The sequence below is a fragment of the Lytechinus pictus genome, chromosome 3, assembly GCF_037042905.1.
Source record: "Lytechinus pictus isolate F3 Inbred chromosome 3, Lp3.0, whole genome shotgun sequence".
Taxonomy (NCBI): domain Eukaryota; kingdom Metazoa; phylum Echinodermata; class Echinoidea; order Temnopleuroida; family Toxopneustidae; genus Lytechinus; species Lytechinus pictus.
The window spans coordinates 49,057,008-49,129,096 of NC_087247.1; the positions used below are offsets into that span (position 1 = coordinate 49,057,008).

At 34.0% G+C, this 72,089-nt stretch overlaps 4 protein-coding genes and 1 long non-coding RNA gene across 6 annotated transcripts in view; 4 read left to right on the forward strand and 1 right to left on the reverse strand.

Moving 5' to 3' along the window:
* Positions 1-938, forward strand: part of LOC135153437 (uncharacterized) — a 6,064-nt gene extending 5,126 nt beyond the window's left edge. The window contains exon 4 of the mRNA XM_064096001.1: positions 879-938. Within this exon, the coding sequence (XP_063952071.1) occupies positions 879-938 (60 nt within the window). The remainder of the gene's footprint in view (positions 1-878) is intronic.
* Positions 939-2,059: 1,121 nt separating this feature from the next.
* LOC135153438 (uncharacterized) lies at positions 2,060-4,826 on the forward strand. Its single transcript, XM_064096002.1, has 4 exons — positions 2,060-2,250; positions 3,464-3,588; positions 4,019-4,088; positions 4,546-4,826. Exons 1-4 carry the CDS (start codon positions 2,121-2,123, stop codon positions 4,824-4,826), a joined length of 606 nt encoding a protein of 201 aa, XP_063952072.1. The 5' UTR covers positions 2,060-2,120.
* A 7,136-nt stretch (positions 4,827-11,962) lies between these two features.
* LOC135153626 (uncharacterized) lies at positions 11,963-22,069 on the forward strand. Its single transcript, XR_010293106.1, has 4 exons — positions 11,963-15,099; positions 17,718-17,771; positions 18,436-18,481; positions 21,981-22,069. It is a non-coding gene; the product is annotated as an uncharacterized LOC135153626 (long non-coding RNA).
* A 73-nt stretch (positions 22,070-22,142) lies between these two features.
* On the forward strand, positions 22,143-37,636 carry LOC135153625 (uncharacterized). Its single transcript, XM_064097253.1, has 4 exons — positions 22,143-22,726; positions 27,340-27,424; positions 31,808-31,870; positions 33,420-37,636. The coding sequence occupies exons 1-4, from the start codon at positions 22,237-22,239 to the stop codon at positions 33,586-33,588; spliced, it is 807 nt and encodes a 268-aa protein (XP_063953323.1). The 5' UTR covers positions 22,143-22,236; the 3' UTR covers positions 33,589-37,636.
* Positions 37,637-40,191: 2,555 nt separating this feature from the next.
* Positions 40,192-55,317, reverse strand: LOC129257093 (UDP-N-acetylglucosamine transferase subunit ALG13 homolog). Of its 2 annotated transcripts, XR_010293105.1 has the most exons (5): positions 55,111-55,317; positions 52,290-52,452; positions 48,927-49,065; positions 44,786-46,959; positions 40,192-43,853 (listed from the first exon to the last, which is right to left on the reverse strand). XR_010293105.1 is itself a non-coding variant. In XM_054895346.2 (4 exons), exons 1-4 carry the CDS (start codon positions 55,201-55,203, stop codon positions 46,848-46,850), a joined length of 507 nt encoding a protein of 168 aa, XP_054751321.2. In that variant the 5' UTR covers positions 55,204-55,317; the 3' UTR covers positions 40,192-46,847. The 2 variants fall into 2 exon arrangements, 1 of the variants encoding a protein (XP_054751321.2); XM_054895346.2 differs by having other exon boundaries at positions 40,192-46,959.
* Between the last annotated feature and the right edge of the window lie 16,772 nt (positions 55,318-72,089).

Sequence of the window (72,089 nt, forward strand, 5' to 3'; positions counted from 1 at the left end):
AAAGAAGAAGAGGAAGAAAAAGAAGCCGGGAAAGAAAGAAAGAGAAGACAAGAATAAGAAGAAAAAAAGAGGATAAATGAAGAAAAAAAAAAGATCAAAGAAATATGAAAAGATCAGAAAATAAGAAGGAGAAATATATGTTGAAGAAGTAGGATAATAAATACAAAATAAGGAAAAAATTGGAGGAAATGTTGAAATAAAGATGGGGAAAAGAAATAAAAGAAATAATAAAATAGAAAAAGAAGTAGAAGGAGGAAAGAGAGAGAAAAAGAGAGAGAGACTAAAATGAAGATTTGAAAAGAACAAAGAAAGATCAGAAAAAGAAGAATGATGACCAGGATGGTAAATGGAAAAATGGAAATTAACATGAGAAGAGAGATGAGAAAGTAAAGGGGAAAAAAGAGGAATGGATAAAGACAATAATAATAAAAAAGATGGTATTTTGGGGATAAATTTTTTTATACTGAAATTATGGCTACACTTAAAAGAGTACGAACAAGAGGTCGAAAATCTGTATGACTCTTATATTAACTGGGTTCTTTTCTCATGCCTTATTGATGTAGAAAATTATGTAAGTTTTTATTCCAAGAAAGTTTTTAATACTTTGAGTGCCAAATGTGCCGCTAAATTAAACATCGACTGTTACAGATTAAAGCCACCTTTGGCTACGCATACTTAAGCCATAGATTTAGTTTAAGTTTAAGTTAAACCCAAGTTCAGAATACGGGCATCAGTGTAGGATATTGTTTTTTTCTTATTAATTTTTTTTATTGCAAATGATATTTCGAATTCAAATTATAATTTCCTTAACAAATTGTGTTTATAATAGTAATTTTGAGTGTATAAAACTAACCTTTTTTTAAAAATTAATATTTCAGTGTGTTGATGAGGACAAGACTGTTCTTGGCGATGTTGTTTGTGTGGGGTCTAGTGGGTAAGTATGATTAGATTTTTTTTTTCAAATTGTGTTACGGTACGAAGTTTAGTATGATGTACATGAAATTATTAATGGCTGGAGTATGTATTTTATGTATATGTCAGCTTCGTAATTATGTGATAGAATTTTAGGTATTTTTGCTTATTTTTATTATTGTATACTAAAAGATACTATTCTTATAAGAGTACTTGAGGTTGAAAATAATAAAAGCTAGATGTAGGAGTTTATGTAGAGTCTGTACATCGAGTTTTGTATTAAAGGGTGAACTCATTGTAACAAAAGAATTAAAGGGGAATCCTACCATGGTGATAAAATGATGTGAAAGAGAGAAGAAAATAAGAAAAACAGAATGGTGAAAATTTGAAAGAATTTGAACCAAGAATAAGAGAGTTATGGCTGTTTTTAAAATGAGATCACTAAGATTATGTAAATTTGAAATTGGCAACTCAGGAAGTAAACTATGACAAGTAGTACCAGTAGGGACAACTTTCCTATTGGCTGTGTACTTAATTATCAGGAATTTGTGGTTTTCTCATAAGTGCCTATTCCACTGGGGCAGTAATCAAAATATATGATAGCTGGTATATTGTGCTATGTCGTCATTAAAAAAAAAAAATTATAATTTGAAGCAAAACTTTTGGAAAATTTTTTTTTTAGCCTTTTTGTGTAATGGAGCAAATGGAAAAGTAATCCCTACCTTATATCACTGTGACGTAAAGTGGGCAATTTGAAGTGACAATGGGTATAGTGATTACAACTTTTCACGACTTTTGAAAAAAATCATAAGTTTCTTACCTTTTGCCCAATTTTGTTCACATTTTCCCCTATCTGTTTGCTTGATTTTAATTTTTCCTCTAAAAACAACTTTACTCTAATGAAACTTAAATTAATGAAAATAAAGAAATCAAACAAGTATAATGGTTACAGTCTTACAAAAATCAGATGGGAAATAAAGTTAAGGGTACACTGTAAAAAATTGCTGTAATTTGTACGGTAAATTGATGTAAATTTTAACAGTAAGATACTGTAATGATGATTTTACAGTAATTTGCCGTATTATTCAGGCGGTTCACGGTAATTTACAGCAATCATTCGAGTTCTTTTTTTGGGAGATCAACTTTACAGTAATTTACTGTAATTGAGCACGCGAAATGCATTCTGGGATACAACACGTCACACGCGCATGCGCCTCTTACTCGGCGCGGAGCATAAATTCTTGCAAAATTTCGAGTGTCAGATCGATAAGAAGTGCCGTCGGAACTGCTGTTGTTTTGAATTCAACTTTACGTCTCCGGTCAAGTACACATTCCCTGGTAAGTAGTGATATTTTCATCCTGTAGATCCTTCACATGTAGAAATGTTTTGTTGAACTGTTTTACATATAATGTAATCTTTCATGGAACTCTGACATTCACCATCCTCACTTTTCGCGCTCTCTCTCTGTTGTCTATGAAGATGTATGTGTTAATGTGTGTTGTGCGGATGTTGTCTACGGAAGATGTGTACTGTGTAGATTTAGACTTAGAGTTGTGCGGGGTGTTGACTCAAATTTTGACTGTTTTTAACTTGCTAAAAAATAGTAAAGACCTATGCATAGAAATTTGGTATGTGTTGAAATTATCATTAAAATGCCTCTTAGCAATTCCATCATATCGACTAAATTTCATTACGCTACTTTTTGCTAGATCAGCTAGATAGATTGCATCGGATTCCGATGTCTGCACGCAGTTTAGCCATGCAACCCTGGCCATACTCGTACAGTACAGTCATGCAGCGCAGCATGCAGTGCTAGTGCAGTGCTGTATGGTGCGAGCTAGCTAGCCAGCGCATGCATGCAGCGCGCGCTAGCGCTAGCGATATGGCAAGGAGTTCCGGCCGACCGTGGGCAATCGTCTGTTACAGTCTGGTCTTTTGCATTGTGACGTCATCACTGTTTGAAAGCGTGCGCGTGCATATAATTAGCCAAGGATGGGGAAGGGGGATACTCCCATGAATTCATTTGTGTCTTTTTCACAATGTAACACATATATATTTCCTTTGCTATTGCAGTTTTTACACTTTGATAATGGTAAACTTTTCTTGAAAATATAGACTTATCCATTTGTAAATATTTTTAAAGTTGATCACAAATAACACACAAACAATTTTTTTTTCCAACTCTATATTTCTACTTCTCGGTTCTCCACTTTTTTGTTTTGTCCTTTTCTTCCCGCTGCTTCTAATTATTCACCTCCTTTGTCTTCTTTCTTCACCAATTTCTTCTCCTTTGCCTTCCTTCTTGCCACCTCCCCTTTCCTTTTCTTTTTTTTTTCATTTCCTCTTTTAATATTCTAATTAATTCTTATCTCTTCTTTTGGCTTCTCCTACTTCTCATATCTCTTCCATCTTGTCAAACTCTTTCTCATTTTGCTTCTTACTCATTCCATGTCTATCTTCTTGTCCCCTATCTCCCTCCCCTCCTGCCCAGGACCCTACTCATTCAACTTATTATTTTTTTCTATTTTTTCCCTCTCTCTCTTCCTCCAGTACTTCTCGTGGAAGCTGCGGCTGCAAAAGATGATGCAAACCTGCATGATGTAGCATCTGGTGTGCTGAGAGGGTTGCAGAGCCTGTTTAAAGAAGGGAATGACTCCCTTTTCCTCATCCGTGATGTAAGATTTAATAATTACTCTCCTGAAAAATGTTTTGCGCTATTAGTCCTGAGTGAAAAAGTTAGTATTTAATAATTGCTTTTGTATCGATGACTCTGGACTTTTCAAGACCCTTTGTGGAACCTTTCCTTAGATCTGTTTTTTTTTTCTTTTTTTTTCTTCAATTTTTAATTTTTTGTTGTGGGGGGGGGGGTGTTTTGTTGCTAAGGCACGCCCCCATTTGAAAAAAGAAATGAGAGAGATCACTTGCCCTTCCCCCTTCGAGGTGGTACATAATTGAAAATTAATTGATGATTATTTCTAGATTGTATTGGACCTTCACTCTTGGGGACTGCATGCTGTATGAAAATTAAAATCAATTAAATGACACTGAAGAGTTGAATCTTGTGTGTAATGGTAATGGAAACATGGGATTATCATATCTTTTCAGGTTACAGATACTGCTGAGGACATGGAGAAAGAGGGAGATGCATCTGATTCACCCAAACTCATAATCCAAGGTGCATGACAACTTCCAGTGTTTTTAATCAAACCTCTTAGAATAATATAATACAGACATTTAAAACATTCTCAGATTTAGGTTTAGACTAAATCTGTACAGACATGTACGTTTATTTTGTGTCAATTTTCTTAAACAGACTTGTATTTCATATGTACATCTTTCACTTTCAGCATTTCAGATTTGCCATGCTTGTAATTATATGCAGTCATTAACAAAAGAGACATGTGAATACTGCATGATCCCAGCCTTTAAAACTGGGCAAAAAACATAAATTATAGTTTTTCACTTTGTAACGCGTCCATAAGGGGGGGGGGGAATCAGGACAATTGGAAATAAATAACTGAATTTTACTCTAGTGAATTTGTACCAGAGATTTTCCCATCAGCTAGTGTTAAAACAAATTATAGAAAATGAAGCTCATAACGATTAAATCTTAACATTATTTTGTTTGATAGGAGATCCATTTGACTCGGCCAAGTCCCAGTGGATGGTCATGGTTGAAAGCAGAGTTATTGGCCATTCATCATCAACAACTGAAGGCTTTCTTTGTGGGGTGGCATACCTTTTTGCCACCTATTACAACCTCAATTTGGAATATCCAAGCACGGCTGCAGCAACACTGGAGTTCATTCAGAGGTACAATATGGCATGCAAAATATCGGACCATTTTCTGGAACTGACATACAGTCCGACCTCTCTTATCCGGACACGTTGGGACCAGCACCAATCCGGATAAGGGATTTATCCGGATCTGGGAGACCCAATATTAAATACACGAAGCTACTGCCTCCCCGGCCCAACGGCGGTAGCTACATGTTATCTATTGTATTGGGCATACAGACAGTATTCACTGCAGTGTCAGTGCAAATTATAGGCGGTATTTTTTACGGAAATTATATCGGTCGATGGCCAAAACTGTTGGATAATTTACCTGCTAAAATGATTGAGGTATACATCGAGCATACCACGAAAGAGAGAGACTCAATGAAAACTAAGTTTTACAATTAGATCATCGCAGCGGGTATCGCAGCTTCGCAATGTCGGCCATTGTTATACTGACTGTAGGCTCAAACATGATAGATGGCGCTGTCCGTATTGAGGCCTAACGTTAGCTAGCGAGACATGCGTTGATTTTCCCGGGAAACAAAAAGAAAACGTGCTGAAATATTTGCGATGCGCCCTGATTTACTGTCTAAGTCCTTTCGGTGATTTGGGGAAGAATTTTTCATTAAAAATATTGTTGTTGTAGGTAGACTATATTGGAAAATATATGTAATCAAAGAGAGTTTGCGCATAGGATTGAGTTTAGATTGAAATCTCATTTCCTCACATGATAGATTGGATTGAAAAAAAAAAATCTCGGCAAGAGTGCGTCCGGATAATAGAGAGATCCGGATAAGGGGAGGCCGGATAAGAGAGGTCGGACTGTAAGTCCAATTTCATGGACATCCTAGCTAAATGGAATTTCAGTCTGAAAAATAACTTGATTTTAAAAAATGTGGAAAAATAAAGAAAAATATTGGTGAAGGTTTGAAGAAAATCCGTCAAATTTTTTTGTTAGAGTTGTGAATATTTCAAGCTATGATGTTGTGACGTCACATCCGAGCAGCTCATAAATTTAAGCATTTTGATTCTAGAACATACTTTCTTATCTGATAAATAGGCTTTTTATTAATGTGCTACTGCTTTGCGACTTGATGGAGCGAGCAACATCCGACTGTTGCCTTGCCTTAGAAAACAAAGACATTCTTCACAGTACTTCTGCATTTATTTGGGAGCCAAATATGATTTCCATTGCAAGTGTCACGTTTTGAAAGTAAGCAAACCCAGCAGTACTGTGGGGAACTCCAAAATTTCAAGAACTTATTAGCGACTAGCACACTAACATCTGGTGTATTTTGGTGCAGGTTAATGATTACGTACTTGAGTAGAGAAGAGTGTGTCTCTGTACTAACAATAGAAAAAAGTGATTTAAAAAGTATTCTTTTTTAAGTAAAGCTGGCTTGATGGAGCCATCTATAATTACTGTTTGATAAATTTCATTTTAGGTTTGTCAATTTATTTTGACTCCCTCAGTTTTCATTTGATTGTTTTTATTATTTTTTTTCTGTAATATCTTTTTCTCCCTGTCTCTCAGATGTCTCCTCGGAATAAGCCCTGATGGGTCGAAGTGCCATGCGTCGAAGAGTCACTGCAACGCGAAAGTAGTGTCATTTGTGCGTCGGTTTGCTGATTTCCAGTGGCTTTAATTTCCTGATTTGTACATTTTACCCCATCATCTAAAAACATGTGATTTTATATATCACCCAATAATACTATGTTCGCTTGGTCACCATCCTCTTGAATAATTGGTTGAGCTTTGTCTGACCAAGCAACTACAGAGTTTATGCCCAATATTGCATAACATGAGAAACTTGCTGAAATAGATTGTCGACATGCTAGTTATGAGAGAACATTCATTTGAATATGCTATTAAGTTGACATTGCCCACAACTTTATTTTAGCCGTTTCTCAAATCCAGGTCAAGTAAGAGTGGGGGAGGGGTAAAATTCATATAGAAATTGTAAATGTAAAGGGGTTTCATACTTGGAAAAATAAAGTTAAGAATATCTCCTTACAACCGAATTTGAACCATACAAAAACATAGATATATGGCACTACACACTGTTTGTATGCCTCCGCCCACCAAAGGTGGTGTCGGAGGCATTATGTTTTTGTGTTGTCCGTCGGTCCGTCTGTCCCACTTTCGTTCTCGCGATAACTTAAAAACCGGTCAACAGGTCAACTTCATACTTTTTGACTTGAGGATACATATCTGGGCGACAATGAGCTGATAAGTGTTTGGGTCCAAAGGTCAAAGGTCATAGAATTCACTAAAATACATAAGAAATAGACCATTCTTACAATAACTCCAAAACCCTTTGATAGATCAACTTCAAACTTGTCTCGTGTGTATATGTTAAAGTAACAATGATCTGTTCAGATTTTGGGGTCTCAAGGTCAAAAGTCAAGGTCATTGAATACAATAAAGTACATATAACATATACCGTTCTCGCAATAACTCCAAACCATTTGACGAATCAACTTCAAACTTCGCTCATTTGTGCATATACAAGTGACAATGATCTATTAAGATTTTGGGTCTGAAAGTCAAATCTCAAGCTCTCTGGATTCAATCAAATGCATATATTTGCTTTTTTGAGAAACAGTTATCTGACTAGATTTTGAAGTCACAAGATCAAAGGTCTTGAGGGTTTTTTTTTTCTTTATGGAAATAAAAACTAGGAAATATATTTCTGGTATGGCAGTAGCGGAGGCATCTATTTCCAACATTCGTGGTCGAAAATTCATCTTTAGTTAGGATTAACATTGCTGTAAATCAATTTCGATTTCAACATTGTGCTACATTATATATATATGTATATATATATACTGCGTAGTAAGCGCTTGGTCATCAAGATGTTGACAAATATTGCAATAAGCTGTTTACTGAGAACGATGTAAACTTCTGTAATGTATGTGGCTTTAACACAGCCTACCAAGGTGGAGTGAGATTATTATTATATTATTATTACATGAATGACACAGTGATCTCCATTATTGCATATCATGCATGGCTGACTGTTAGCCATTTTTGTAAAGAGGACCAAATTATATCAAGAAATTCAGGAAATCTTAAGGTGATGTAGCAATTTTTTTGTTTTCTTATAGTCAGAAAAGGATATTAAATGTATCAGAAATTCCTCAAATGAAAAAGCATGTGACATTTTGATTACATTTCAAGAGTTTCTCAAAATAGCAGATTTGCATGATGTAGTACAGAAAAATTTGAAAATTGTAGATACTTCTCACAGATTGACATTTTTCTTCATTATGATTACTGAGGATTTACTACATTGTATTTTGTTGTTCACAGAATTATAACATTTTCATACTTTCACTTTCGCAGCTGTTCAAGTGTCACAGTACAAACATTACTTTGGCAAAATTGGAGGTCATATTTGTACATGTTTGTTCGTCAAATATTCATGTAAATATTAAGTATTTGCAATGGTAGCAATACTCTCATTCGGGTTCTTTCTTGCCAGTTTCAATATCAAATTGATAGTACTGTTATAAGAAACTTTATTTGTGAGGAATATTGTATGCAATGTAATATTATTGTCACAATTTAATGTATTCATGGCAGTTAATGTATTTGTATGCTTGTAATATAAATTATTGGTTCAGTGTGTGTTTAGGACTATTCATTATTTTGATATAGGATTGAATAAGGTTTTCTGTCTTAATAAGATTTTTGGGAATATGTATATATAAGAAGTTGACATACACTTAATTTTTTATCAATTAATAGTATACATGTAAAATTACTCATAAGTGAGAAGTTTCACTTAAAAATTCAGTTTTCTTCTGGTAGAAGCATTGTCGTCAGGTTACCATGGAGTAAGCATTTTGCGTGTTACTACGGATATGTGGATGTAAGAGATAGAGAGTCTGTGTGTGTGCGTGTGTGGGTGTGTGCGTGTGTATGTTCATCCAGTGTTCATCCAAGGTCAGCTGAGACAAGCCCTCCTAGAAGGAAGTTCACTTTAGTCAGATTTGTTTTCTTAAAGAAATTGAAAGTTTGCCATTATTTCAGGCAGTAGTTGCATAAGTGAAAAATTGCTTTCACTTGTAATTGATTCTAATGGGTTATGACTGAATATTTGAATGATTATGGTACCCTTCATGTAAATGGATTGCTTTAAAACACACCTGTTCATTAATGTACTCTCATTTAATATACAGTGGCCTGAAAGTTTGTGTAAGGTTAGCAATTACAACTACTTTAATGCATGCAAGGTGAATTTTACTTGTTGAATAGATTTATTTACAAAATGTTTAAGTCAACTGAATTGCAAACAGCAGATAAAGTAACACCAACCAAATTTTATGGTTGTTCTTACAACCTTTGTTGCTTGCTCTGACAGGTCCAACAAATACATAAAGAGTTTATGCATGCAAAAAGGATGCCACTTATTGTAATACCATTCAGTACATGGTAATTACCTATTACCAAATCCGGAGGAACAAAGTATTCATGAAATTTGACTACATTAGTGAACAGGTCTGTAATGAACATCAGCATTCTTAGGACATTTCTGTGTACATAGTTTCTGTATAATTGTCATCTTTGAAATTTGATTATGCAACACATTCTACTTGCCAGCATTTTGCCCATGATCCTTACAAAAATTGTACTGTTTGTGAAATATGACATTGTCAGTTCTACTGCATGTTAATGCAATAAAGACTTTTCAAAGTTTCATTCAAAAGTTTTACTCAAGTGTATTTTTGTCATTGGAAGTTGTGCCAATTACAGTAAAACATACTGTAAATGGGGTCAATTTACAGTAAATTACTGTAGGGAGTGTACAGTACTGGGGGTAAATTGGGAAGGTGTACAGCATTTTACTGTAGGAAGTGTACAGTACCTCACTGTAATGCAAGGGAAATTTACAGTAGTTTACTGTAATTTAACCAAATTTACAGTAGCAACAATTCTAAAATTTGGTAAATTTTACAGTAAGCTACAGCACTTTTCACGGTATTTTCCTGTAGCTAGTTCAAATTTACAGTAATTTACTGTAGGACGAAACTACAGTAGCTTACTGTAAAATAAAAATTACAGTAAATTACCGTGCAGCAGAGTTGCCAGTAATTTACTGTAAAATCTACAGTAAACTTTTTACAGTGTGTGTATAGTTTTGTTCATTATACACAAAAAATAACAATGAAATTACAAAAGAGACAGTTGGTAGTGTTACATACTCTCTACTTATTTGTTATAATATATTGTGATAATTTTTTGTAGATTTGACAATAAGTTAATAGTTCAATTTAATGAAGTATATTAAAATAATGTTTTTTTCCATAGTTCAGGAAGGAATCATATATACTTTGTTTGACATTATGAATTGGTAAAAATTAATTTCATTAAACGATATCCAAAATTATTGGTGGTGATTGTGTGAATTTGTTTTATTTTGATTTAATATTGAAATGAATGTAAGTATAATTTTTTTGCTGAATAGAATTGGAGTTTTAAAATATAAGTTAGTTATTTTGTATTTGGTTTTGATGAATTTAATTTAGCATTATGGTGGTTTGATATTCCTGTTGTAACTGAAATCATTTTCATTGGGGTAGAATTGGCCTTGAGTGTACTGGCATCATAAAAGCCATTTGTTGTGTTTCACTTTAGGCTTTAGTTTGGGTCAAATCATGAGGGTTAGAGGTCATATAAATAAAAATGCATGACATGTATTCAGTAGTCTGTGTTTAGAGACTTTATGTTGTAGTATTAGACTGAAGTTTTGTAAGGTATAAAAATTATAGAAGTTTAAAGTATGTATGTGACTTAATTGATTTAGAGCTGTTGGTTAATATAATGTGAAGTTGGTACATTTTAGATGTGTGTATAATATTTCAGTCAATTGAAGGATTGGTTTTGAAGGTCAGTCAATAAGTAACAAATAGAGAAAAGGCCTTCTATTATGAGATAATATTGTAAATTTGAAGATTACTATATAAATTCAATTAAAATAAGATTTTTCCAAATTACATATTTTGCTTATCTTGTAACCAGTTACAATTAAATACTGCTGTCTAAATCTGTTTTTTTTTAATTGACAGTGATTTGCTTTTTTTGTGTTGTTTTTTTAATTTCTTTGAAGTTTTATTTCTTTCATTCTTTTTATTGTTATTGCTATGGGATATATACCTTATACTGTGGCTTGTACCAGATATATTGGGTAACATAACATGTGGTGACCGTATATTAATTGGTTATGTGTATTTGTACAATGATGCATATCTGTAGAGGAAATTCAAAGTTATTTGGAATTTAAATTATCCCTTTTTTCTATGGATTGATTGTGGTGAGTAGATGGATAGTATGTATGTATATCTTGTTTTAGGTGTAATTATTAAGTAGTTTGTTTTTTGTGTTCAAATAGAAGTGAATATATGTATGGAAATTGTGGTTTGTGATATTTATTAGGTAAGTGCATTTAATTAGTAAGTAATTATATCTGTAAGTTTTGGTATTGTTGTTATGTGGAGTGCATATTTTTGTGTTGGTTGGTAATTGTATTTTGTATTTATTTTTTTCTTTTTAAAAACTGTCTATATTAGGCTAGTTGTGCCGTACCAGATTGTTGTTGAAACAGAAGAGGAAGAAATGGATTTGATAGTAGATGAACAGACTGAAATAATGGAAGAGATCGACATTCTGAAATTGCCGTCTGGAGTGATGATTGATATTGAGGTCTATAACATGAATCAAAGAGTAAGGAGGATGTACTACAAGAAAGACTGATATGTTTTCAGTTTGTTTGAATTTTTTTTTCATTTGTTTTGCTATATATAGTTTTGTTTTGCTATATATAGTTCATTCAGTTAAAAGCTAGTTTGTTTAGTTACCTTTTCGGATAAAAATATCTTTGATACTCTATCATTGATAGTCATAGTATGTAGATGAACATTAATGGATCATTATTGAAAATTATCTTTTCTAAAACATTCAGCAGGAAATAGTTGTTTCTTGAAAAAAAAAATAGTAGTAATTTAAGGAAGAATCATCTTTAGTTTTATATAATTTGTACGTGTATATATCAAAGATACAAGACTTTATATTTTTGTTATAAGTGAAATTTGCTTTGTTTTTATATTATAATTAACTTGGATATTATTTTAAGGGAAACATACTATACTTATCTATATATATATATATATATATATAAATAGATATTTGTTTTATTTCTATGTATCACCACTAGAGTTGGGTGGTAGACAGGTTGTGAAAACACTCAATTTTTTTTAAATTGCTTTCGTGAATTTGATTTATGAAAAATATGTATAAATTGATTGAAATAACTAAAGTTAGCATTATTTTGTTTTTAATTTAAAAGTGTATGTTGATTCAAAAAGTGTCTTATTAGTATTTAATTCAAATGTAATTTTTTTCTTGTCTTAGCATGAATTAGTGAATAAAGTGCTAATGTAACACAATAAAGTTTTTAAAGTATATGTGTTGATATGGAGATTTTAAAGTTTATTTTTAGTGATAATGATACATTTTCTGTGGCTGTGTTTTGTTTTGTTTTGTTTTCTCTTTACATTGCAGTATTTGATTTGATTTTTTTTCTTTTATTTTCATGTCTTTGTATATAAGTGTATTTTAGTTGGTTTTATATCATTCAAAATGATGTTTCCATTGAACAAATGGTTTTGAAGTGTATGTTTATTGTTGTTGTTTTTTTTCCGAGAGGGGGTAGTGATTTGCTTGTATGAATCGTTAGGTAGAGAAAGAATGCATTTAGAATTCATATTGTAATCATCTTTTGATTAACATGATTCATGTTTGTATGACTGTTTTCATGAATATAATGTTTATGAATACTGTAATGTTGTTTTCGTGGTATTTGAATGATTTTAGATTCATTTGAATGAGACAGTCAATGATAACGTTTATAGATGCCAATATTGTATTGTATTTTAATTTAGTTTTTATTACATATCATTGAGAAAGGTTTGTTTTTGTATTTTCTCACAGTGTTTAACATTAATAATAAACATTGTTTTACTGTGTAGAATATAATTCCTTTTTTATGAAGTTTTGAAATAAAAATTTTAAACATTTTTTATCAGATTAATAGTTTTAAAAAGATATGTTAATATTGATAGAGTATATGATAATGTAAAGAAACAAATTGAGATGATTATGACTTTGATTATATGTAAAATAAAGTTGTTTTGAATTTGAATTAGTATTTAATGATGGAAATGGTGGTTGTGTTGGTACAAATGATGTGATGATGCTCATGACTTATGATAAAATCATGGTAAGGGTGATAGTGATGACAGAAATGATTATGATGATGATGATGATCATGATCATGATGTGGCTAAAATGTGGAAAAAGAGCAGCATTTTTCACATTTCTCATCAGTCTTTTTGCTTCTTTTTTCTTGTCTTTTCTGTTTTCTTTTCACCTTTATTCGAGTAGGTTGTACTTAAAAATTTTATATAGATGCGATTTTGCAACTTCTGATGGTTATAATGATCATGGTGATGATGATAATTTTAGACTAACATACCCAACATCTGTTTTGCCTAGATAGCCATACACTGTGTGTGCCTGCAGGCGTGGATCCATGATTGATTTTATGTGGGGGGGGGGGCTCAAACGGAAAATTTTCTGACTTAAGCACAAGAAAAAAATAAAACAAATTAAAACAAATAAAATGAAAAAGGTTTTGACTCCTTTTTTGAAATTTGAGAAGCCCCCCCCCCCCTCAAAAAGAAAGAAATGAGTAATAAAATAAATAAGGTTATCACTCCTGTTTGAAATCTGACAAACAAAAAAAGGGTATCATTCCTTCTTGAAATTTGACAAGCAAAAAAAAAAAAGAAGAAAAAAAAGGTTATTCCTTTTTGAAATCTGACAAGCAGCATAATAAAAAGGAAAAAATTATCAATTTTTTTGCAGGGGAGAGGGGTCAACTGGGCCTTGAACCTTCCCCCCCCCCCCTGTATGCACGGCTGTGTGCCCATATACCTGTGGAGAAATTTCTTATTGGAAATCTTTTCGAAATGTGAAAAGCAAAGAACAGTCTTCCCCCCCCCCCTCCCATACCTTCCTTTGTTTCCATAGTGCATATAGCATTTTTGATTATTTTATGTAGAATAAAACAGCAATGTGGTTAAAATGCCTTGCTCAATGGCATAACTAAATACCGTGCTGGAGATGAGAATTTTGATCCTCACATTTCTGTAGGCCAGTTGGCCATGGCACCTTTACTAACAGTTGCAATTGTAATTAAGTGGCTTAGCATTACCTTGAGATGTTATAATGTCAGTGTCAAGCTGGGCAATTTGGTATGAATTTGTGTGATTTGTAATGTAAAGGGAGGATGTTCACAAAGATGATGGAAATATGGTGGTGGTGGTGATGGTGATGGAGTTAATGATCATAATTGAAAGAAACACTTGATGTCTTTGTGGATGATCTTCTTGAATGCAACAATGAAATAATTAAAATTTATTTCATTATGATATGTTCAACATAGAAAATATTCTTCAAAAAAATATCGGATTTTATGCGTTAATGTGATGAAAGTGACTAATCGGAAGGGGGGGGGGGCAATTCACAGGTGAAAGTATGTTTTATTGGAATATTACAATGGAGAAAAGTGATATTGTAAATTGCTATTTGAAATGAAATGAAATTCGAAAAGTGTGAAAAAATAGATAGGCTTATATGTTTTGCCTTATGATACTTGCAAATATAACACTGGCCAATTTTACCTTCAGAATCATCTTGGTACAAAATAAACAGCTATAATTAGCATAAGATTTTTTTGTCACAGATAATTGAGTTGAGGTCATATAAACTAATTTTTGATAAAAGTTGAAGTTGAGGTATTTCAGATAAAAAGTTTAAGTATTAAAAATGAAACCAAAATCTTTTTTTTCCCCTTGAGTCTCTAAATGGCTATTTTTTTTGTCAGCAAAGTTTTCTTGAATAATTCTGTTCTTATATACTGACTACCTAATATTAACATCTATACAAAAATTAATGTTAAAGTTATGATAATCCAGTCGTCACATTATTGGCAACAGACAGATAAAATTCGGGAAAAATGGGCAGTAATAATATTTTCCAAATAAAAACAGAAGAAGAAATATTATTGATATGGAAATATTTGGTGACATCTAGTTATAGTTCTTTGGTTGCTTTTTATTTGGTCATCGATGATGATCGATACTTTGGTGATCGATACTTTGATACGACGACTGTGACCGTTCCGGCCGTGCGTGTTTGCATGATATGTGCAACTTGTTACTCCTAACGTAACGTTAGTGAAAGTTGGAAGTGTATCAAAGTTTTTCCGAAATTCAGAAATATTGGTTGTTATCACCTTAGGTTGTGTTGATATTGTGAGTTTTGATAATTCAAAAATTTGGTAAGTTTCTTTTCGCCCTTATTAATGTGTTGTTACAAAGATGTTGGGTCAGGGTGAGCCTCATGACCTAGGTGCTGTTGAACTATTTTGCCTGTGTTGCCAACAACACTGTTGGAGCTACATGGAGCATGCATGGAGCCACAGGTAGTAAAGTTAAGCTGTGTGGAGAATCTATGTAGCATAGCAGGGCTCTGTCTGTGCTTTTAAAACCACATGCTTACCAAGTGCACTCATATGTACTGTGCAATCACTTTTTGTGTATTGAAAGTTTGCAGTAGGCTTACCAGTACATATGACATAGCCCATAGGCCTAATTAGAAAAAAAAAAAAAGAGTTTTGAGAATGTGATTATTGTAACCAGCACTCGCGCTGATGTATGGTACCTAGGTCCACCACATATCGACCACCTTTTTTTAAACCGACCACATTGCGCATTACAAATGGTACGCGTGTGGGAATTAACGCAGTATCCACGGGAATGACAAGAATCGATTACAGGGGGTAAAAGAATGACCAAAAGGGAAAAAATTGGCAAAATTCATCGAAATTTCTAAAATCAGTTGATTACACCTAGGCCTAGGTCCATCATATCCATTCAAGAAATCCGATATTAGAAGACTTTAGAACAAAAAGCTGTTGCAGTCTTTGATTCACCTGCCGTAGCTCATCGCGGAAGTAGTGTGACAATCATATTATTTCATATTATTATTTCATATTATTCCTTGTATTCTTAGGATAAAATCTCGTCAAAAATTAGGGCAAATATGTCAATTTGTACAAGAAATTGCAGTCTTGTCATTTTGAGATTGAAGAGGCAATACTGCCCATGTCTGCATTCTTATTCACTTTGCACACACTTTGTAGATTTTTGTTGAGGAAGATTGCATTTCAGGCTTGTGTATAAAGTGTCTGAAATTTAACATTTCTTCAATATTTTTACTCGGATTTCAATGAATATCTATCTCGTATTTGAAGATGGAATGTTTTGAGTTCATTGCAAGTTTTGTTTGAGTAAAATCGCCCAGATACGCATATATGCACACACATGGGCACTGGACTGCAGAGACACGGGGCATTTTGCCATATATGTTGCAAGGCGCTCTATAAGTGTAATAAAATTAATTGTTATTGTAAAAAGCAAGTCAATACACTAGAGGGCCACACAAAAATGTGCTCAAAATTAAAGATCTGAGCAATCTGGTGAATAAAAAAACAATACAACAGCCATGAGGTCAAAAGGTTATAGGCTAAGTGATTAATAGTAATTTATTTTCTGATACTTTTTCTTATTTCTGTGATAAATTGAGATCAGGTTATGGTAGGCCTATAGGCTACAAACAAAAAAGGTTGGAGTGTTTTGGATTGCAAGCCAGTCATCTGGTAAATTAGGGGTCATACATTTTTGTAACAAAAAAAATATCCCACTCATGAATTATGTGACTTTTATTATTATCTTGGCTAACAGGTTTTTTATTCACAAGAGTATTCAAATCTTTAATTCTGAGCAGATTCTTGCAACGCCCTCTGAGGAATCATAAATACCAAGTCAAAATCCTAGAGAGCCTCACAGAAATATCCACAAAATTAAAGATCTCAGCACTCTGGTGAATAAAAAACAACATAGGCCTAATAGACAAGATACTAATGGAAGATAGATCATTCATTACTTATTATTATTTTTTTATCTTTTGGTTACAGGAATCATATTTTTAAGATTTATTTTTTTTAGAATTGTTTATGAGCTGTCTAATTTTTGTACAGACAGGGTGGTAAAGCAGCACAAGGTTACTCCTTGCATTGTACGAGTGCTTGCATTCTGCAATGGTTAAATAGTTTACTGCACCTGTAGTGCTTATGAATTACCCTGCATGCCTGTATCTGTCTTATGCGGCATGTTTGTAGAGAATATATGCAGCACACCATACGTCCAATGCACAAGGTTGTGATACAAGCTTGTGCTGTTTGACTCTGTGTACAAAAAGAAGGCAGCACATAACCAATACGAAAAAAAATTCTTTAAAATAGTATTATTGTAATAAATAAAAGAGAAAAATAATCACAAATGATCTGTCTTTCATTTGTATTTTGGCTGTTGTGTTGTTTTTTATTCACCAGATTGCTGACATCTTTTAATTTTGAGCATATTTTTTGTGAGGCCCAGTAGTGTATTTACTTGGATTTTACAATTCGATATTGTAGAGGGCCTTGGAAGAATGTGGTCAGAATTCAAGATTCGAGTGTTCCTGTGACTAAAAAAGAAGCTGACAGCCAAGATAATAATAAAAAACACAAACAAGATTTTTTGGTTACAAGAATCACATTTTTAAGATTCTATTTTTACTATGTTGTGTACTGGTAAGTTTCAGTACATAAAAGGTGGTTACACGGTGCGAAAGGTAGAGATAAGTGTAGAGAATCCATTCTTGATCTGTATGTGTACAGCATATTTTTTGTGGAAAAAATTTGAAGGTTGTATACCATTGGCACACGTTTTTTGTGACAAATGTTCTGCACACATTCAAATTGAGAGTAGCATGCAAGATTAGGGTTTCTTTGTGAATAAATATTTTGGTTACTGGTCAGTGTCCAATTTTTTTTTCTTTTTTCTTTCTATATAGACAGGTAGTACCTTTGAAGTGAAAGGCAGTGATATTGGCCAAGTGCATTGAGCCGTAAGTATAAAATTTTGGGTGTTAGTTATTTGTTAAGTGTATATGAATGGTATAGAGCATTGATTCGCAAAGCGACATTGATTCTTTGTGGACCCTTTTTAAAAATCAAATAAATAGTATGTACTAATTAGTATTCTTTTTCATTATTCAGTCATTTTAATATTAATACACAATGTAATAGACAAACTGTTGTTTTATTAACCACTTGAGAAATAAATTTTTGCTTTTAGTGTTAAGAATGATCATGTTGATCAACATCATTATATTTAATGCATTGTAAGAATTTTTGCATGACTGATTAAAAAGTACGTTGAAGAAAAAATGTTTTTTGGCATATATTTTGATATGTACTATTAATTGATTTCATAGTAATCAGATTGGAAATTTATAATTTCCATTAAAGATCATCAAATTTTAAAATGTTGTGAATGTACTCTGTACATATAATTTTATAAGGATTGATGGGGGACTGATGATTTTTTTTTGAATTTGATAAAATGAAGAGAAATCTGAAAATGCAGAGAAATTATCTACAATGTACTTAATTGTGTGACTGCAGAAACGTAAATTTAATTCTAAGTAGTTAAGATTAAGAATCTTTCTAGTTGGAATAAATGTGAAGTGTAATTGCTTGATTTTTCTGGTTTTCTCCTTTTTTCCCCAGGTTACTAACTGATTTCCAGAAATTTGCAGTTCCAGATCGTAAGCAGGTAATTTCATCAGGTTAAACGAGTACTTTAGGGTAAAAATAATATGATTTAATTTGAAGGAATAAAATTGAGATGAGAAAAATCATGAAAATCGGATGAAAAATGATAATGTTATCATGGGGTACTCTAGGGGAAAAATAATATGATTTCATAAGTGGGTTAAAATCGAGATGAGAAAAATCATTAAAATCAGATGATTAATGATTTTATGATGATTTAAAGCTTTGATTTGTTTGGTTAAACAGTTATATGCTTATTTTTATAGATATGCAGTGAGCAAATTTGTGATAATGTCACATGTCCATTTGTTCTATTATTTGTAGGCACAAGAGATTTAATATCACATCCATTTGTAACTGTTCATCATGTCCTATAAACTGAGTTTTAATTTTAATTGCGTACTATTTTTTTCTTTTGTATCGTATTTGTGTTGTTTCTGTTATTTGTTAAATCAATATCATCTTCACTCATATCATATCATTTCATCTCCATTCTCAAACCTTTACACTAAAAGGTTTTGAGAAAAAACAGTCATTGAGAACTCCATCTAGAATTTCAATAGAACTCCTTTCAAAGCAACTGAACTAGAAAGAATTTTAAAATAAGAAAAACGAATGAACTAAAAGAACGAACCAAAAAGAACAAGAACCAACAAGAACACGAACCTAAGAACTGAAAAGAACTGAACCATTTGAACAAAGTCTATCAGTTAGCAGCTCATGACAATAACTTTAGCAATTTGAGGCTAGGGTGAGTCAAGAAGAGTTGTGACAGATAGCAAGACAGTGAGACCTTGAGATTAGCTTGAGACCTTGAGATTTGCTTGAGACCCTGAGATTAGCTTGAGACCTTGAGATTAACTTGAGACCCTAAAATAAGCTTGAGACAATTGAGAACATCAGATTTGAAAAGAACCTAATTGAAAAGAATTGAACTATTTGAACAAAGTCTATCAGTTAGCAGTTCATGACAATAACTTTAGCAATTTGAGGCTAGGGTGAGTCAAGAAGAGTTGTGACAGATAGCAAGACAGTGAGACCTTGAGATTAGCTTGAGACCTTGAGATTAGCTTGAGACCTTGAGATTTGCTTGAGACCCTGAGATTAGCTTGAGACCTTGAGATTAACTTGAGACCCTAAAATAAGGTTGAGACAATTGAGAACATCAGATTTGAAAAGAACCTAATTGAAAAGAACTGAACTATTTGAACAAAGTTTATCAGTTAGCAGCTCATGACAATAACTATAGCAATTTGAGGCTAGGGTGAGTCCAGAAGAGTTGTGACAGATAGCAAGACAGTGAGACCTTGAGATTAGCTTCAGACCTTGAGATTAGCTTGAGACCTTGAGATTAGCTTCAGACCTTGAGATTAACTTGAGACCCTAAAATAAGCTTTAGACAATTGAGAACATCAGATTTGAATAGAACTTAATTGAAAAGACTGAACCATTTGAACAAAGTATATATTTAGGTGTTTGTAAGAAATTGATTTGATTGACTGAAGCATTTGCTGGAATTAGATTTGACAGAGAATAAGTGTTTGATTGGTTGATTGAAAATTGTGTAGAAAAGGACCAGTTTGATTAGAAAAAGAATATCAGTGAGCTTCACTGATCACATACAGAGAAAATTTGATCCAGACACATATCGTGTCATAGATATAAGTGAGCTTGGTTCAAAACAAATTGAGAGGTTTCTGTTATACAAGAGAGAGAGAGAGATAGTTGAAAATATAAGTTAATTAGATTGAAAATAGAGTATCAAAGAAATTAAATCAATATATATCAAGTTTTGTAAAGTCCTATTTTGGTCAAGAAAAGAAAGAAAATATTGTATGAGGATATTGGAAATTTGAAAAGAAGTGATAAGAGCAAGCATTTGGAAGACAAGCAGGGTACTTTATTGTCGACAGTAATTTTTATTTTATAAAAGAAGTGAGTCTATAAAAGTACCAAAAAAATTGCGAAACTTTGAAATAAGAGAATACGATTTAGAAATACAAGTGGGCTTGAGTAATTGCAAAGAGGTTGATTATTAAGAGTAATAATTAAAAAAAAACGAGATTAATAGATTACAAAACTGGTGAGAAACATTTAAGTAAAAGACGGAGAGAGAGAAAATTAAACAAACAGGCTTGAGTAGATTACAAACAATATTAGGATATTGATATTACACACTTCAACTTGAGAAATATAAGCGTGTGTTTGAAAGGTGGAAGCAGCTTCCCATATTTACAGTTGTAGGAATACAAGAGCGTGATTGATTAAGAGGATAACATTTGTGTGAGGATAGTGAAAATTTGTAATTAAGAGTGAGCAATTAGAATAGTAGAATATTTGATTGTTGAAATATTTGTATAAAGCAGTGACCTTGATAATTGAGAAAAAGTGAGGAAAATTGAGGTTAAAGAACAGGGTTCAGAAATACAAGTGCACTTGCATACCTGGAAATAGGATATTTGATAACAGAAGTTAGCTTGATAAATTATCAAAAAGATTGATTTTTGGAAAATTGAAGTATAAGAACAAGGTTGAAAAGTCCTCTCAAATTGTTGAAAAGAGGATTGTTGCTGACAGAATTGTTGAAAAAAGTACTCAAATATTAAAGAAAGGAAATTCTGAAGGAGAACCAGGTACAAAATATAAGTGGATCTCAATAGTTGCAATTAATAGTTTTCATTATATAGTAATAGGCCAAGTATAGAAGAAATCTTGGGAATATATTCAGTGTTTGTTAAAAGCAAGTGACTTGGAGATACTAAATTTGATTTAATAAATCATTGTGAGTGTTACAAAGTGTTCGAAATTTTGGATAGAGAGTTTGAGAATCTTGCAAATATAATACTGCTTTACGTAGAACAGATTAAAAGGAAATTGTCTCAGGGTACTCAGAGTTCTTGGTAAGAAAATTCAGAGTTGTGAGAGGAAATTTTAATACAGATTTTGGAGTACACAGTTGAAAGATCCTCCAAATACAAGTGTGTTTTATTGATAAAATAAATATAAAAAGGGAATTGCAGACTAATTTGAGGGGAATAATATTACAAAATAGTGCAAAGTGTTGTACGTGAAATTGTTAAAATTATTGTTAAGATATTTGCTATAATAAAACATCAAGGGACTTTTTAAAAATACAATTAGTTATTGTGTAAATTCGTATTTTACAGTTTTTTATGGTCTGTTGAAATAAAGAAATTGAAAATGGCTGCCACTCAATTCAGCTCTATTGTTCATGAAATTCTAAGCATGCTTTCCAGTTACACATTGATGATCAACTTAGATATTGGTAAATGCTATCATTGCATGGATGAGATCAATGAAAGTGACACCTATGTAACGTGTGAATCTTGTACCAACCATTTCCATGTCATTTGTGAGGGATACTTGAACAATGACAAATTTGCCGACCAGACATTGATTTGGATTTGCTTGTGTTGTGGTCATAGCAACATTGGAGATCGCATATTTGACAGAGTATGTATTCCATCTTATTATAACAGATATGAGCCTCTCTTGGCAGCAGATGATGATGATGGTGATGAGGATGATAATGATGATCAGAACATTGAAACCTTCAAACAGAGAAGACGAGTAAAGGGAGCAAAGAAGAGGTATGTTAAAGTTAAAAACAGCACAGTGCTTTCAGAGAAATGTAGCAGATATGAAAATGGTGTAACAGACAATCTGTCTCAAAACTTGCTCAGTGAAGAATTTGACAATAGCTGGGTGAAAGTAAAATGCAAGAGAGCAAAACTAATGGCAAGAAAAAGGGAAGAAAGGTTGCAATCAAATTCAGAACAAGGAAATGATCAGGGCAAAAGGCAGGAAAGATCAGTCAATGGTGTATTGTTGGAACCAGGTGTAACGTACATTGGCACAGCATTCAAGACATTTTATGGAAGTCGTAAGAGGAAAAACACAGTACAGAAAAAAGAGAATGATGAGAACCACAAAATGAAAAATGAAGAAAAACATGTTGGTGTCCAATCCTATGCAGAAACTCTATTGAGCATTTATGCTTGCAGTGTGAAATCTCCGCTTTCCATGAAATTTTGTAATGATGCCAGTAAGGAATTTGAGAAAATGCAAAATCGATCCTATGCTAATGTAACTACTAAGTTGTCTCCATTGTCGAAACCAGATTCTGCTAAGCACTCCAACCGAAGAACGTGTAATATTCTGGGAAAGATGAAGGATTTGAGACGGTACAGAGTTCATGCAGGAGGCAAACAAAGGAACAAGAAAGGTCAGTTTATCAAAGTGAAAAAAAGGGTAGATGATGTCGATTGCACTTTTTCAAAATCGTCAAAGAAGGAAGTAAAAGAGTTGAACACAGATATGATCCACAATGAAGTGACAAATTCTTCAGAGAAAGAAAAAGTTTCTAATCAATCAAACAATTCTGATAAATCGATCACAGTAGGCAAAGATAAAGGAGAATCAAGAGGCAGTAATGACGGTCATCCTCCAAACATGCCATTAAATGAGAATGGAACAGGTGAAATTAGAAAACAAAGTATCGGTAGTGCAGAAAACATGAATGTCACCAATGGAGTAAGGCAAGTCGATTTGCAGGATGATATTGAAGAGAATGAGGAAAGCGGTAGCGACATTGACATTGATACACCTATCAAACGTAATCGTAGGAATTACATCGATTCAGATTCAGACACCAGCATTGAAACTGTTGCAGTTATACCTTGTAGTTCAATTAAAAGTGAAAAGTCATGTCAGGGTATTGGTACACAGCATGTACTTGATGAAACGTGTCACATTGAAATTGTTCCAGATGCAAGACTGAACGAAAATACAAGCAATGCAATTTTGAATACGGGAGATGAGTGTATTGATTACTCTCATGTGCAAATTTCCTTGGAATCTGATATCAAAGCAGACATTGTTGAAGAAGAAAATGAAGTTGAAATCTGTTCGAATGAATCAGGAGACGAAGTAGAGTTTGTATCAGATCTTGGAATGTGCGATAGACCAGACAAGTCTTTCAAATTTGTACCCCTCGAGATGAATGAGAAACAAGCGATTTGTAAAAAAATGAATATTAATTGTGCACAGAAGAGCTGGCATGAAAGTTTTAATAAAGACGAGAATATTGGGATTCCTTCGTGCATAAAAATTATAATTAGAGATGGCAACTGTTTCTTTCGTGCAATTTCGTATGGAATTTCCGGTACTGAACGTCATCATGCGATTCTGCGGAGACTTACCGTTAATCATTTATTAGAAACTAACGATATGTTCAGGAATACATTGAGAAGTGAGTTCAGAAGTGTCAGAGAATATGTTGTTGAAAAGAGAATATCGGAAGATGGAACTTGGGCTACGGACACGGAGATGAGTGCATTGGCCAACTTAATTGATACTGATATCTATTCTTATAATGACCAAGTACCGTGTTGGCAGTTGTACTCTGCTAAGAAACCTGGCAGCATAAATGTTATTACAACTGAGAGAGGCATTTTTCTACAATACACAGATAATAATCATTTCAATGTAGTTGAATCTGTTAAGAGTCTTGGTAGTGATTCATCAAAGACCACAAAAACAAAACAAGATGTGAGTACAGCAGTAGATACACGAGTCAAACCAGTTGCACAGGGAAGATTCAATCAAGGTCATGAAAGATTTGGTTGTTCATCTGGAAAGCAATGTGTTGCTAATTCATTATCAGCTCTGTTGTACAGCAAAGTGAAAAATGCGGCTGATTGGAATAATGATGATTTGGATAGGATTTTGATCAACGGGGATGAATTGTATCGTAACATAAGGCAGTTTGTTTCACGCCAAGACGAATATTTATTGATTTCTGATCTACCAAAACTCTTGGAAGCCTATGATGAATTGTTCGAGATTGAATATCGTGAATCGATTCCTGGTTTGCTAGAAGGAGATGAATCAACTTTGGTGGACTCAATTTCATTGCCACTGAAACAAGCACTAGAGCAAGAGTTATGCAGTGATGTCAATGCTAGCTTTGTAACATTTTCTGGGAACACTTTTGTTGTCATATCTGCATTTGAATCTTTTTTTGTATTTGATTCTCATTCAAGAAACTCAAGAGGCTTACTCATAGATGATGGCTTTAGTGTAGTACTAGAAAGTCCAAGCTGGCAAGGTGTTCACAAGCATTGTATGAGGTTGGCAAGGACGTTGGGTTGCTCTGAATATACGCAATATGAAATCACAGGTGTTATTGCAAGAACAATTTCCGGCAAGAATGAGACATTGAATGGTCGCTTTCAGTTACCTGGCATTTCATTGCCCCAAGATCCATTACCGAGTGACAATGCAATACACGTAGAGAATGATATCTGTGATAATGTTGGAACAATAGAACAAAGTGTTTTTTCTGACAAATTAATTGATGAAGACGAGTTATTAAGTCCAGTTGATGAAGTGGATAACATAATCTTTTGTGATGAAAGCAATATGATAAAAGAAGCTTCAGAATCGACAACATGGACTATGAAAAGCTCCCCTGCAGACAAAGACATTAGTATGGAAAGTACTGATGCTAATGATTTTAATCGGTGTGCCAATGAGCCACAGAATTTAGAAAAAAATGGAAGTTGTAATCTGACAAGAAAACGAAAACTGGATACTTTGGAGCAAGAAATAGAAGCTAACATAGATGTTTGCCAAGTAACAAAGAAATTTAGATCGCAGGACATAAACAGAGACAGTTCTGTCCTTAAAGATGGAAATTCTAAGAGAACGGAAAATATCAATGAAAGAAATATTACTGACATGAAAAGTGATAGAAGCAGTACGAAAATGCAGAAAAGACGTAAAAGAAGTTGTACACAAAGAATGAAATACAAAAAGGAGTTTATGAGAAAAATTCGTGGTAGGGTATATGAAAACAAAGTAGAGGCTTGTGTCAAAGATGCAAATACACCTAAGAAAGGAAAAAAAGAGAGCAAAAAATCAAGATATCATGAAGATATTATCTGGAGAATGGAAAAAATTAACAAGGTCAAAGGAAACTTCAAATACACATCTGATTCTGATTTTAAGGTAAAACAATGTGCTACCATGAAAAATCTGTATCAATCTAATTTGAAATATAAAACACGTCGACTTAATGCAAATAAAACAAGATATATAACAGATAAAGACTTCCAACAAAAAGTGAAAGAGACTATGAAAACCAGATATCAGAATGAAGAAAATTACAAGCAGAAAAAGAAAAATACCATGAGACACATGATTAAAGAAAAGTATGCAAAAGATTTGAAGTTCAGATATAAACAAAAGAATATCATGAGAAATAGATACCAGAATGAAGAAATGTACAAACAAAAACAAAAGAATATCATGAGACACATGCTTAAAGAAAAGTATGCAAAAGATGAGCAGTTCAGACAAAAACAAAGGAATATTATGAGAAATAAATACCAGAATGAAGAAATATACAAAAAAAACAAAAGAATATCATGAAACACATTTTTAAAGAGAAGTATGCAAAAGATGAGCAGTTCAGACAAAAACAAAGGAATATTATGAGAAATAAATACCAGAATGAAGAAATATACAAAAAAAAACAAAAGAATATCATGAAACACATTTTTAAAGAGAAGTATGCAAAAGATGCGCAGTTCAGACAAAATAAAAGGAATACCATGAAATTCATGTCTTTAAGGAGATATAAAAATAGACAATATAGACAAAGGAAATTGGCAATGTCAAAAGAGAAATATAGAAAAATCAAAAAGTTTAGAGAAAGTGTAATAAAACGAAATACTAAAAGAACTATTGCTAAAAAGGAAAAATTGTGTAAATTTAACAATGTAATCAAAGAATTTAGAGAAATTGTATCTCATGGTCCAGAATATGTATGTGCTGTATGCTTTAAACTTCTTTTTGAAAATCAAGTCAAGAAATGTGTAATTGATGATTATAAGTTTCAGATCTGTATTAGTACAAAGTATTTGCATGTTTGTAATTCAGAATGTAGAGGAGATTGTCCAGTAAAAACCTCAGCTAGATCATCTTTATGGATATGCTTTACTTGCCATAGAAAGTTGAAATCTGACAGAGTACCTGCAGAAGCAAACCTAAATAACTTGCAATTACATGAAATTCCAAAAGAACTTGCGAACTTAAACACATTGGAACAGCATTTAATAGCACTAAATATTCCCTTCATGAAATTGATGGCATTGCCTAAAGGTGGTCAAAACGGAGTTCATGGTCCAGTCGTGTGTGTCCCTTTAAATTCTTATGAAACTGTAGATATTTTACCAAGCGCACAATCAGAAGATCAATTGATTCGTGTTAAACTGAAAAGAAAATTGTCTTACAAAGGTCATTACGAGTATAAATTTGTAAATAAAGAAAAACTGCTTTGTGCTTTGCATTATCTAAAACTAAATAACAAATATTATTCAAATATCACTGTGAATGAGGGATGGAAAAATTCAATGGAACGAAATGAAAATGATGATGAAACTGAAGAAGAACAAGAAAGCGAAATGAGTGCTCAGACTCAATTAAGAAATTATTGGAAAAATTATTGGAAAAAATGGAATGAAGATATTGACAGTATTTTGTCTAAGGACAAGAAAAATGATGAAAACTTCAGACAGAGTGCCAACGTGCCAAATACAAAATCAAACAAAAATGACATCAATGATGAAAAAAAAGACATCACTGACGAGGAAGACCGTTTCCATGGTTTGCATCTAGATTCATGTCTTCAACCAGTTGATATTGGACAGGAAATTCTTGATCAATATTTTGATGAAATAATATGCTGTGCCCCTTGTGAAGGAAAAAATCCTGTATCCGTTCTGCAAGATGAAACTAATGAAGCTAAATGTTTTCCTATATTGTTTCCCAAAGGTCAGCCGACGTACCATGATAGAAGGGAAGAGAGGATAACATTAGGACGTTATCTGCTGAACCGATTGATGCATGTTGACAACAGGTTTGCTCAAAATACAGATTTTATTTTTTATGCTCAGTATATCTATGAAATTCAACAAGTTTTGTCACAAGTGTCTATTGCATTGAGACAAAGTTGCAACAAAAAAGATGATTCCTCACCAATTACTGCCTCAGATTTGAGATGTCCTGAAAAAATTAAAAATGTTTTAAAATCAGACAAAGGATATAAATTTCTTAAGCAGATTCGAGGGACACCTCCTTACTGGCAGAAAACACAAAAAGATATTCTAGCAATGGTTCGACAGCTTGGAAAACCAACCTGGTTTGCTTCATTTTCTTGTGCTGATATGAGATGGCCAGAGATTATGAACACATTACTAAAACAGCAAGGAGATAGCAGAAAGTCAAGTACCTTAGATTGGGCACAAAAAATGCAAGCTGATGAACTCAAATCCAGTAACATTAGCAAGGATGTTTGAGAAAAGATTTCATACTTTTCTTCATAAAGTCATTTTATCACCATCTGCTCCTATTGGGAACATCCAAGACTTTGCATACAGATATGAGTTTCAACAAAGAGGAAGTCCACATTGCCATATTTTGTTCTGGGTTGACGCCCCACAATTAGGAAAAGACAAAGATGAAGATGTTGTACAATTTATAGATAAGTATATTTCTTGTGTGACGCCTGATAAGGAAGACGATCCAGAATTGCATGAAATTGTTCGTTCTGTACAGCAACACAGTAAAACGCATTCTAAATCGTGCAGAAAAAAAGGAACCACTTGTAGATTTAATTTCCCGAGACCACCTTCAGAAGAGACGTTTATCATTAAAGTTAAAGATAGAAAAACAAACAAAAAGAAAAAGGGTGAAAATGGAGAAGATGATAGAAAAACAAACAAAAAGAAAAAGGGTGAAAATAATGAAGATGCTGAGAAAAAGGCTACAGAAAATGCAAAAGAATTGTTGAATTCTGTTAAAAATGCCTTGTCGGATGGAACTGAATATAATAGTACTAAAGAACTTTTTGATAAACTTGAAATTACACAAAGCCAGTTTGAAGAGGCACATCACGAGATTGCATCACAGGAAAGTGTGGTAATCAGAAGAAAGCCTGGCGATGTATGGATAAATCAGTATAACCCTAACTTATTGAGGTGTTGGAATGCTAACATGGACTTACAATATGTGACAAATGCCTATGCCTGTGTTATTTACATTGTGTCCTACATGTCAAAGGCAGAAAGAGAAATGGGAATGCTTTTAGAGCAAACAGTTTCTGAGATGAAAGATGGAAATAAAGATGCTAAAGAAAGTATGAAATCAGTCGGGCAAGTGTACATGCAAAACCGCGAAGTATCGGCTCAAGAAAGTGTATTCCGTGTTTGCAGTCTAAGACTGAAAGAATGTTCTAGGAAAGTTGAATTTATATCTGTTGGTCCTGATCCCATAAGAATGAGTTTACCGTTAAATGTCATAAGAAACAGACCTGATTGTGATGATGATGAAGAAAATATTTGGTTTCCTAGCAAAATTGAGAGATACAAAGCTCGACCTAAAGATGCAATGTTCAAAAAGATGTGTCTTGCAACTTTTTGTTCTCAATATAGGATATTGACCGCTTGCCATATGAAAAGCAAAGTGCACAAAAACATCTTTAAACTCAGAAATAATTTGGGATACATTCAAAGACGAACTCGTTCCAAAGATGCAGTCGTAAGATATCCACGATTCTCGTCCACCAGATCACCTGAAACGTATTTCATGAGTATATTGCAACTTTTTTTGCCACATTATATCGATGAGCAGTTGAAGCCTCCTGGGTTCAAAAGTTATGAAGAGTTCTATGAGACAGGTTGTGTAAAATTATCTGGAAATGACTTGCAAAGGGTTAGCTCAGTTATCAGTAATAACATGAAAAAATTTGAAATCAAAGCAGATTCTATCGAACTGGCACAAGAGCATTTAGATCGTTTTGGTGTACCAGAAGATGCATGGGGCCTATTATGTCCTGAAAGTGAAGTACAGAGACTTGAACATCCAAACGTGTATGTTGATGCCGAAGACCAGGATGAAGAACTTGCTATGCCTGATCTAAAAGAATCCAAAAATAAAGAAAACTTTGCAGTGGAAATTAGGACTCATAAAATTTCAAAAGAAGATAGGCATTGTATCATTAGGTCATTGAATGAGAAGCAGAAAATTGTGTTTTATAAGATACGGCAGTGGTGTCTCGATAAAATAAATGGAAAACAAGTTGAACCCTTTCATGTATTTATCACAGGTGGAGCTGGCACTGGAAAAAGCCATTTAGTCAAATGCATATACTATGAATCAACACGTATATTAGCCAGAATGATGCATAATCCTGATGATGTCTCAGTGTTGAAAATGGCTCCCACTGGAGTAGCAGCTTATAATATAGATGGTCATACTATTCACAGTATTTTGTCTATTCCAGCTAATGCACAGATGCCTTACCAGCCATTAAGTGAAGAAAAAATAAGCATTCTTCGCAACAAGCTAATTCAGTTGCAAATTCTAATCATTGATGAAGTGTCCATGGTAAATCAAAAATTGATGTTTTATGTCCACAGTCGTCTACGGCAAATAAAACAATCACGAGATCAGACTGCTTTTGCTGGTGTTTCCGTTATTGCTGTTGGAGATATGTATCAATTACCTCCTGTCTTTGGAAGCCCTTTATATAAAGATACACTTGAAGGAGTGTTATGGAATGACAATTTTAAAAAAGTAGAACTTCAAGAAATTATGAGACAAAAAGACGATGCAAAATTTGCTCTTTTACTGAACAGATTAAGAGTAAAAAAACGAGATGATATTCTTTCTGATGAAGACCTGGCAGTGCTAAAATCCTGTGAAACTGGTGAAGAAAATGAAGACGCTCTTCATATTTATTCATGTAATAAGGAAGTAGATGAATGGAACAGGAAATTGTTGCATAAGAAATGTTCCAATGTGATATGCTTGAAAGCCGAAGACACAGAAAGAGACTCGAAGAAGGGAAGTACAGTTCGCGAAAAACCTGTCACACGTTGTAGAAGCCAATTACCCAGTTATTTATGGATTGCCATCGATGCAAGAGTCATGTTGGTCAAGAACATTGATGTTAGCAAAGGCCTTACAAATGGATGCTTTGGAAATGTTTGTGAAATAATTATGGACCAAACAAATTCTAAATATGTTTGCATCAGAGTAAAATTTGACAAGGAAAATGTTGGTATACATTCCATTGAAAAATGTAACGAATTTCTGGGTAAGAAGTATTCAAGGAGACAGTTTCCATTGAAACTTGCTTATGCATGTACAATACATAAAGTACAAGGTTTGACCTTAGACAAAGCTGTGGTATCATTGAAAAGGACATTTGAGTCTGGTCAAGCATATGTTGGGCTTAGTCGTGTTTCTTCATTATCTGGCCTTACTATAGAAAATTTTGAATCTAAAAGCATACATTGTAATCCTGAAATCAAAGAAAGATTGGATAACATGAAACCATTTATTGAAAATTTGGAAGCTGAAAAGAGTGATAGTGATAAGTTCACTTTAATTTTGCACAATATACAAGGATTAAGACAACATTTTTTAGATCTTCGTTCCCAACAACAATTTATGAATGCAAACATAATTTGTTTGACTGAGACATGGATTAATGATGACAACATTTTAAATATTTTTATGGATGAACATAAATTCTACCATCAGCCACGTATAGTCTTTCATACAATGAATCTGGAAATTCAGGCAAATTTAAAGACCTAGCACACGGCGGCGTTGGAATGTATGTGAAGAAAATTGACACGAGCAGATTAAACATAAATGTGGATAATTTGGAGTTTATTGCAGTTCTTATTAGTAGATCTCCTTCTCTTGTTGTTTCAGTCGTATATCGACCTCCTTCTTATGATATTAATCATTTTTGTCAAAATTTGACTGATTTGATAAATGAACTGAATAAAAGATGCACAAGATGTATTATAACAGGTGATTTTAATGAAAATTTGATGAAAGGATCATCAAAGATACATCAGTTAATGTCTATGAATGGTTACAAACAGCATGTTATGAATCCTACAACAGAGAGTGGAACATTAATAGATCATGTTTACAGTAAGGGATTAGACTCATTAGAAGCTGAAGTCATTCCTGTGTATTATAGTTATCATGAAGCAATTCAAGTAATATTTTAGTTGACGTGAAATGAAATAAAAATACTCATGTACCCGTTTTCTATTGAATTTTGGAAGTGTTTACTTAAGATACATTATAGTAACATCCTAAATCAAGAAGCATTAATTTTGAGGCATGTAAAAAAAAATCATATTGAGTGTAATATGATTGTGAATGCAGTTTGTTAACGTATTAAAATATCTTGACTGTTATTTATCGTACGATACAGATGTCAAAAGGGAGGAGAATGTTTATCTGATATCTTAGAAAAGCAAGAAGGAAAGAATAAAGGGTAAGTGTAGATTTAATTTTGTATTGATCAAATAGTTATGATTGCAAAATGAAAAATTTAACATATTTTGATAAATGAAAGTCTGCATAGATTATGAATAAAGGCAATTTTCAAAAGAGCTCTGCATTTATGAATACATTAATTAAAAAAAAAGGATATTCAACCAAGTATATTTAAATCAAGTTCAAAACATTACATTTCATGTAAAGGACATTATGACAATGCCTCCACCCACCAAAGGTGCTGCCAGAGACATTATGTTTTCGGGTTGTCCGTCCGTCCGTCCCACTTTCGTTCTCGCGATAACTTAAAAACCAGTCAACTAATCAACTTCATACTCGGCTCGAGGACACCTATCTGGGTGACGATGAGCTGAGTAGTTTTTGGGTCCAAAGGTCAAAGGTCAAAGGTCATAGAATTCAATAAAATACATAAGAAATAGACCTTTCTCACAAAAAATCAAAAACCCTTTGACAGATCAATTTCAAACTTGGCTCATGTGTGCATATACAAGTGACAATGAGCTGATAAGTTTTGGGGTCTCAAGGTCAAAGGTCAAGGTCATAAAATTCAATAAAATACATAAAAAATAGACTATTCTTGTAATAACTCTAAAACCTTTTGACAGATCAACTTTAAACTTGGCTCATGTGTACATATACAATAGACGATGAGCTGATTAAATTTTTTGAATGTCAAGGTCAAAGGTCAAGGTCATAAAATTCAATAAAATACATCAAAAATAGACCGATCTCATGATAACTCCAAAACCCTTTAACAGATCAACTTCAAAACTGGCTCATGTGTGCATATACAGCTGACAATGATCTGAGTAGATTTTGGGTCTCAAGGTCAAAGGTGAAGGTCATAAAATTCAATAAAATGCATAAGAAATAGATTGTTCTAATGATAACTTTTAAACCCTTTGAAGGATCAACTTCCAACTTCTTTCATGTGTGCATATACAAGTGACAGTGATCTGTTCAGATTTTTGGTCTCAAGGTCACAGGATTCAGTGAAGTTTATATGTTATCTGACTAGATTCTGCAGTCGCAAGATCAAAGGTCTACTATTTTATACTTTATGGAAAGAGAAACTAGGATATATATTTCTCGTCTGGCAGTGGCGGAGGCGTACATTTCGACCGTGCGCAGTCAAAGATTCGTCTGGTTTCAAAATGCAATTACTACTGCAAAGATATTTTATTTTACAATACATGGTGTCATAAGAAGCATCAGTTTATTATTGCAACAGCAATTATCAAAAAGAAATGAAACAGAATTTGAATCTAGTTTGGAAGTGAAAGAAATGAAAACTTTCTACTAAGAATGTGCTTTTATTTTCAATGAATACAAAAATCTTGTAATTTATAATGACTACATGGTATACATCGACTCAGAAAAAAGGTAGTCCAAGGGGGAGGGGGTTATGGGACAAAGATATATAAGTGTATTGTGTAATAGTTCTTAATTTTCTTTACATACCATTTGCAGTTTCTGTAATACACTGTGTAATAATGTTGTTCTCTCAATGTTACTATTAAGTACAGGTACCAACAAGAACCCAAACACCAACAATGTGATAACTCCTCTTGGGGATTACTGCCTGACTTGCGGTTATTAGACCGCTTTTCATCTAATGATTTGGGACCATGTAGGAGTGTGCATAGTGTACAAAGCCATTCATTTATGCAGTTTCACTCCATTGGTTTGTATTGATGAAATTTATATCCAATCCCAATCGGTGCCATACAAGCCTGGTGTCTGTAAATGCTCCTGTGAGTAATGTGCTGACCAGGTTTATCCCTGAAATTGTTAGTGAACGGAGCAGCTGGAGGATCCCAGCCCTTGGTGATAAATGCTGGGTATTGTGGTGAATAATAATGTTTAATATCATCAAAACACTTGTCTACAAACAGGAAAAACAATTTAGAAATTTGTTTTATTGACAAGATTTGATGATGATAACTTATGAAATTTAGATAATTGAAAATGTGTCACAGATATGTAATCCCCTCTCACCCATATTTAGTGTTTGTCGTCCAGTTAATCATTACTCTAAACAAAAGACTTTAATGAAGAACACACCTTCAAGACAAGGATTGACTAACTCCTCACTACTTGCGCACTTATTTCAAAGAAAAACGTTTATCAACCATAATCTGTCAGTCTCATTGGCTACCAGACAAATCGCCTGCCCACAAATGCTACAGGTCCTTGAAATTGTCAAAGAAAAGACCACTTAGAGGACATTGGCTCGTCTAAAATGTAACTGGACTCTGTGATGGGTCACTTTCTATAAATTTGTTTATCATCTGAACAATTTCAGCTTTCTTATCATTGCAGAATTTTTGTTTATTTTGATTTTCAACAGTTTTTTTTAATTATAGTTCACAATCTGCTTCATATGTAAACCCCAACTGAGATGTGCAATACAAAAAGAAATCAAAAGTAAATCAATGATTCAAGACTTATAAAAGCCATGTCCACCCCAAGAACAAATGGATTTGGACGAAAAGGGAAAAATCAAACGAACATGCTTTATGCTGAAAATTTCATCAAAATTGAATGTTATGTCAGTTCAAAGTTTTTCTGTATTCAGCAAAACAGTTATATACACATCATGCTTTGTATGCAATTTAGAAAGTGATGACATCAAGTCACTATTTCTTTTGTATTTTTATTAAATAAAATATGAAATATTTCATTTTTTTCCTCCTTAGGAAACAAACCAAGTTTGATTCTATTCTCACATTCTTCATAAACCATTGATAAAACCTGTTGTGAAGAAATTAAGTGTATCTGTGTTATCATATTTTCAAAAACATGAAATTTGGTATGATTTATGTAATAAAATGCAAAAGAAGTAGTGAGTATGTGACATCATCAACTCATTGATTTGGACATGACCACGATTTGGTTATAACTGTTTTGTATAAGATAACCAATATTTTAAAATTACATTACTTTCTTATTTTCCATGCAATTTGTATTAAGTGTGTGACATAATGTTTCCTAGATTGTCCTCTTTTGGTTCAAATCAATTTTTGTTGGGGGTGGACTACTCCTTTAAGGAAAGTGTCTTAAATTGGTTACTTATGTTACATTTTTGTATTGTTTTATATTATCCATTTACTACTGTTTTATTTGTCACTGCACTTGAGTGTTTCGTGATTACCAATGTATTCAGATAATTGGAAATTCAGTTTTGCTGTTGTGATTCTTTTGTGAAATGGTGATTGAATGTAAAAAAGAAAATTTGCATCCATTTTAGATTTCAGTTCATATACATCTGCCTTTTGGAGAAACAGTTACCTGACTAGATTTCAAAGTGTGAAGATTGAAGGTCTATAGTGTTTTTTTGTTCATGGAAATAGAAAGTAAGAAATATTTTTCTGGTCGGGCAGTGGCGGAGGCATACATTTTGACCGTGCACAGTCGAGATTTATCTAGTTTTCAATGAGAATTGTGGCAACATCATTTTAATCACCAAAAAACATAGATTGTTTTGACTGAGTAAAAGTAGAAATAATGACACATTTATGAATTTTGGGAGAAAAGTTTATTTGATTTGTTTTGATCATTACAGCATTTTAAAGCCTGACAGTCATTTACATAATATTGCATAACTTGAGAACCACATATATGAATTTGATATGGAACAATGTGCAAAGCTTGTATGTAAATTGTGTTGAACCACTGTGTTAATGAGTTCTCAACATTGTCAGTTTTCACAGTTGATTTAACACCACAAAAAATTAAGCCAGTTATATTTAAAGAGATCTTCATTACCAATTGACCTGCGTGAATGGTAAAACATCCCACTATTCATAAAGGAAAGTTATTATTTTAGTTTCTCTTTATACATCAGTAACTGACATTGTCTAAAGCAAGCTAAAGAATTTTTATTCCTCTGCTCATCAAAAGTGGTTGCCGGTGGCATTATGTTTTGGATTATCCGTCTGTTCATCCATCCGTTCATCTGTCTGTTCATTCCATTTTTGTTCTCGCAGTAACTCAAAAACCATTTCACAGATCAACTTCAACTTGGACCATATATGCATTAGGTGCTCAAAATGATTTCACACATGCATATGCATGTATGTATCGTTAGAAAAAAATTAATATTCATATTCTGTTGGTACATGATCTCATTATTTAGGGTTAACAGATCAAGGTCAAGGTCAGAAAGTTCAAGCAAGTACATAATAAATACTCTGTTCTTGCTACAACTCAAAAACAGTTTCATGGATTCACTTGAAACTTGAATCCTGTATGGAATGGCGGTGAAGAAGATCTCATCAGTTTAAAGGTCATGAGGTCAGAGGTCAAGTTCACAAAATTAAAAAAAAATAGATAAAAATACTCATTTTTACTTTTACAATTTTGTAGATCATCTTGTAACTTTGATTGTGTATGCATCTGTAATGAATTTTTGCTTTTCGCTTAATGGACTTTTTGCAAAAAATATCAAACAACAAAAATGGTCTACCTCCACCAGGCCCCCCCCCCCTCTTCCCAGTGAATTGTTAAACTAAGCATCACTTTTCTGTTTAGATGCAGTATTTTGCAATAATACATTATATGAATGAAACTTTATGTATGTAGTCTGTGTATGTATTTAGGATCCCTATGATATTGGAATAACAATGTAAGCCCAAGCCTTCAGGGCTTTGGGTAACAGTTAAAATGCTGTGAACCTTTTAATTTGATTATTATGAATTATTTGTTGATCATTGTTATTGTATTTATATTTTCTTTTTAATGTTCAGAAATCTGTCATTATCTTTTATGGCTTTTGATTGTACAAATAAAGATAGAAAATAAAAATACTAAAGAGTATTTTCTTTTAGTGTGATGCAGTAAATTCAATTTTTCCTTAAATTTTGAAATTATTTCCTCTTATCATTGTACTTAAAGTAATAACCACACCATAAGCCTGAAAAAAAAAAAAACAGTGAAAGAGATTAGGTAATAATAGCAAAGAAGGTCATGGTGGTTTAATGGTGAATGATGATTATGGTAGTGGTAATGATAATGGCGATGTTGATGATCATAATTTACAAGTCTGGTGTCTGTAAATGCTATAGCCCCTGTGAGTAATGTGCTGACCATGTTTATCCCTGAAATTGTTAGTGAACGGAGCAGCTGGAGGATACCAGCCCTTGGTGATAAATGCTGGGTATTGTAATGAATAATAATGTTTAATATCATCAAAACACTTGTCTACAAACAGGAAAAACAATTTAGAAATTTTATTTGATTAAAGACAATATGATGATGAATATGTTGATAATCATGGCAATAATGAAAAAAAAAGGGATTGTGATGATGATAACAATACATTAGATATGCTGAAACAGGAAAGTCAACCATGATCTATCATTTCTATTTTCCTCTTTTATTTGTTTCTTTTCTCTCTTTTTCAACGGACTTCATTGGTGGTTGGTAGGAGGCTTTTGCCCCAAACATTTGATAATGGCAAATATATCATAAAATGATACGGCGATGAAAATTTTCGAGAAGAAATTGATAGTGATTATGTTACGAATGAAAGTAATCAACAAATCGGAATAAACTAAGATCAATGCAGCTTGTGACCATGATAAAATAGAGAATGATGGTGATGATGGTAATGTTAAAAAACGATGAGAAAGAGAGAAAGAAAATCTTTCCTCTTTTTTTAACCTCTCTCTCTCTGTCTCTCTCGTATTGGTTTTCTTTCTTTTCTTTTTCTTTTTTATCTTCTTTTTTTTTTTTAAGCATACATGAATAGTCATTAAAAACGTCATCATAATTGATGTCATCATCATCATCATCATCAATATGTTCGTGACCATTAAATATGTACCAGAGATGAGCAATATAACAATAATGATCATGAATATCATCATTATCATCATGGTCATCAACAGCATTATCATGATCATTATCATTATCCTTTTCCTAAAAGAAAAGAGCATAGGAAATGGAAATAATCTGTGATAATGATAATCATGATTATAATAGTGAAGTATTAAATGAAGTAATAAAATTTGGTTGATGTTTGAATTGATAATAATTAAGATGATAATGGTGATGATAATGATAATGTTGATGATGATGATGATGGTGATAGTGATGATGATCATGATCATTATCATGATCCTTTTGCTAAAAAAAAGTGCATAGGAAATGGAAATAATCTGTGATAATGATAATCATGATTATAATAGTGAAGTATTAAATGAAGTAATAAAATTCAGTTGATGTTTGAATTGATAATTAAGAAGATAATGGTGATGATAATGATAATGATGGTGATGATGATGATGATGATGGTGATAGTGATGATGATGATAATGATTATGATGATGATAATGATTATGATGATAATGATTATGATGATGATAATGATAATTTAGAAATTTTATTTTATTGACAACTTTGATCATGAGAACTAAATAAGCACTCTTGAAATTTAAATAATTGAACATGTGTCAAAGCTATGTAAAGCTCCCTCCCCAATTTAGTCTTTGATGTCAAGTTTATCATCACTCTAAACAAAAGACTTCCAAGAATTGAGTGACTCCTCACCACTCGTGCACTTATTTGAAAGAGAAAGGTTTATGAACCATTGCCTGTCAGTCTCATTGTCTACCACGCAAATCCCTGCCCATGAATGCTTCAGACCCTTTAATTTGTTGACTGTGAATCAGTACCTTTGTCAGAGAAGAGACCACCTGGAGGACATTAGCACCCGTAAATAATGTAATTAAAGTCTGTCCTGGGTCACTTTGAATAAAGTTGTTTATTATCATCCGAACAATTTTATTGTTATCATGGCAAATCATTTGAATAATAGAAAAAATATGGAAAAAATCCAAGGATAATTAAAAAAAAAAAAAAAGTGGGGAAGGTCGAGACTTAATACAATGAGGGACAAAATGATGTCAAAAATGGGAAAAATGAAGTACTTGTCCTTTAACGCACCTCTTTTACGTTTCCTTTTTCCCCGCTTTTATTGGGGGGGGGGGCGGAGGAGTACTTTCTTTTTTTATCACTAAAGTGTAAAGGCGGTGCTCCCTTGCCTTTAATCACTTATAATGATGATCATGATAATGACAGCGATGACAATTATTTTAGACCATGTACCTGATCCTCTGTTCCCCTTTCCCCCTTTTTTTCCTTTCTTTTCCAAAAAAAATCTACTGTTGTTTTACAACTGATGGAACAACATAAAGTATGAATTTTTCTTTAAAAAGCAACGAACAATTCCATTGTGATTAGTGGTATACCGCCATCTTGAGACGTCATCACCACTTATATCAGAAGTTAATTGCATGGGCGTTGTGACGTGCGCCTGTAATCTAAGCTACATTGAGGAAGTTATAAATTGCTGCAGATGTTCGAGGTTCGGGTCCTAGTCACGTCTATCGGACGTTGACGTTAAAGGTCGGTCTCGGGCGTAAATAATCATATCTGATTGATACACGTCTGTATAAACTTAATTACACACGCACACACATAATGATAAGCTGGAATGTTGAGATATTTGTGCTACCTTGATAAACATACTTGGAAAATGAGAACCATATTAAAGACAATTATGATGATGAATATGTTGATAATCATGGCAATAATGAAAAAAGGGATTGTGATGATGATAAAAATACAGAAGATATGCTGAAAGAGGAAAGTCGACCATGATCTATCATTTCTATTTTCCTCTTTTATTTGTTTCTTTTCTCTCTTTTTCAACGGACTTCATTGGTGGTTGGTAGGAGGCTTTTGCCCCAAACCTTTGATGATGGCAAAAATATCATAAAATGATACGGCGATGATAATTTTCGGGAAAAATTGATAGTGACAGATCAGAATAAACTAAGATTAATGATAAATACAACGCAGCTTGTGACCATGATAAAATTGGTAATGATGGTGATGATGGTAATGTTAAAAAGAGAAACAGAGAAAGAAAAATCTTTCCTCTTTTAACCTCTCTCTCTCTCTCTGTCTGTCTGTCTCTCTTTCTCTCTCTCTGTCTCTCTGTCTCTCTCTCTCTCTCTCTCTGTAATATGTTTATTATGATGATCATGATCATTAATATGCTCATGACCATTTGATATTACCAGAGATAAGCAACATAACGATCATCATTATGATCATACATAACATCATTATTATCAGCATGGTCATCAACAGCATCATCAGGATCACTATCATAATCCATGTGATTAAAATGAACATAGGAAATGAACATAATCAAGAAAGATGGTGGTATAGGCATTAGATACGTAAAAAAGGCTTGATACTGAGAAATTATATGAAAAACATGGAAAATGACCTTTAAAATGGTTATTTATTGCAATATGTGTACCTATATACATTCCAATGGACATAAGAAATAAGGTGAAAAAAAGAATAACAAAGAAAAAAAAAGTTGCAGGAGTCGGACTCGAACCGGGGACCTTTTACTTATACCCCCATTCCACTGAAGCAAGATGGCTGAAAGACCATGAAATTTGCTTGATCTTTCAATGGTCTTTCAATGATCTCCAAGGTCTTTTACGATTCCTGACAAATCTTTCAGTGGTCTTCATGGTCTCAGTGATCTCCAAAACTTTTTGAAACAGTTCAAAACAGTCTTTCAGCGGTCTTTCAGGAAAATGGTCTTTCAGTAGTCTCTCAGTAGTCTTTCAGCGATCTCTCAATAAACTATCAAAGGTCTTATTAGTCCTTCCATGATCTTTTGACAGTCTCCAATTTTTTTTGCCAAGATCGCTGAAAGACTGCTGAGAGATCAAGGAGGGATCATTTAAAAAACTGCATAAGTCTACAGAAACCAATGAAAGACATGTATGGAGATCGTCCAAAGATCATTTATTGCATAAAAGATCTCTGAAAGACTATTGAAAGACCATTGAAAGATCACCGAGGGACTAGTGAAGTTCAGCAAAGCAATTATAAAAACAACGGCATTTCAATATTTGAACTCACTCTGTTCACACAAATTTAAATCAGTCTTACTCATGCCGTACAAGGAAAAAAGGTCTGCCTATAACCCGATGCCTCCTGATTTGGAAGACGCCCCGGATGAAATTATGGCGGAGTCGGACTCTAATATTTCAGAGGGCAGAGCAAACCAGAAAAAAAAATGAAAGGAAAAAGCATCATGGGCACTTTCTGAACGAGAAGAAGAAAATTTGCTAGAATGGCTCTGTAAACACCCAGAATTTTACAACAAAAATCTCAAGGATTACAAGAATACACTAAAGAAAGAACCATTGTGGAGGGAGAAGGCTGAAGAGATTTTAGGCAGACTATCAGAAGTATATGTCCAGGATCAATGAGCTTGTACAGAACACTAGCTGTTATCTGTTCATTCAAACTTATGCAGTAGTCTCAGTCAGTCTTTCAGAGTTCTCCTGAGGGTCTTGGTTAGTCTTTCATTGTTCCTTCATTGGTCTCAGTTGGTCTTTCAGAGATCTTGATGGATCTTTCGAAGATCTCTGGCAATGTGTCAGATGATCTTTCAGTGATCTCTCCATGATCTTATTGGTCTTTCAGTTGACTTTCAGCTGTCTTCAAGATCCTAAGGGGATCTTGTTGACAAAGTTGTTTTGGTCTTTCAGTGGTCTTTCAGGTTTTTCAGAGCCATTCCACTGAGACAGTATTTTCCTATGGTCTTAGAGACTGCTGAAAGAACTTACCAATTTGGGATCTTTCAGTGGTCTTTAAAGGATCTTCGTTCAGTGGAATGAGGGCCTTATCAGTCCAAGTGATTAACCAATAGACCACAGCAGTTGCCCATATGTAATACACGTAGACGGAAATCGGGAATCTGAAATTTAATTTTTCAAGCAAAATTACAGTATGATCCTGATGTCTGATTGAAAAATGGAGGGCACACTACAGAAAGCTTGGAGTCTCAGCTACATCATACTCAAAGCTCAGTGAAAACGAAGCTAAAACAATGGAGATACAGACCACCTAATAAAGAAAGAAAATTCGGACAAACATAAAAGGTGATCTGTCAATTTTTGACAGACCACCTAATTATATTAGATGGATGGAGTGATGGATGGAGAGATAAATTATAGGTGGTTATATTAATAAAACATAGACATTTAGATAGAGATAGAGAGACAGACATATAGATAGAGAGACAGACTTATAGATAAAGAGATAGATTAATAGATATATAGATAGATAGATGATTGGTGGTTATATTAATAAAACATAGATAAACATATAGATAGAAAGAGAGACAGACAGATAGATAGACAGAAATATATATATAGATTTGAGAGACAGACATATCATGAAGCTATTACGAGCTATCTCGTAATAGCTTCATGCGTGGTCCTATCGCGTTATGTAAGCGGGCTCTAACTTTCGCCTGGCGGCTCGCCGATCGATGTTAGATATCGTTCCTTCGCCTCAAGGAAGCGATAACAAAGGATTAAGAGAGAAATTGGAAGATGGTTCTCCTTCTCGTGATAGCTTCATGGATAGATAGACAGATATATAGATAGACAGACATATAGATAGACAGAGAGACAGAAATATAGATAGATAGAGAGACAGACATATAGATAGATATATAGATAGATATATAGATAGATAGATAGATACTATCTATCTATCTATATATCTATCTATAGACATATAGATAGATACAGAGACAGACATATAGATAGATAGAGACACAGACATATAGATAGATAGAGAGACAGACTTATAGATCGATAGATTGATTGATAGATATATAGATAGATAGAGAGAGAGAGAGATGATTGGTGGTTATATTAATAAAACATAGATAAACATATAGATAGAAAGAGAGACAGACAGATAGATAGATAGACAGATAGATCTAGACAGACATATAGATAGAGAGACAGACATATCATGAAGCTATTACGAGCTATCTCGTAAGAGACAGACATATAGATTGATAGAGAGACAGAGATAGATAGAGAGACAGACATATAGATGAATAGATAGATAGCTAGATAGAGAGACAGACAGACAGATATATAGATAGATAGATAGAGACAGGCAGATATATAGATGGCTAGATAGATAGACATATCTAAACAGATAGATACATATATATAATAATTAAATATAATTATATATCATAATGTATGTACATTTTCTCATGTTAATTTTATGTTTATAACAAGATATATTGTGATTGTTTTTTTAATATGCAGGACCCCAAGGGAGAGCAATTTTTTGTTGATTGGGTATCCTGTTGAAATATTGTTAATAAATAAATAAATAAATAATAAATATAGCGTATTAGACACACAAAGAGAGAGATAGATAGATAAACAGACAGAATAGATATACAATGTAGGTAGATAGACAGACAGACATATGGATAGATAGAGAGAGAGGGACGTATTCAAACAGAAAAATATATATTAGACAGAGAGATGTGATGTAGGTAGATAGACAGACAGATAAATAGATATGATATAAAAAGTAATTATAATCTGTTTTATTTTGCAATATTTTAGCTATTATTTGTTAGAATTCTTATAATTGATCGGGGGCAAGATAGCTAAAAAAAAAAAAAATCATGTTCACCCGCGGACTCGAACCCCTGCCTGCATGATGGAATGAGAAGTAAGTCTGACGCCTAACCGATTGAGCTAGAATATTTCCCATAGACTTAACACGTAAGCAAAACACCAGAATCTCAAATCCAATCTTGCAAGTGAATTACGGGCATGATCCCGACATCTGATCGGAAAATGAAGGAAACGCAACCGAAAGCTTAGAATCTCAGCTACAACATACTAAAAGCTCAGGGATAACTAGCAACAAAAATTGGAGATATGGCTTACGAAATAGAAGAATGTAGAATCTAGTTTTGAGAAAAAGTCATGTCCCATAGAGATTACACGCAAAATGAGTAAAAATGACATGCCATTATTATTTGCAATTTTTGAGGATGATTTGTCTATCAAAATGAAAAATAAAGGCAATAACTCAGAAAGAGTTAGAACTAAGCTACAACATATCAAAAATTGGGTGAAAATTGACCAATATTCACGGAGTGCAAGATTTGCATAATTATAATGACGTCATAATAGGCAAAATGGATTTTTTGAATTCCGACGCCATTTTGATGACGTCATAATATAATTGAGGGTCAAATGAGACATGAAATTATAACTCTAGTTCATACTCTATCAAAATATGGAAAAAAAATTGGGGGTCCCCATGCGTTCTGAAGAGCTACAGCGGATTTTCTATAGGCATGTTTTTGCCCATATATGGCCTATAGTGAGAGCTCGCGCGCACACGTGCTGCAAACTTTAACGGGTGTTAATTTCCTTATTAATGATCGTAGAAGGTTGATCAAGGCATCAAATTGCTCAAAATTATATTATCAATGCAATGAAATAAAAAAAACAGTGTTTCTGAGTTGCATTGAGGCGTTACGCGCGGAAACGTGCGCGCATACGTTTGCGCGCGCAATTTTTTGAAATGCTTAAAATGACCTAAAACGTACTCTGTTTTGGTCAAAAAGTGATTTTTAGCATTTTAAAATTTTGACGCGCGCGTACGCGCGCGTCGTGACCTTCAGGTGACCTTTGATGACATGACCTGATGACCCTTGATCTGAAGTTTATGTCATGTGAATTTGATTTATTTTTGATAATTGATAATGGAGATATGATTGATAATGTGATTTTACAAAATGGCGTCTAGATGACGTCATGATGAAGTCATGACATTAAGATTCTTGCAGAATTGAGGTCTTATTGATGTTGATATGTGGTGATATTTTGATGATTATTGAATATGAACTTTCTGAGATTTGCTGTCCACAAGAAATGGAGGAAATAAAAATAAGAAATAATAAAGAAAGAAAATTCGGACAAACATAAAAGGTGATCTGTCGTTGACAGACCACCTAATAATACAGAAAGAGTAGGACCTAAGCTACAACATATCCGAAATTGGGCGAAAATTGACCAATATTCACGGAGTTAGAGCCAAATTTGCATAATTATAATGACGTCATAACACGCAAAATTGATATTTTGACTTTCGACGCCATTTTGATGACGTCATAATATACGTTAGGATCCAATGAGACATGAAATCATATGTATGATTCATATTCTATCGAAATATGAAAAAAAATTGGGGGTCCCCGTTCGTTCTGAAGAGCTCCAGTGAATTTTGAATAGGCATGTTTTTGCCCATATAGAGCCTATGGTAAGAGCTCGCGCGCATGCGTGCTGTAAACTTTAATGGGTGCTCATTCCCTCATTAATGATCGTAGAGAGCTGATCGAGGTATCAATTTGATCAGAATTATATCAATAATAGATTCGCATAGAAAAAACAGCGAATTTATAATGCGTAACGCTGTTACGCACGAAAATGCGCGCGCATACGTGCGCCCGCGCAAAATGTTGAAATGCTTAAAATGACCTGAAACGTACCCAAAAATTTTTATAGGCCATTTTGAGAATTTTTTTTGCTTTGACGCACGCGTATGCCTTTACACCTTTACATGACCTTTGATGACATTGACAGATGATCTTTGACCTAAAGTTTATTTGATGTGAATATGATTGATTATTAATGATCCGTTATGTTGATATGATCAAATTAAGAACTTTACAAAATGGCGCGTAGATGACGTCATCATGACCAGATGACCTTGAAAAGCTTAGAATGCCGTCTCTATGATAGATACTATATATGACAGAAAAATCAGCCAATTTGATACAACCAATTCGGAGAAAAGTTGGCGACAAACATAGGTGCTAAAAATAAATAAATAAAGAAAATTCTGACGAAATTAAGAGGTGATCTGTCATTGACAAACCACCTAATTAAACATTTCTTCTATGAAAATCATATAGATCTAGAAAAGACATTGATTTATTATCAATTATTTTCACTCTCACAATACAGAAACCACATGAAAGAAAGCATGGTCTAATAATTTTTCCCAGGATGTATATATCCACCTAATAGTGATATTTCACTTGTATTTGGGTGGATCTGTTCACACGTTCTTGTTGACATGTTCTTATATGTTCTTGCGCTTTTGCCCTGAAGATCAGTAAAGTATGGATGTACATCGATATAGTCTCTGAGCGCCAATGTGGTCTTGTGATCTTCCCGCCCACTGAGTCCACAGAAATGACGGTTTACATCCCACTTGTGACAGAGACTCAGGGTGCACCGTATGAGAATAAATGTACACGTATACACTGCCTTGAGCAGCTTCTCTTTCGTAATTACAACTACAAGGATTCATTTATTTTTTATACAATGCATACTTAGCTTGTTGTATGCAGGCACATAGAAGGCTGAATGCCAAACATTTATACTGTTGCACATGTACCGTCTACAATGCATCATTGCACGGATTACTATGTGATGTCGCATTGCGCTAGGTATTAAAATAAATGCAATATATTATTGAAAATTCATTAAGAAAGCTGTGAGTGGAGTGGCTACCCAATTACAGATGAGGTTGCAAATTTTACTGCTAGTGGCAGCAACACAAATTCAGGAGAAAATGTGAAGCGTACATGTACTCCAAACAAAGAAAATTTCACTCTTGAAAGGGAGATAGAAATTATTCTAATAATTAGATTTTTTATACTCAAAATTTCCAATATTGCTCCAGTGAAATGTACTGTGAAATTACAATGAATTATACTTTGTTAACCTTTGCACTTGACCCCATGATAAATATATGATACTCATAGAAAATAAGGAAATCAAGTTATTATGTTTTAGGTTTAGTGAAATAGAGTATTAAACAAGAATTCTTCAAATTTTGTATTCAATCAATTAGAAATAATGGAGAATCTCTCTACAAGTCAATTCATTGGATTTTTCTTGAATTGCACTGATCTGTTTTTAATGTATTTCTGCTTTAACTAAGTATCAGGGAAAATTAATAAACCTTTAATTGGAATGCATCACATTGCTTCTCTGCATGGATTCTCAGGACACTCCTAAAGCTTTGTCCAAGAATGATGAAAACTTGGATGGGTCACCAGGAGGGAATGGCTTTAGTAGAGAGAAATCCATGCCCTCAAGATCACATGCTAGTTTGCTGTTATTGGAGGACAAAAAAGAGAAAAGATAACACTGTCAGAGAAATGTTGAACTTTTTTTTAAAGATATTTCTTTTTTGCAAGAGCAAAAAAATTGCCTAGCAACTTTCCCCATATAATATCAATATCATCCTGTTTATGTATTGACAAAACTTCTGTGAAGTTCCACATGCAGCAAAGTTCAGTGTTGTGACTGAGGATTTTTATTTATTTCATACTTAATTTGAAATTATAAAAAAGGATGGTTTATGTTGGAGATTATGCTCTACATCACTTACAAAATGACTAGAATACAGTTTGGCAATCAAATAGGTTTGCAACATTTTTCATATCAAATTTATCTATCTTGCCTCCATTCAAATGATATTAATTGATATTCAGTGAAACTTTGAACCCCCACCCTATAACATATTACAAATGCGTTGCTTTTACAGTTGACTAACCCTGGAACAGGCATGCAATGTTGAACCTACATGTACCTTGAAAATTTACACATTTAACCTTAGAAAAGCAATTTTGCATCTCCACAATGGCCAACTTTGCACCACTTTTCATGAAATATAACATTACACATGGGCAAAACTGCAAAAACATCTGTCAATAGTTCTATTAATGGTGTACATTCACAAAACACTTTACTGTAAGAATTATCACTTTAAACACTCTGAAACTGAAATTTGGGACTTTTGCCTGAGAGTAGTGTATCTGTATACTAATTTTTTACTATACATGTAAATATAAGTAAGGAAAATTCTACATGTAGCTTGAAAGTTCATGTTAAATCAAATTCATGTTTATAATCAAATCACCAACATGTACATGTAGTATGATAATTCAAACGACTTCTGTATATAGGCAGACCTAAGTTGACTTAAATACTGCGTTACCGTACACCAATTGCAGACTAAGTCCTCACTCAGGATGGTCACAACCCACATCAAGATTTGATGTGGACTAAGATTATACACTCCACAACTTTCAGTCAATGCAAAAAGAACTTCATTACATTCTTTTTTATATATCAAACACCTAATTAGGATTTACCATTACAACGATCTGAGGTAAAACTACATTTTAACAAGAACATACATATACCATATAGATACATGCATGTAAGATTGAAGAAGGCATTTACTTGTACTATACACCAACAAAAAGGCAAGCTTTTTAAAATATGTTTTCTGCAGCAATTTATTTCATTTATTTATTTTATTTCTGGCAAATGGAATACAAGAAATTTCATCAAGGCATAAGCAATGTTGTGTCTCGCCCACTTGTGGAAATTACCAGAATTGTCGCGATTTACAAGGGCATGCAACAGAATTGTACCAAAAGTTCATTGTGAAATTATTGGGATGGAATAACATTTGTCATAAGAGTCTTGCATAAAAATTTTAATGTTGACCTCAAAATGACCTTTGACCTTACAATGTGACCTACATCAACAACCCAAGTTTGGGTGAAAAGTGACTTTCGGTTTCAGAGTTGTGTGTCATAAGAGTCTTGCATGTAAACTTTAACATTGACCTGAAAATGACCTTTGACCTTACCATGTGCCTCCGACTGCAGCATAACATGCAGGTCCCCAAAGTACATCTACCATCTAAGTTTGGTTGGAAAAGTGACTTATGGTTGCAGAGTTATGTGTCATAAGAGTCTTGCATGTAAACTTTAACATTGACCTGAACATGAACTTTGACCTTACCATGTGACCTCTGACTGCAGCATAACATGCAGGTCACGTAAGTTCATCTACCATCAAGTTTGGATGAAAAAATGACTTACGGAAGCGGAGTTATGTATCATAATGTTTGTGACGGATGGACGACATTTTGATCCCTAAGTCTCACCTTCACCTCTGGTGGGCGAGACAAAAATTGAAAGACCCATTGACTGATGACCAGGGATAGCCCCCCAAAATAATAATTTAAAAAAAAAAATAAAAAATATCTGTGATTAACTATACCTAGGTGTTGTGTAAAATAGGTGTTTATCTTTGTACAGCTGATCTGCAAGTTCCAACTGATGATTCCCCATGAGGAGTTCATTGATAACAACAAGAAGTGGTTTCTTTGCTCCTAGGGTTTCTAAGCAGCTCCCAGCTCCTGAAATCAAGCCAATCACACAAGATTTTAAAAGTACATTCAAATCCCTTGTATATATATATTTTTTTTTTTCTAGTAGGATCACTGGGGGACCACATGCAGGAGGGGGGGGGGGCCAGGAGCATTGCTAGAGAATTGAGTGACACCCTCCCCCTCAACAATATGTCAACAAATTCATTGGCAAAATAAGATGTGGGAAGAGAGAAGGTGATTTTATCCTTTCCCCTTTCTTTTTTCATTGCCTCTTTTTGCTCACTATTTTTCCCCGCTTCCTCCTTCCTTCTTGTTTTTTTTCATTCATTTACATTTCTTGTTCCATACATGTATCTCATGTATCTCCGTCCTGTCTTTTATTTTTTATTTTTTCATCCCAACAGCAGTGGGAAATTTGAAGACAAATTTAGATGGAGGGAAAAAACCTATTAATTCCCCTAATCATATTGTATGCCGGTTACTACCTTCGTATTGAAAAATGAAATTCAGATGTTCAGGATATATTTCTAATATGGCTATATCAATCACAACTTTAACTTGAGCATGAAACAAAGCACTATCAATATAATAAATGAGAAGATAATAATAATAATTGGCATTCATATTGCGCTTTATCAATCTACGACTGCTCAAAGCGCTTCACAATTATTATTACCCGGTCTCTGGAGTCATAGCATTTCAAGCAGCCTGTTAGGCGCACACTTGCTAAACCAACCACAATGACGGTTGTTTCCTACCGGTACCCAATTAGCACCTGGGTGAGAGTGGCAAAGTGTGGATTGACGCCTTGCCAAAGGACGCTAGGCCATGGTGGGATTCGAACATACAACCCTCTGATTACAAGGCAGGTAAGAACCGCTACACCACGACACTTCCAGATAAAGACCCACACTTGTTTAAAGCTTAATACATTGATGGAGAGTTATTAATATAAAGGAATTATTCTGCTGGATTCATGGGAAATACATGTACATTGTTACATGGTTTGCTTGTCATTGATTATGAACATAAAAGTCTGGGCCAAACTGTTCTCCAGCAATTCCACTGGATGTTCTTTCCTAAAACTGCAACAGGGCAATTCCATACGTGTCGTACAGGACATTTTGACAACAATTTCTAGTTTCCTAGCCGAAGGCTTGAGCAATAAAATATTTTATTTTCTCAATGATAAAGCTATAGCGGGTAGTCATGTGAAAAACTAATAACCAACACAAAAAAAATTGATTATGGGTAAATTATAGGTGAAAATGTTGTGCCGTACGGGACGCACAAATGTCCCGTACGACACGCAACACTTTAAGCCCTAATTCACCTATGAACAACATATTTTTGTTGTTTGTCAGTTTTCTGCCTGTCTTCCCAGTAGTACTTTAATATTACCACAAAGCAAATTGAAGTTCTTTGTTCGTTTGGACAGCAGGCTGGAAAATGTTGTGAAAATGGCTGATTTTTCTAACATGGAATCGCCCAGCACAGACTTTTGATAGGGTGCCTTAATGTGAATCCAATTTTATATATGTTGTTGAGATCCCCTTTAAAAAAAACCCTTTGGATTCACATTCTGCCACTATACACAGAGCTGCCAACCTTGTGCAAGCAGAAAAAGGAATCATTATGGCCAAAAAAAGGAATTTCCAACAAAAAAAAGGAATGTGTTAAAACGAACCTTAAAACCACATGCGACAAACATCCAATGCAAAAAGTATGTATGCAGTGAACAATTTAAAAAAAGTTAATCTCTAGGCCTAGTCTGGGCTAAGTAACGGAGTGTTACAAATTGGACCCAGCTTAGTCTTGGGCCATTTGATATAATCTACCAACTTTAATTAAGTCAGTAGCAGGGCTTGAATTAAGAATTCGGAGGGGCAAGGCCATTTTTAAATGGGCACTTTCAGTTTGGGGCAACCAGCAAAGTGGCCTTGGATGCCCCAAAATTTCAAGGGGTATCAAGGCCACTTTTATTCTAGTCAAATGGGCACCTAGGCAAATTTTTCTAAAAATGACAAGTAGGCCTTTCATTTTGCAGTGCAACCTACTCCGGCACTTATCAAAGTGAAGATCTGTCGAGAAAAAATTCTTTCAGGAATTCAGGGGCACCAAAATCAGTTCTGGTGAACATTTTTAGGGCTTCCTTTCCACTTCTAAAATAATTAATTGTTTTATGTTGAGTTTCCTGACAAAACTACCAAATTGTAGACTAAGAGAAAGAAAAAAAAAAGGTGACATAAATTCAGACTTCTCTTCCGAAGTAACATTGTTTTTGCCAAACAGTACCCTTTAAAATTAAAGTGTCATAAAATGGAAGTGTACATGTAACATTCCACAAATATAGAAAAATTATTCATAAATCAATCTAATCTAAAATTCAAATAGATCTAGGTATAGATAAGAAGTTGAAATCATTCCACAAAAGTCCCATCGTAAATCACTTCACCATGTGCACAGCTCAGCCTCAATCACACTGCACGCACACTCAATCATCCCCAGCAGTGACAGCACTATAGAGCAGACATCTAGGCCGCCAGAACTGGGGAAGAAATCTTCCCATTCCTGCTAAACTGAATGCTAAAGTGCCGACTTTTTTAATGAATTCCAAAGGCAGTAGGACATCTCTCTAGTATAAATCATGTAAAACTATCAATAAATGTTGAATATCACCCAGAATTATTACTTCAGGGGACAATGAAGAGCTTTCCAGGTCTTTTCACAGCCGAATTCATCGTATTTGTTTGATACGAGTTGATGAAAATTTACCAGACAGTACCGCCCGTCAAAACATAATCATCCTCGATCCTTTCGTTTGTCATCGTAAGTTGCCATCTTGGATGACGTCATCATCCTTACAGACGTATTTACCAGTCGCTATACATCGCGATTCGTACCATGCATGCCGCTCGCATATTCAACTAACGTATATGTACGTGCACGCTATCAAATTATTAAAGTGCGTTGGAAAACCGGCCGGCGGGCGACTACGCACGCGCAAGTACCAGGCTCATCTCGGGCTCAACACGCACTCCACATACATACAATTCTGTACACACATTATCAAAATTGTCAAAAAACGTAATTTGAAAAGAAAAACCATAATGCCGGAATTTGAATGAAAAAACGTAATGATTACGGCAAAAACGTAATGGTTGGCAGCTCTGTATACATGTAGCCATTAATGAAGTCAAGCCTAATAACAAGTCAGTCAACTGTTTGTCCCAAACCAACTCTTAAAATACCTGCATGACTAATGACAAGATCAGCATTTTGAATATCTTCTGCAATAGAGTCCTTATATCTGTAAACCTCAAGGCAAAAATCTTTATTTTTGATCTGCTGGGGCTCAATCTTCCCTCGTCCTATCTGAAGAATGACCTTCACGTAACCAAGACACTTCAAAACCTGGGAATGAGAAAAAAACGGAAACAAAACAGATTAAATTTGGCTGCAGATTCATGTTAATAATAGCCAATTTTTATAAAGCACTTTTCCCAGAATGGCTCAAAGCGCGTTACAGCATATTATTACCCTGGTCATTGGGATTAATTTCAATCCCGCACAAAAAATGCACAATTTCCACTCCCTAGGGAGCATTCCTTGCATTCAGCGCAGCCTCATTATGGTGCTGGCAAAATCAAACATACAATATCTTTCGCATCCTACCGGGTACCCATTTTTTAGCACCTGGGTTGAGAGTGGCAAAGTGTGGATTAACGCTTTGCCAAAGGACGCTAGACCACGGTGGGATTTGAACACACGACCCTCTGTTTACAAGGCGAGAGTCAGAACCACTACACCACGGCTCTTCCATGTTACATGGTACAGTAGTTGCCATAATGGCAAAGTGAGATTCATGTGACGGAATGGGCCCCAGTAGACTGTATTAAGTTTGTCACATTATTGAGAGAGACTAATGTTCAAAGGGAGTATCAAATGATTAATAAAGATGGCGACAATAACAGACTGCAGTGTAAGTAAAAGTTCCTGTTCTTCATTATTTTTATAATTTGTCTATTTTTTTATAAATACACGAACCATTAGTACGTGCAGGGGGGTAAACAGAATTTTAGCCCTTTTACATAAGTTTGGGCTCAAGAGGCCACAGAAAACGAGTATTTGGAGCAACATTGCTGTCTCCAAAATACTCGGTTTGTGTGGGCCAATGCACTCCCGCCCCAGGCTCTGTGGAGAGTAAGCCTACGTATAGCATGATTTTTACTCTCCAGGGGCCCGTTTCTCAACACCGTCATACATGTAAGTCTAACTTCTTGACTAAATCGGAGATAGTGAGCTACTTGTCCGCTAACCGTTTCACGAAGCCCTCTTTGCCAAGATCGGGGACAACAACATGTCTAAATATTTATAACACCTCTGAACCTGTCATAACTTCTCTCTTAATGACGTAGTAGCATCACGTGTGTAGACTATGACATGCAAAACTGCCTTGAAATTTGAAAATTATAATCCTACGTAATCAATCATAGAAGTTGAAATTACATTGCATAACAGGTGTGATAAATCATTCAATAATAATTGTAATGCGCAGAAACTATAATTTTTTTTGTTAAAACGCAACAAAAGCATTCATTTTGAAATAGTAAAATAATTAAATCGATAATGATTCTACGTCAGGTCACCCATAACTGGACTCGTATTCGTTGTTTTCAGACCCTTATTAACATTTGTATAAATTCTATCTCTAATTTATGCAAATAATTTGTCAAATCATGTGTTTCGGTAGCTAAAGATTTTAAAACTTTATGTTAAACTATATTTTGATGATGTTTGGAACCCTAATTTAATAAACGTATAATTATCATTAATTTACAAAGAAAACCATTGTGGTTAAATACTCCTGTAAACTATTAAAATTTACTATCCCGGGGGTGCCCATCTCAACGTCCACATGTGATTTTTTAGTCATGAAATTAATTATTCATAATTTCATTTTCTCAGCAATTGAATGCTCCAGTCTTCATAGTTTAAGTATGCATGGTACATATTTTGCCTCTGCTATTATTTTGATTAAAAGGCTATTATTTTGATTAAAAGAATTTTCAAATTCATCACAATAATTGCAGTTTTGTCATATTTTCGCTTTTTAATAATTATGCTATTTTGTGACTAGTACGACAGTACGACAATACGACAATACACCAGACGGTGGACTGTACTGTTTCCAGAAGAAGAAGAAGACTAAGGCTACGTCTTGTCTGCTCTTTCCACCGATATCAAGGGATTCTAGTTAGGAAGCATTTCGCGACACAGGTTTAGTAAGATTTGAACTAACGGAACTAACTCCATGGTTGGTTGATAAAGATATGATGACTAACTAATCCAGGTGTTGAGAAACGGGCCCCAGCTCAGGAGCCTCCAGGCTAATTCTACCCCATTTTGGAGAGTACCCATGTCTGTCTAGTATCACACGAACAAGTCCTGATAATAGGCATTGCCTACCCTAAGTTAACAGTACAGTACGTTTTCGGCATTATCCTGGTTTAAGTCGCCACTCCATTCACTGCCGTTTATTTCGTCAGCGGCAACGACTTCTTCCTCTCCCAGATCCCATTGACTTTGTACACAACAAGCGCGCACACACTGACATACATGAGAAGAGAGGTAACTTATTTCAGGATAAGGCCATGTTTTCATCCCAGGATAGCTTTGAAGCTGCAGAAAGGGGGAATTATCCTGGTTTAAGTCATCACTCCATTCACTGCCGTTCATTTCGTTATCGGCAGCGACTTCTTTCATCTCTTTGAGTTTGACTCGAGTTTGACAACGAGCGCACACACACTCACTGACACACAAGAGAAGAGAGGTGACTTATTTCAGGATAAGGCCAGAAAGGGATTATTCTCCAAGGTTCAAGAGAGGTGACAAAACGATACTAGGCCGACTCTTGTTTAATTGGAGTGACACGCGAGTACCGTACACCAACGGCACGTTGCCTGGTGTAGACCGGGATGGTCTCGGGCAAAATTGACTTGTGTCCCCGTTCGCGAAGCAGCCAACAAGCTCCTTCCCAATTGTCAATGAAGAAAGAAAGATAAAAATTACCTGTAGAGTCCTTTCACTTGAAATTTCGTCTATCAACGCATCAAAACTTGTTGTACCTACGGTGACAAAGACATTATTTCGTTGTGCTGCCATTGTAGAAAGCCCAATATTTAAAAAAAGCCTCAGGCCCAAGCCACAGCCACACACTGCAAAATACAAATAATTTCCGTGCGGTGGCGGCCGGCTCCATATATACTACCGGTACCGTATCCATGTGGCGGCGCCGGCCGTGGTGCCTGTGTCGTGAGCCAGGCCGGTGCGCGGCCGGTGCGTTATCGCTGTTCTTGCGTTCACGGTCGCACAAAAGTATTTGGAAATATCCAAGGCCAAGCCCAAGGCATGGAAACCCGAGGCCAAGGTCAAGGCATTTCAAACTTTCGATATACCGTACTAGTATGGAACAATGAACCAATAATGCTTAGGTGGTAGACATGGCAAAGAGGGCAAAATGTATGAAAGGTGTGAGCAAGCGATTTTGACCCTATATTGTACATGTAAAAAAAAAATGATTTCATGATAGATTTAGCGTTAGATATACCGGTATATTAAAATAATGATATACCGTAGTATACCTTTGTACATTTAATACATTATTTTTCTAGGCGATTTACATTGCAATACCACGGTCACCTGATCCTGCCATGCCCATTCTGAACATTATGTCTTTCTCCACTTTCTAGGACAGGGGCGGCAGAACAATTTTTTTTTTTGGGGGGGTACAAAGCCACAAAGGGCACTTATTTGTCAAAATGGGCATTTTGCTGCAAACAGATATTTTAAAAATAAGATTATCAACTGCGTGAAATAGTTGTGTGTTTTGTAGAAATTAAGTTGGGCAAAGCCTTTTTAAGTGATTTCTAATTGATAAGATAGATATTTTGATTCAGGCTTTACTTTTCCACGAGAAGCATTGCAAGCAAGCGGTTTTGAAAAAAAAATCAATTCTGGGGAGCGTTTCATTAAAGGACTTGTCAGACGTTTTATCCGGCGACAAGTCCCATTTTATCCGACAGTTGCCATAGTAACAGTGCTTCTTAGCCAATCAACATCAAGGAAAGATGTCAGATCTGACAACTTGTCGGACAAAAAAGTTGATGAAACACTCCCCTGAAGTTGTAAAACTAGATTTTTGGTCAATTATTAAAAGGGCATCCTTGCAAGATATTGCCAGTGCGAATCACGAGCTCAAACTTCTGGACATTTCGTGTAATAAGACATTGAAATTGAATATTCCGAGCTATTTTTGTAATCATGAAAAAGATGTGTTAACGCAAGTGCGAAGCGCGAGCAGAAATTTTTAATATTCTGACCAGAAAAGGAAGAGCTCTTATCTAGGATACAAAACTCACCAATCAAATAATGCGAGTGCAGACCACAAGCCAAAAATGTGTGACCAACCTGAAAACTGGACATTCTAAAAAATTTTGTCACCATGAACAGGATTACTACCGTTCTAAACAATAATTGATGCGAGCTTGAAGCGCGATCCAAAATGTTGTGATTTTCAAACCTAAAATATAAATGTTTTACAATAAAGAAATGTATTTTTTCTTTAAAAAAGAAATTTTCATTTGTAATAAATAAAGGGCATTTTCGATTTTGGAAAAGGGGCATTTTTTTCATACAAGGAATTTTTCGGGGGGGGGGGGCAAGATAGCACAAAGTGCAAGTTGAAATTTTCAAATGCTGACCTGAAAATGAGTCATTTGTAGGAGGACTCTTGTTAGTTTTCATGGGTTTGTTTCTGCTTACAACCACTTTTAAATTTCAATTCCCATTTATTGTATCTTCTACATTTACCTAAAAAAATGGAATAAAGAATACTAAAACAAGTTATGTGCAAAAGGATATAAAATAAACGGGGCGCACCCTATACCCTTAGTGGGGGGGGGGGTGTTACACCCACAAATGTAATAATCGCCCACAAATGTAATAACGCCCACAAATGTAATAACACTTTACCCACAAATGTAATAACGCCCACAAATGTAATAACACTTTACCCACAAATGTAATAATTTCACCCACAAATGTAATAATGCACTTTACCCACAAATGTAATAATTTTTGATCGCCCACAAATGTAATAATGACTTTACCCACAAATGTAATAAATTTGAAGGGATTTTTGGCGAATCTGTTCTAAACTAAAATCCTATAGAAATGCGTTCATATAGCACAAAAGTGCAAAGTCTTTTTTCCAGACCCGGTTAATAAAACATTATAGTACAATTCCAAAGTCTTTTTCCAGACCCGGTTGTTTCAAAATTATAATATACGTCCAAAGTCTTTTTTCCAGACCCGGTTAATTCAAAAATTATAATGCAAATCCAAAGTCTTTTTTCCAGACCCGGTTGTTTCAAAATATTATAATATAAGTCCAAAGTCTTTTTTCCTGACCCGGTTAATTAAAAAATTATAATGCAAGTCCAAAGTCTTTTTTCTCAGACCCGGTTGATTAAAAAATTACAATATAAGTCCAAAGTCTTTTCCAGACCCGGTTGTTTCAAAAATTATAATATACGTCTAAAGTCTTTTTTCCAGACCCGGTTGTTAAAAAAATTATAATATACGTCCAAAGTCTTTTTTCCAGAACCGGTTAATAAAAAAATTATAATGCAAGTCCAAAGTCTTTTTTTCAGACCCGGTTGATTAAAAAATTAAAATATAAGTCCAAAGTCTTTTTCCAGACCCGGTTGTTTCAAAAATTATAATATACGTCCAAAGTCTTTTTTCCAGACCCGGTATTTTCAAAATTATTATAAGTCCAAACTAAGATACAATAATGATATTCTAGTATATAAAATAAAATGAGAATCGAGCTTAGTCTTTTCTCCAGACCCAGTTAATTAAAACTGGTGGAAAAGTAACAAAGACCCCAACTCTCTTGTAAATGTTAAATAACATGGAAATATAGCGTAGTCTTTCATCCAGACCCAGATCTTTCAAATAACAAATGAATAATAATAATAATAATAAATTAGTAATAATAAAAAAGCAAACAAAGACCCACGATCCTATATATGTTGAATAACATGGAAATATAGCGTTGTCTTTCCTCCAGACCCAGATCTTTCAAATAACAAATGAATAATAATAATAATAACAAATTAGTAATAATAAAAAGCAAACAAAGACCCACGATCCTATTTATGTTGAATAACATGGAAATATAGGATAGTCTTTCCTCCAGACCCAGATCTTTCAAATAACAAATAAATAATAATATATTAGTAATAATAAAAAAGCAAACAAAGACCCACGATCCTATTTATGTTGAATAAAATGGAAATATAGCGTAGTCTTTCCTCCAGACCCAGATCTTTCAAATAACAAATGAATAATAATAATAATAACAAATTAGTAATAATAAAAAGCAAACAAAGACCCACGATCCTATTTATGTTGAATAACATGGAAATATAGGATAGTCTTTCCTCCAGACCCAGATCTTTCAAATAACAAATAAATAATAATATATTAGTAATAATAAAAAAGCAAACAAAGACCCACGATCCTATTTATGTTGAATAAAATGGAAATATAGCGTAGTCTTTCCTCCAGACCCAGATCTTTCAAATAACAAATGAATAATAATAATAATATATTAGTAATAATAAAAAAGCAAACAAAGACCCACGATCCTCTTTATGTTGAAAAACATGGAAATATAGCGTAGTCTTTCCCCCAGACCCAGTTATAAAAATCATTTAAAACACAACAACAACAACAACAAAACAAAGACCCTGCAATTATTAACATTGAATAACACAGAAATAAGGTGTAGTCTTTCCTCCAGACCCAATTATTTCAAAATAACCAAAATCATTAAAAAAGAATAACAGAATCAAGGCCCAACTATCCTTCAAACTGAGAACCTTCAATAAATAAAAGTTTAGAGAGTTTTCTTTATTCCAGACCTTGTCATTTCAAAAATAAGATAAATGAAATCCTCATAACTAAGACTCAATCATATTCTTGTGCCTGTTCAACATGAATAAGATGATTGGGGGAGTATTTCATCAACATTTATGTCCGACAAGTTGTCAGATCTGACAACTGTTCTTGATGTTGATTGGCTAAAAAGCAGTGCTACCAGTGTCGGATAAAACGTCAGTCAACAAGTTTGATGTTGTTTTTTATTATAAATTTCTTTGCCTGGAAGAAAAAATGAATGTTTAATTACATCATTTATTACAGGATGTTAGGCTGGAAGAGGGTTAATTTTTTTTGTTCTGTTTTTTTTAATAAACTGGTCTGGTCAAATTAAGTATGCGTTATCACAAGGGTTTTATAGTTTGGAAGATGCTGGGGTCTACGTTTTAAGATTAATGTTTCGCTTAATTTGTATTTTAAAGAGAACTGGGTGAGGGGTAAAGACAACACTCTAAGCCCAAGCATTTTAAGTGGGTTTAATTTTGAAGACTGTCCTTATAATTAGCTGTGATTTTTTTATCAATATTTGTTTTATCTTTTAAATAACCGGGTCTAGACGAAATTCTAAGCATAATACTTGTGTTATTCCACAAGAATAAGAATATGACAAAGTGTTTTGTTTTTAAGATTGTTTAAATCATTTTTAGATAACTGGGTCTGGAATAAAGACAACGCTCTAAACATGTTCTTTTCTACATGCATGGTCTTAATTTGAGGATTGTTGGTTCTAAGAATCGTTTTTGGGGGTTGGGTTTTATTGATTTTTTTATTCTTGAAGTAATTGTGTCTGGAGGAAAGTCGATCTTCGACAATCGGTCTTCATGTTATTCCACAGTAATTAGATTATTGGGTATTCGTTTTAGAATATTTGTAAAAACTATTTTATTCTGGAGAAAGGATGTTTGCTTTACCCATGCATTATTACAATGTTTTGTAGGGGTCGTAGTATTATTTAAAAAACTGGGTGTGGGGTAAAGACATATCTTTTTTACTGGGTGAAACTTTGGAAAATTGGTCTTAGATTTGAAGTTTTTTATTCATTTTTTAATAGCCGAGTCTGGAGGAAAGACTTTAGACTTATATTGGAATTGTTTAATTATCCGGGTCTGGAAAAAAGACTTTGCACTTTTGTGCTATATGAACGCATTGCTATAGGGTTTAGTTTTTAGTTTTAAGTAACCGGGTCTGGAGAAAAGACTATGCTTGATTCTCAATTTACTCTTAGCGCATATATTCACAATATACACCGTATAAGTTGAAACAACAACAAAGACATTAATTCCACCAGTTTTAATTAACTGGGTCTGGAGAAAAGACTTAGCTCGATTCTCATTTTTATTCCACTGGAATATCATTATCGCATCTTAGTATGGACTTATATTATAATTTTTGAAACAACCGTGTCTGGAAGACTTTGGACCTGCATTATAACTTTTGAATTAACCGGGTCTGAAAAAAAAACTTTGGACTTATATTATAATTTTTTAAACAACCGGGTCTGGAAAAAAGACTTTGGACTTATATTATTATTTTTGAAACAACTGGGTCTGGAAAAAAGACTTTGGACATATATTATAATTTTTGAAACAACCGGGTCTGGAAAAAAGACTTTGGACTTATATTATAATTTTTGAAACAACCGGGTCTGGAAAAAGACTTTGGACTTATATTTCAATTTTTTAATCAACCGGGTCTGAAAAAAAAAGACTTTGGACTTGCATTATAATTTTTGAAACAACCGGGTCTGGAAAAAAGACTGGATTTATATTACAATTTTTGAAACAACCGGGTCTGGAAAAAAGACTTTGGATGTATATAATAATTTTGAAACAACCGGGTCTGGAAAAAGACTTTGGACTTGTACTATAATGTTTAATTAACCGCATTACTACAGGATTTTAGTTTAGAACGGATTCGCCAAAAATCCCTTCAAATTTATTACATTTGTGGGTAAAGTCATTATTACATTTTTGGGCGATCAAAAATTATTACATTTGTGGGTAAAGTGCATTATTACATTTGTGGGTGAAATTATTACATTTGTGGGTAAAGTGTTATTACATTTGTGGGCGTTATTACATTTGTGGGTAAAGTGTTATTACATTTGTGGGTAAAGTGTTATTACATTTGTGGGCGTGATTACATTTGTGGGTGCAACAGGGGGGGGGGGGTAAATCTTCATTATTTATTGGAACCGTAAAATAGAGTTCTCTAGTAAACCATATTGACACAACAAATACATCGTTTATTTCCTTTTACTTTGTTTTGTCAATCTGAGACACTGGACCCAAAACAAAATATATACAATTCAGAAAAAATGTACTGCCTATCAACATATTAACTGATTTTGCAGTATATTCTGCTTACCCAGCCAAATGTGTCACCCATATCTTTCTTACACCCTCTTATGTTTCTCCCCCTTCCCCCTCTCTCTCTTCCCAAACCTCTTTCTCGCCCGTTTAAAAATATCAGACCCCCCCCAAAAAAAAAAAAAGAGAGAGAGAGAGAGAGAGCGAGAGGGAGCGAGATAGAAGTTCCGTCACCAAGAATAAACTTAACAAAGGGGAAAAAGGGAAGGAAAAGGAGTAAGTGTGATATTATTTTCTAAACATATTGTCACAATTACAAAATTAGCTTTTAGTAAGAGGGTGACAAATTTTGCTCGCTCGCTCGCTTGAATCGCTTTCAACTTTTTTCGGCAGAAATTTTGCTCTATATGCCATGCTTGGCCCCTGAAAATTTTTGGCTCATCATGCCATTGACATAGCCAATTTGGATAGACAAAATTGATTGTGTTCAAGTTTACTTTTCAGAATATCATTTAAGGACAAGTCCACCCAAACAAAAAATAGATTTTATTAAAAAGAGAAAAATCCAATTAACATTGAAAATTTCATCAAAATCGGATGTAAAATAAAAAAGTTATGACATTTTAAAGTTTCACTTAATTTCACAAAACAGTTATATGCACATCCTGGTTGGTATGCAAATGAGGAGACTGATGACGTCATCCACTCACTATTTCTTTTGTATTATTATATGAAATATGAAATATTCGAATTTTCTCCTCATTGTCGAGTGAAACAGTGATCAATTCCTCCCTGAACATGTGATATTAGCATTGCTTAATACTATATGATTCGGTCAAGTCGGTCCCTATGGTCATATCTGTAAAAAATGAAATATTGTATAATTCAAACAATAAAAAACATAAGGAATAGCGAGTGGTGGACATCATTGACTGACTCATTTGCATGTTACCAGTTGTGCATATCACTGTTTTGTGAAAATAAGCGAAACTTTAAAATGCCATAAATTTATTATTTTACATGCGATTTTCATGAAATTTTCAGTGTTATGCTAGTTTGATTTTTCTCTATTTATCAAAATCAACATTTTGCTGGGGTGGACTTGACCTTTAAGACTTAAACACTTTTGTTGGCCAAAGAAAATAATAGAAGGAAAATCCTAATGGAATAGAAATCAACCTTATTATCATTTTTAGAGTAAGGTATTTTTAAAGTATGAAAATTGTTGTCAAAATTGCAGTCAGATCTGTTACAATTATTCCTCTCATCAAATCTCTGTTATCTTTATCATAATCGTTATTATTATTATTACTATTATTGTCATTACCATCATTAGTCATGATTACAATATATTACCAATAAATAATGCTATTTTTCATCACTACTGTTTTCTTTGTTAAATATGTGATGATAATTATTGATAATGATGATAATTACAATTGATGGCACTGCTAGTACATGTAGTACACTTACTACTATACTGCTGCTACAGCCACTGCTGGCTGCAGGGTAGTACTGACCATTAGTGTCATTAATACAAAACAATTGAAACATTTATAATTGGTTATATAAAAAGAAATGAAAGTACAAAATACAAAATGCCTTGAAAATGCCTTGAAAATGCCTTGAAATGTCAAAGTTCAAAATCCTCAAGGCCAAGGCCCTCTCAAGGCAAAGGCTTGAATGTTCAAGGCCAAGGCTTTGAAAAGTAGGCCTTAAGGCCAAGGCTAAGCATCAAGGCACTACAACACTGATACATTGTGACTTTTCACTTAAATGTATTCTTTTCTTAATAAAGTGATATTATTTCTTAAAAATTGGGAAATGAGAGTTTGTCTAAACAAATCTGCCACTTTGTTTGGACAAATCAATATTTATTTACCATGCAATCCCGAATTACTATTTTATTCAGATATCATTTTGTACGAAAGACAAGCATGTCAGGGGCCGCAGAACCGGGGGGGGGGGGGGCTGGGGGGGCTTCAGCCCCTCACTTTTTTCCAATATATGATTATGTTCAGTTATGTGGACCTTATTTTTTAACTTATATAATTATGGTAGCCTTTGTCCTTGAAGGTTACCTTTTCCTTGTAAACAAAATAAATTCCCTGAGCTTTAGTTTTAACAGTTTATAAAGTACCAGGGACAATTGTAACATGGTGTTGCATCTCCCACGAGGAGGGTGGCCACATTTGAATTTTTTGTTTAAATCCTAGAATGGTTTTTCGTCGTTGAAATGCTAGTCAAAACATGCCTAAGAACATACTTTCTAAACATATAAAAATGTCAGCTATAGCACAATTACATATTTGTCCAGAAGAAAAATATTTAATGTGAGATATTACTTTCTGACTAAAAAACAGTTTTGCTGTTCCACCATTCTTCCACTAACCATTATGATTGCTTACACTCGAACGGCATGTGGAGCGATGAACTGCGCATGCTCTGTAAAAAAAAGGGTATCTTTCATGTGCATTGTCATGATTATAGCTTGTTTCTGCCCCGGGTTTCTGCTAGCAAATTGAGCCCCGTGTTACAATAAAATATTGTCCCCGCTCTCTCCTATACCAGAATATAAAATGCATTCGAAATAAAGGCGAAAATATCATGAGTATAGGCCTACTTGAAATACTAAAAGAACAGTATTCCCTGGCCAAATTCTCATATAATCTTCCTGTGAATTAGAAGATTGTGAGTTTGAGGCATTGTATAAGCATGGTCCAGTGGCGTACAGATTGGACATGCAGGCCATGGATCCCCACACTTTTCACCACCAAGAAAAAAGGTGTGAAATACGATTTCATACTGATGCTAGCTAGATGCAAGTTACCCTTGCGCAAAGTCTTGGCTTCAAGCTTATACATGAGGTGTAGATTCTGTAATGGATATAAGATGTTCTGTGCTATATAGGGTTAATCAAAATCTTGTGTTTTTTCATTGGTCAGAAAACAAACAAAAACAAAATAAATAAAAAAGAAAGAAAGAAAAAATTCTTGATAATCGTATCTAAAAGTCAGTGACCAAATTTGATTTTTGTATTAAAAGGTCACGATTTGGGGCTGATTAAAAAAAAATACCTGCATGATACGCCATTATGACACACTCAATTTTTTTTGGCACATTACGCCAATGATAATTTGGTCTATACATAATTCATACCTGTTTAAATTCAATAAAATTACAGGCAAATTGGCTGCGGGTAAGTTGGCCAAGGTAATTCAAGCTCTCAAGTGGCGCCAATCATGGATAGTATAGTACGAACTTCATTGCCAGCAATATAATACGATTTACTTTCAAGTTTAAATCACTGTTGTTATGAGTGATATGATACCTACTCATACATGTCATATCATTATGATTTTGTTCTTAAGCAAAGTACAGCACCGCTGGGTGAAGTTGATGGCGATACATGACCTCGAGCTGAAGGCTCTATAAAGCTGCAATGTTTACATAGGCCTATGCCTTTCTCATAATTAAACAGTCGGTAAGTGTAATTTTATTTTAATGAATTAATGTTTTATTAATAACATTTAACATTTTCATATGCTTCGTTTTCTTTATTCCATGGTGAAGGCCCAGTGAGAAAAAAAAAGAAGGGAAAAGAAGAAAAAATGGACGAAATGATGCAAAAAAAAGTAGGTCTGGGATAATTCAACCAAGGATATATTACGTAAAATTTAGGTGGTCTTGCCCAGGGGCGTCGATCAATTTTTCAGATTGGAGGGGGGGGGGAGGGCTTAATAATTGCTTTCGAAAGAAATGCCTGATATATTTGTTTTACATCCCTCTTTGACTTGTAGACCTCGTTCTTGCTGATGTGTAAACAAGCACTGTGTAGGTGAATTGTGAAGTGGTTACGGTGAGCATTTAATAAACGGTGCGAGCGCGAAGCGCGAGCTGAATGTTTTTAATTATTTTTTTTACATAGGATCGGGACATTTTAAGGACATTTTGTCATGATATAAAAAATAATGACTACCTTCCCTTTCCTCCTCCTGTGATTAAACTGTCATGAAAAAGGGAATTTTAATCTAGTTATAATATACATAATTCACCTCCGCCTATAAAAAGAGCGTTTGCCATTTTCTTGTTTATTCATATATTGAAATTCCTGCATAAATGTACCTTAACAAAAGTTCCAATATTAGATGGAATCATTTCCCGCGCTGAGCGCGCGGAAAATCATAATTTGACTGTATGTAAAAACTAAATTTTATAATGTATTTGGCTAATTTGCCAATTTCTGTGTAACTTTATAGTTTTACTTTCTTTTTGCACTTACGGAATTATGGGGGGGGGGGGGAAGCAAAACGACATGCTTGCCTCCAATATTTTTGTTGGTTGGGCGATTGCCCCCCTGTCCCCAGGATCGACGCCTCTGGTACTCTTGCCCCCACCCCACCCCAATCAATTAAATTGAAAAAAAAAATTAATTGAAAAAAATATATTCAAATATCCTGACGCCACCCCTGCCTTGGATCGTTCATGAAACAATCTTTAGAGTAGGGCCTACAAGCACTATGGGAATTCTTTATGCCTGAATAATCCATGAGTGTTTGTAGATTCACTGATTATATATTATAAAGCCGTATTACTTTCCATATAGCATCATAAATTCAATGAACAGTGTTATACAGTAGAGATGCTCATTAACTTAACCGCTGAAAGATCAAGTAATCTTAATTTCATTTAAATTAATTTCTTTCATGAATATTTCTTCTATGCATCAAAATTAAAGCCGCGCAAAAATTGCAGGGATTTAAAGTAGATCAAAATGGACTGTAGCTAGGAACCAATCGAATTCTGGATTCAGTTTCAATAAAAAAGATTTATTTTTAAATTTCAAGGGATTTGAATTTGAATAATTTGTGATTTGAATATTTAGGATTTGATTTGATTTATTTATTTCCACATTCCAATAACAAAAGTATATACAAGTGTAATCATTTTGTCTTAGCATAACATAACAATAAGCAAATGACATAATTAATAACATATGCATATATACAATCTAACAATCTAATTGAAATATATTTATACCTGATAATTGTCTTTTTTTTTATTATTAAAACAAATAGCAGAAAAAATTATATATATACATATATCGACAATACATTTTGAAATGTTGGAGACCTTCATCTTAAGCTTAGAGCTTGAAATTGATAAAGGCCTCAAAAGGAAAGGGGAAGGAAAATCAGACAAACAGTGCAATAAAATAAATAGGATTACAGCTAAATACAGAAATCGAGTAGTCCTTAACTACATTCCACCTGGATTTATTTCCTTCAATATACAGATATCACATTAAAAATGATAAAAAAAAGTATATTATGTAAAGTAGTGTCAAATGATCTTCTTTGACAAAGTTTTATTTTTATCTCACATGATGATGATAAAATAGTCCAGTCATTTAACAATCATAGTTGTGGCCTGTGGTTATGACTCTCGCCTTTCAATCTGAGGAACGTGGGTTCGAATCCCAGTCATGGCCTGTTTTCCTTCAGCAAGAAATTTACACACATTGTGCTGCACTCAACCCAGGTGAGGTGAATGGATACCTGGTAGAAAGGAATTCCTTGAATGCGTCAGCGCCTTATATGACAGCACAGCTAAAACTGGGGTAAGAATAGCAGCGCTTTGTATCCTTAGGCAAAAAAGCTCTTTATAAATCCAGCTATTAAAATAATAAAAAAAATGTAAAAAAATTAAGCTTTGGAACAATGTCTGGGTTGCATAAATTACAAAAAATTGCCGTCGGTTGGCATTGTTTTGACTGCAATCATATAACCATATTTTCAACCAGTAAACCTATGCTTTCAGTCACTCATTGACAATATTCAGATCTGACAATAACATATCAAGTATAAGAAAAAAGAAGTTTTGGAACAATGTGAATTTGCATAAATTAAAAATGGCCGCCGTTTGGCGTCGTTTTGATTGTATTTTCAGGCCTGACATTCTCCGATAACCAAAATAAAACATTTAGTCTAGTATACTTTCATTCTTTAAATCTTTAGTTAAAAGTCAAGTGTGATTGGTGATTGCAAAATGATTCCTTTTTATATAAACATTTCTTAATCATTCAAAGTAATATTTTAGTAGAATACATTTGAAATGAAAATATGTACATGTATATCATATGAATCAGGAAGTGGATAAAAAGGGGGATATTAAATTCATAAAATGTAAAGAAAAATAATTGAATGTGTCAAATTAGCTATATTTCGGAAGAAGACGAAAAACTCACTCACAGAGAGAGTGGGGGAGAGATACTGAAAAGGAGAATTGGAAAAAAAGGATTACACATGAGATAAGGATTCGTTGCAAAGCGCCATTTCATCAAACATTCTAATAAAATTGTCCAGTTTATACAAGTACTATTGATTTGAATGAGAATGTACCAATTTCGGGAAATTACTTATTTCCCTTATGAGAATTATATCATTGAACGACGCATTCAGGACATTCTTTGCCAAATTTGCAAAATTATATTGGGGTGTTTCTCCAATAATAAAAAAGACATCGCATCCCAAATAACAATTCTCAAGATTACAGATAAGCATGATTAAGTTATACCGTATAGGAAAACGGTTTATTTCAAGGATGCAATCAAAACGAGATTTAAGCCTGAGTAGACCTACTTTTGGGTTAAAGTGGCGAAATTATTTTTCCGACGAACTTTTTTGTTTATTGCACATGCGCACTATGTTCACTTTACAAATATCATGAATATTCATTAACATCTCGACGATGATCGGAGAGACATGCAAGACGGTGATTTTCCGTGCTAACTTGTCTCTTGAAATCATAATTTAGGTCAATACATTTTTGAAGAAGTTAAGAATAATTATTTAAATGATATTTCGATCAAGCGTCATAAACGTCTCTTTGAAACAAAATTGAGTACGCAAACTTATCACCGAGTTCATTAATTTTGTCTTCAGTCCAAGTAAATAATGTAAACCGCCGGGTGCACCTGCATGTACATTTGTTCAGGTCCAATCAACAAATGCTAATGATAATGAATTTGAAAGTTATCAATATGTCTCTTTTTTTATTCTCCCTTCTTGTTTTTTCCCCTTCGTCATGCATTAATTTTCCCTTCCGTGGGTGATGATCGGCGTTCATGGTTTCTGGGGATGACTGACACAAAATAGTTTTTTTTCGGGGCGGGGGAGGGATACGCCTGTAGTGGGTCTTAATTTTTTAGGGCCAGACATGGCGGAGAGGGCCAAATTTATTTAAAGCAGTAAGTAAGCATATCGCTAATTTTACAATCTAATTTGGTCATTTTCGGACATTTTTACATATGTCATTTTAAAATAGGGCCTATTTATCAAATTGCACCATTTTCTGTTCCATTCCTAATTTCTGAATTCCTGAATATTCATGAAATTTGTAAAGTGCACATGTGCAATGAGCAAAAAGTTCGTAGGAAAATACCCCCGAAACGACCATTATATGTCATGAGGAGAATTGGGTGCAGAAAGGAATTAACTGTGTGTTTAGAAGTAGGCCTAATTTAAGTGAAGCAAAGCATTTTTGCACGAGATTTCTGATTATTGAAATAGGCAACATACATGTAGACTGCAGGCATGTATTTTCTGCAAGAGAGCGAAACAAGCGACCGTTCGTTTAGAAATTTAGAAATTTGGTATATTCTGGCTCTAATTCATCTCTAATTGCGATAATTGGATAATTGCGTTACCAAAACACATTTTGTTACCATTCAAAATTCTATAGAGTGCGAGGATGTTAGGTGCTGATGTGTTTCTATCTCAACACGGTATCTCCAACTTACGTCTTATCCGAGGGACGGGGTAAAGTACCTTACCCGCCATGGCCTGCCATGGTACAAATAGATATGTTCACCGTCAGCTTTATTTCTGCCTGGAGTATACCTGTGTGTTTTAACAATTTAAGTTGAAACAAAGTTAAGGGAATTTTCTGATTCTTAACATGTAAGCCATATGTTATGGCAGGTGCATATTTTTGGTGGATTATTTTTCTGAAATTTATCATAACACACAGAAAGTTTTTTTTTTTTTTTTTTTTTTTTTTTTTTGGGGGGGGCACCTCTGCAGCGCCTGGCTGTAGAGCATCTTACAGCACAGCGTTGGTTTACGACAGCTGTTGCACTGGTTCGTTTGCATTTCTGCAACCAGATGGATCTGTTCAAGGTTGTAATCTCGAGGCTAATTTATTAGCTGTTATTGGACATTGGAAGTCGTGTTGATCCCCCCCTTTTTTTTAATTATGATCTTGTTTAACTTTAAATCGTCTTAATTTTCAGCAAATCATAATTAACGAAGGGATAAGTTCAGGCTGAAGCGGCGAACTATAAATATAAAAGAGTCTCAGAAGAAGCAAAGCAACGAATAATTTGCAATGGGTTCAACTACAAAAGGTTTTACACGAAAAGGAATATATCTACTGGTACTTGCGGGCCACTTTTCAGTTGTATACTACTGCTTGTATGTGTGGGGTGAGTATAAACGATACTATATTGAATATTGAGTAAAATAATTACTAAATGACCTACTTTGTAACTATATACCAAGACGACGATGACGGTGAGGACAGCTGGAAAAAGATATAAACGAATGCCATGATACCAATAGTAATTGGCCTCAAAGTATTGACAATATCGACAATGGGATAGTTATTAGTATTACAAATGATTATATTTACTTCATATATTTCTAAAGTCACATATAATTATTTAACGATTATTATCATTATTATTAGGATAATTCATTAGTCTGTTGCATTCTGGTTTACTTCACTTTGAGTTATCAAATTATCATGTTGTGCTTTATTTTTATGTTTAAGCTGAGGCAAAAACGCTCTGGAATACACTTTAAGGGTGAAATAAAAAAAAATGCCTAGTGTTTTGTGTAGCGCGAGTTGTAATGGAAGTGGGACTTTCTCGAATGTCAAAGCGAAGCAGGTGATTTAAAAAATATTATTAAACACTTCAGATTGTATTACATAACCAGGGACCTGGGAACGATATTTTCAGTGGGGGTGCTGAAATCTCTCCTCAAAGGTGGGGGCACATTTGAGTTTTCCATAATTACACACACACATACCTCTAAGGGCACGACACACCCACCCACACACACACATATATATGACAGTCACTTCTTAGTTTTCTTCTTATTAATGGACATAGATAAATAATTAGATAATTCGAGCGCGAAGCGCGAGCTATTCTTTTTTTAATTTCATGTATTTTGTCCTGAAAATTGAATCTTTTGAGCAATGTTTGTGGTCCTGAACAAGATGCGTATGTAACAAATAATAACTGCGAGCGCGATCAGATATTTTTAATATACGCTCTGCCTGATCGAAAGGGACCTGTTATAAGGACTGCTTGCAGTTACCCGTGACGACGATACATATATTAATAATTAAATAATGCGAGCGCGAAGCGCGAGCTGAAAATTTTGACATTCCAACCTAAATACTGGACATTCTAAGCACTTTTTGTAATCATAAACTGGATAGGTATATAACTATACAATTGATGCGAGCGCGAGCGGAAACAAAATTGAGATTTCAGACCAAAAAAAAAAACACGAGACATTCTTGGTACTTTTCTAATCATGAACAGGATAAGTATATAACTATATTGATGCGAGCGCAAAGCGCGAACGGAAACAAAATTGAGATTTCAGACCTGAAAACGGGACATTCTATTCATCTTTTGTAAATCAAGAAAATGATGGGTAATTGTATATATTCTTACATTAATAATGTGAGCGCGAAGAGCGAGCAGAAAATTTTTGATATTCTGATCTGAAACTCCACACTGAACAGATAAAGAAAAATCAGACGAACATAAGAATAAAGATTTGATCAAAATCAGACAAGGTATATCAAATTTATTGAATTTTAAAGATTAGAATTATTCCAGTGAAACAGTTTTAGGCATGTCTTCATTAATATTCAATGAGCAAACTGATGATTTCATATCCCCACTTGTTCTTTTGTATTTTATTATATAAAATTAGGTTTATTCAATATTTTCCCTTCAAGAACCAAAACAGTTGAATTGACAACTGATTTAATCCATTGGATATTCTTTGCTGCAACTTATTTCATTATAAGTGAGACATATCATTCACACTGGTATGAAAAAATGAAACAATTTTGATTCCATGTAATAACACAAGAAACAGGATAGTGGGGACGTGACATCATCAACCCACCTATTAAATATCTATGACGACATGCATATCACCATTTTCATAAAATATTGCTAAACTTTAGAATCAGTAAATTAAACGAGATTTAAATGAAATTTAATATTGAAGTTTAATTATGATTCTACGAAATAAAGCCTAATCTAAGGAATATGTCCCACCCAACTTTTTTCTTACAAATGTATATAGCCCTTATTCCCTCCCGTAATAGATTTGGATGAGCCTTTTTGTCACTTTGAAAACTGGTGAATTAACGTGCTTGCTGTGCTTATATACGGTTGTGCTTTGTGGCGTTTTGATCGGTAGCAGGTGTGCAACCCATACATGATTCCGAACAATTAGGCTTACGAAGTAGAATTAAATAAAGTAACTAATTGTTACTACATCGCCAACCCAGTTCGGCAGTGATCATTACCCAATTTTTATCGATATAACTCTCGACAAATTATTGAATAATAATACATTTATGAAAAAAGAAAAAGAGGATATTGATTCTTGATTGATTGATTGATTCTTTATTTCCATG

What these genes read in the sequence shown, in the direction of transcription:
- LOC135153438 (XM_064096002.1), top strand. Translation starts at nt 2,121, where the DNA reads ATGCGCCTCTTACTCGGCGCGGAGCATAAATTCTTGCAAAATTTCGAG. An exon ending in CCCTTTTCCTCATCCGTGAT is followed by an intron (nt 3,589 to 4,018) that starts GTAAGATTTAAT and finishes ATATCTTTTCAG; the next exon opens with GTTACAGATACTGCTGAGGA. An exon ending in ACCCAAACTCATAATCCAAG is followed by an intron (nt 4,089 to 4,545) that starts GTGCATGACAAC and finishes TTTGTTTGATAG; the next exon opens with GAGATCCATTTGACTCGGCC.
- LOC135153625 (XM_064097253.1), top strand. Translation starts at nt 22,237, where the DNA reads ATGGCAAGAAAAAGGGAAGAAAGGTTGCAATCAAATTCAGAACAAGGA. An exon ending in CAAACAAAGGAACAAGAAAG is followed by an intron (nt 22,727 to 27,339) that starts GTCAGTTTATCA and finishes TGTTTCCCAAAG; the next exon opens with GTCAGCCGACGTACCATGAT. An exon ending in TTGATGCATGTTGACAACAG is followed by an intron (nt 27,425 to 31,807) that starts GTTTGCTCAAAA and finishes CGTACGATACAG; the next exon opens with ATGTCAAAAGGGAGGAGAAT.
- LOC129257093 (XM_054895346.2), bottom strand. Translation starts at nt 55,203, where the DNA reads ATGGCAGCACAACGAAATAATGTCTTTGTCACCGTAGGTACAACAAGT. An exon ending in CAAGTGAAAGGACTCTACAG is followed by an intron (nt 52,453 to 55,110) that starts GTAATTTTTATC and finishes TCTCATTCCCAG; the next exon opens with GTTTTGAAGTGTCTTGGTTA. An exon ending in TCTTGTCATTAGTCATGCAG is followed by an intron (nt 49,066 to 52,289) that starts GTATTTTAAGAG and finishes GCTTGATTTCAG; the next exon opens with GAGCTGGGAGCTGCTTAGAA.